Source organism: Rattus rattus, chromosome X, assembly GCF_011064425.1.
Source record: "Rattus rattus isolate New Zealand chromosome X, Rrattus_CSIRO_v1, whole genome shotgun sequence".
In the NCBI taxonomy this organism is placed as follows: domain Eukaryota; kingdom Metazoa; phylum Chordata; class Mammalia; order Rodentia; family Muridae; genus Rattus; species Rattus rattus.
In genome coordinates, this window is record NC_046172.1 from 71495464 (window position 1) to 71567552 (window position 72089).

At 37.8% G+C, this 72089-nt stretch overlaps 2 pseudogenes; both read left to right on the top strand.

Annotated features, from left to right (window-relative positions):
• The first annotated feature begins 19719 nt into the window (after positions 1-19719).
• Positions 19720-20431, top strand: LOC116888240 (annotated as a pseudogene).
• A 10399-nt stretch (positions 20432-30830) lies between these two features.
• LOC116887986 lies at positions 30831-40946 on the top strand (annotated as a pseudogene).
• Positions 40947-72089: the final 31143 nt, after the last annotated feature.

A 72089-nucleotide genomic window follows, 5' to 3' on the forward strand; every position in this document is an offset into this window, starting at 1 on the left:
AGGACTACTTGTTGAAAAGGCTGCCTTTTTTCTACTGGATGGTTTTAGCTCGATTGTCAAAGATAAGTGGGCATAGGTGTGTGGGTTCCTTTCTGGGTATTCAATTCTATTTCATTGGTCTACCTGCCTATCACTGAACCAATACTGTACAATTTTTATTATTCTTACTCTATATTAGAGTTTGAAATTAGGGATAGTAATTCCCCCAATTTCTTTTATTGTTGAGAATGGTTTTAGGTATCCTGGGCTTTTTGTTATTCCTAATGAATTTCCAAATTACTCTTTCTAACTGCATGAAGACGTGAGTTGAAATTTTGATGAGGATTACATTGAATCAGTAGATTGCTTTTGGCAAGATGGTCATTTTTACTATATTAATCCTGCTAATTCATGAGCATGGCAGATTTTTCCATCTTCTGAGATCTTCTTGAATTTCTTTCTTCAGAGACTTGAAGTTCTTGACATACAGGTCTTTCACTTGCTTTGTTAGAGTCAAATGAAGGTATTTTATAATTTTTGTCACAATTGTGGAGAGTGTCATTTCCCTACTTTCTTTCTCAGCCTTTTTATCCTTTGAGTAGAGGAAGACTACTGATTTGTTTGAGTTAATTTTCTATCCAGCCACTTTGCTGAAGTTGTTTATCAGGTTTAGTTCTTGGTTAGAATTTTTGGGGTCACTTATGTATACGATCATATCATTTGAAAATAGTGATATTTTGACTTCTTCATTTTCAATCTGTATCATCTTTTTTTGTGTAATTTTTCTGGCTGGGCTTTCAAGTACTATATTGAATAGGTAGGAAGAGAATGTGCAGTCTTAACTAGTCCCTGACTTTAGTAGGACTGCTTCAAGTTTTTCTCCACTTAGTTTGATGTTGGATACTGTTTTGCTGTACATTGATTTTACTGTGTTTAGGTATGTGTCTTGAATTCCTTATCTTTCCAAGACTTTTATCATGAAGGGGTGTTGAATTATGTCAAATGCTTTCTCAGCATCTAATAAGATGTTCATATTTTTATTTAGTTTATATAGTGGATTATGTTGATGGGTTTCTATACATTGAACCATCCTTGCATCCCTAAAATGAAGCCTACTACATCATGATAGATTATAGTTTTGATGTTTTCTTGGATTCGGATTGCAAGAATTTTATTGAGTATTTTTGCATCAGTATTCATAAAGGAAAGTGGTCTGAAGTTCTCTTTCTTTGCTGGGTCTTTGAGAGGTTTAGGTAGAAGTATAATTGCTTCATAAAAAGAATTAGGTAGTGTTCCTTCTGATTCTATTTTGTGGAATACTTTGGAGAGTATTGGGATTAGATCTTCTATGATGGTCTTATAGATCTGTACTAAATCCATCTGGTCCTGGGCTTCCTTTGGTTGGGAGAGTTTTAATGACGGCTTCTATTAGGAGTTATGGGATTGTTTAGATGGTATATTTTTTTTTGATTTAACATTGGTACCTGGTATCTGTCTAGAAAATTGTCCATTTCCTTCAAATTTTCCAGTTTTGTTGAAAATAGGCTTTTGAAGTTGGATCTGATAATTTTTTTTTTTAATTTCTCCAGATTCTGTTGTTATGTCTCCCTTTTCCTTTCTGATTTTGCTAATTTGGATACTCTTTCTGTGCCCTCTGGTTAGGCTGGCTAAGGGTTTATCTTTCTTGATTTTCTCAAAGAACCAGATCCTGATTTTGTTGATTCTTTGTTTAGTTCTTTTTGTTTCTACTTGGTTGATTTTAGCCCAGAGTTTAATTATATCCTGACATCTACTCCTCTTGGGTGCATTTGCTTCTTTTTGTTCTAACACTTTTAGGTATGCTGTCATGCTGCTGATGCATGCTCTCTCCAATTTCATTTTGGAGGCACTCAGAGTAATGAGTATTCCTCTTAGCAGTGCTTTCATTGTGTTCCATAAGGTTGGCTATATTGTGCCTTCATTTTCATTAAATTCTAAAAAGTGTTTAATTTCTTTATTTATTCCTTGACCAAGTTATCATTGAGTAGAGCATTGACCAGCTTCCATATGTTTTTGGACTGTTGTTTTTGTTGTTATTGAAGACCAGTCTTAGTCCATGGTGATCTGAGAAAATGCATGGGATTATTTTAACTTTCTTGCATCTCTTGAGGCCTGTTTTGTGACCGATTGTATGGTCAGTTCTGGAGTGGCTGCCATGAGGTGCTGAGGAGAAGGTTCTGGTATATTCTTTGGTTTTAGGATGAAATGTCATATAGGTAGCTTTTATCCACTTGGTTCATAATTTCTGTTAGTTTCTCTGTGTCTCTGTTTAGTCTCTGTTTCCATTATCTGTCTATTAATGAGCATTGGGTGTTGAAGTCACCCACTATTATTCTAAGAGGTGCAATGTTTATTTTTAGATTTAGTAAAGATATTTTTTTAATGAATGTGGTTGCTCTTGCATTTGGAATATAGATGTTCAGAACTGAGAGTTCATCTTGGTAGAGTTTTACTTTAATGAATATGAAGTGTCCTTCCTTATCTCTTTGGATAACTTTTGGTTGAAAAATCTATTTTATTTGGTTTTAGACTGGCTACTCCAGCTTGTTTTTTTTTAGTTATTTATTTTTAGTACATATATTTTTTACTTATATTTCATGTTATTTCCTTTCCCAGTTTCCTGTCCATAAGCCTCCCCTCCCCCTTCCCCATATCGGTATTCCCCCCCATCCATTCCCCTTACTCTCCCCCCATATTCCCCTGCAGTCAGGGGCAGGACCAAAGGCTTCCCTTCAACTGGTGTCCCAAGAAGGCTATTCTCTGGTACATATGGAGTTGGAGCCCTGGGTCAGTCCATGTATAAACTTTGGGTAGTGGTTTAGTCCCTGGAAGCTCTGGTTGGTTGGCACTGTTGTTCTTATGGGGTTGCAAGCTCCTTCAATTCTTTCAATCCTTCCTCTAATTCCCGCCAAGGGGATCCTTTTCTCAGTTCAGTGGTTTGCTACTAGCATTGACCTCTGTATTAGGCATGATCTAGCTGTGTCTCTCAGGACAGATCTTTATCCGGTCCCTTTCAGCATGCATTTTTTAGCTTCATCAATCTTATCTAATTTGGTGTGTGTGTGTATATATATGGGCCACATGTGGGTCAGACTGTGAAAGGTTGTTCCTTCTGTCGCTGCTCTAAACTTTGCTTCCATATCCCCTCCTATGGATAGTTTTTCCCCTTTGAAGAAGGAGTGGGAGCATCTGCATTTTGGTCAGGAATTGACAAATGGGACCTCATAAAAGTGCAAAGCTTCTGTAAGGCAAATGTCATTAGGAAAACTGGCAACCAACAGATTGTGAAAAGATCTTTACCAGTCTTATATCTGAGAGAGGGCTAATATCCAAAATATACAAAGAACGCAAGATGTTAGATTCCAGAGAGCTAAATAACCCTATTAAAAATGGGGAACAGAGCTAAACACAACATGCTCAGATGAGGATACTTGAATGTCCAAAAAGCACCTAAAGAAATGTTCAACATCCTTAGTCATCAGGGAAATGCAAATTAAAACAACACTGAGATTCCACCTCACACCAGTCAGATTGGTTATGATAAAAAACTCAGATGACAAGAGATGATGGAGAGGATGTGGAGAAAGAAGAACATTCCTCCATTGTTAGTGGGATTGCAAACTTGTACAACCACTCTGGAAATCAGTCTGGAGATTCCTCAGAAAATTGTACAGTCCACTACCTGAGGACCCAGCTATACCTCTCCTGAGCATATACCCAAAAGATGCTCCAACATACAACAAAAACAAATGCTCTACTACGTTCATAGCAGCCTCATTTATAAAAGTAAGAAGCTGGAAAGAACACAGATGCCCTTCAACAGAGGAATGGAATCAAAAATTGTGGTACATCTACACAATGGATTACTACTTAGCTATCAAAAACAATGACTTCAGGAGCAAATGGAATGAACTGGAAAATATTATCCTGCGTGAGGTAACCCAATCACAGAAAAACACACTTGGTATGCACTCATTGATAAGTAGATATTAGCCCAAAAGCTGGAACTACCCAAGATGCAATCCACAGACCACAAGAAGCCCAAGAAGAAGGATGACAAAAATGCGAATGCTCTCAGCTTGTTTCTTTTCTTTTCTTTTTTTCTTTTTTTTATCTTTATTAACTTGAGTATTTCATTTTTACATTTTGATTGTTACTCCCTTTCCCGGTTTCCAGGCCAACATCCCCCTAACCCCTCCCCCTCCCCTTCTATATTGGTGTTCCCCTCCCCATCCTCCCCACATTACCACCCTCCCCACAACAATCATGTTCACTTGGGGGTTCAGTCTGGGCAAGGTCTTCCCCTGCCACTGGTGCTCTTACTAGGCTATTCATTGCTACCTATGAAGTTGGAGCCCAGGGTCAGTCCATGGACAGTCTTAGAAGTTTAGTCCCTGGAAGCTCTGGCTGGTTGGCATTGTTGTTCATATGAGCCCCTTCAAGCTCTTTCAATCCTTTCTAAGATTCCTTCAACGGGGATCCCATTCTCAGTTCAGTGGTTGCTGCTGGCATTCATTTGCCTATATATTTGCTGTATTCTGGCTGTGTCTCTCAGGAGAGATCTACAACCGTTTCTGTCAGCCTGCACTTCTTTGCTTCATCCATCTTATGTAATTGGGTGGCTGTATAAGTATGGGCCACATGTGGGGCAGGCTCTGAATGGCCATTTCTTCAGCCTCTGTTCTAAACTTTGCCTCCCTATTCCCTCCCAAGGGTATTCTTGTTCCCCTTTTAAAGAAGAAGTGAAGCATTTGCATTTTGGTCATCCCTCTTGAGTTTCATGTGTTCTGTACATCTAGGCAATTCAAGCATTTGGGTTACCATTTATCAATGATGCATACCATGTGTTTTCTGTGATTGGGTTACCTCACTCAGGATGATATTTTCCAGTTCTCTCCATTTGCCTATGAATTTCATGAAGTCATTGTTTTTGATAGCTGAGTAATATTCCATTGTTTAGATGTACCACATTTTCTGTATCCATTCCTCTGTTGAAGGGCATCTGGGTTCTTTCCAGCTTCTGGCTATTATAAATAAGGCTGTTATGAACATAGTGGAGCACGTGTCTTTGTTATATGTTGGGACATCTTTTGGGTATATGCACAAGAGAGGTATAGCTGGATCCTCAGGCAGTTCAATGTTCAATTTTCTGAGGAACCTCCAGACTGATTTCCAGAATGGTTGTAGCAGTCTGCAATCCCACCAACAATGGAAGAGTGTTCCTTCTCCGCATCCTCGCCAGCATTTGCTGTTACCTGAGTTTTTGATCTTAGCCATTCTCACTGGTGTGAGGTGAAATCTCAGGGTTGTTTTGATTTGCATTTCCTTATGACTAAAGATGTTGAACATTTCTTTATGTTTCTCGGCCATTTGGCATTTCCTCAGCTGTGAATTCTTTGTTTAGCTCTGAACTCCATTTTTAATAGGGTTTTTGTCTCCTGTGGTCTAACTTCTTGAGTTCTTTGTATATTTTGGATATAAGCCCCCTTTATCTTTGTAGGATTGGTAAAAGATCTTTTCCCAATCTGTTGGTTGCCGTTTTTCCTAACACAATGTCCTTTGCCTTACAAGCTTTTGTAGTTTTATGAGATCCATTTTGTAGATTCTTGATCTTAGAGCATAAGTCATTGGTGTTTTGTTCAGGAAATTATCTCCAGTGCCCATGTGTTCGAGATGCTTCCCCACTTTTTCTTCTGTTAGTTTGAGTGTATCTGGTTTTCCCAGCCGGTTTCTTAAGACCGTTTGCTTAGAAAATATATTTTAGCCTTTTACTCTGAGGTATTGTCTGTCTTTGTCACTGAAGTGTATTTCCTGTATGCAGCAAACTGCTGGATCCTGTTTCCATATCCAGTCAGTTCATCTATGATGTTTTATTGGGGAATTGAGCCTATTGATGTTAAGAGATATCAAAGAATATTTTTTGTTTCTTCTTGGTTTTTGTTGTTGTTGTTGTGACTGGTTTTTTTTTTTTTGTTAGATGTGGAATTATGTTTGTGTGTCTATCTTCTTTTGGGTTGTTGAAAGAAGAGTTCTTTCTTGCTTTTTTGTGGTGTAGCTTCCTTCATTGTTTTGAAGTTTCCCATCTACTATCCTTTGTAGGGCTACATTTGTGTTAAGATATTGTGTAAATTTGTTTTTGTCATAGAATATGTTGGCTTCTCCACCTATGTTAATTGAGAATTTTGCTGGGTATAGTAGCCTGAGCTGGCACTTTTTTCTCTCAGTGTCTGTATGACATCTGCCCAAGATCTTCTTATGAAAATCTGGTATAATTCTGATCAGTCTTTCTCATATGTTACTTGAGCTTTTCCTTTGCTACTTTTAGTATTCTTTCTTTGTTTTGTGCATTTTGTGTTTTGATTATTATGTGACAGAAGGAGTTTCTTTTCTGGTCCAGTCTATTTGGAATTCTGTATGTTTCTTGTATATTCATGGGCATCACATTCTTTAGGTTAGGGAAGCTTTCTTCTATAATTTTGTTGAAGATTTATACTTGTTTTTTAAATCAGGAAACCTTGCTCTCTTCTATACCTATTACCCTTCAGTTTGGTCTTCTCATTGTGTCCTGGAATTCCTGGATGTTTTGGGTTACAAGCTTTTTGCACTTTGCATTTTCTTTGACTGCTGTTATCAATGTTATCTATGGTATCTTCTGCACCTGAGATTCTCTCTTCTATCTCTTTTATTCTGTTGGTGATGTGCATCTATGACTCCTGATCTCTTTCCTAGGTATTCTATCTCTAGGGTTGTATCCCTTTGTCATTTATTTACATTTCTATTTCCATTTTTAGATCCTTGACAGTGTTTTTAAATTCTTTCTCCTGCTTGGTTGTATTTTCCTGTAATTCTTAAAGTAATTTTGTGTTTTGTCTTTAAGGGTTTCTTGCTGTTTACTTGTGGTCTCTTGTAATTCTTTAAGTGAGTTATTTATGTCCATTCTAAAGTCTTCTATCATCATCATGAGATGTGAATTTAAATTCAAGTCTTGCTTTTTCAGTGTAATTGGGGCATCCAGGAATTGCTGTAGTGGAAAACCTGAGTTCTGCTGATGCCAGGTAGCATTGGTTTCTGTTGCTTATCTTTCTGTGCTTGCCTCTTGACATCTGGTTATCTCTAGTGCCACCTCTCCCTGCTGTCTCTGACTGGAGCCTGCTCCTCATTTGGTTCTGGTTGTGCCAGAACTCCTCAGAGTCCAGTTGCCTCTGTTATCCTATGATCTTTTGATTCTATGATCCTTGGTACATCAGAGTTTCTGGAAATCTAGCTGCCTCTGGGATCCTGAAATCATGGTGTGACCAAGCTCCTGAGTTCCTGTTGTGTTAGAGTTCCTAGGAAACTTTCTCAAGGTTTTGGGACTAGGTTGGGAGCCAGAGCCCTGGGTTTTGCTCTGGGCACAGGTGCAAGCTGGAAGAAAGCAGTGCATCTAGATGGTGGGGTTTGGGTTTCTCTGGTTGCTGTGGGGAATACTAGTTAGGCTGGGTGTTGGGAAAGGAATTTTGGCCTCAATTGTGATCTTCATTGTGTCAAGATCCAGTTATCCTGGTTGTGTCTGATCTCCTGAGTTTCCAGCTTCCTCTATGATCCTGTGATCCTGTGATTCTGGGCACTACAGAGCAACTCTGATCCTGGGCATATTAGAGCATCTGGGAGTTGGGTCCCTCTGGATGTTGTGGGAGTGGGTGCAGGGCCAGCCACCAAGGTCTTCTCAGGACACTAGTTCAGTCCAGAAGGGACCCAGGTTCCTGGCTTTGTCAGGGTTCCTGCATCCCTGGATCCTGGGGAACCCAATTACTCCGGGTTTGGGGGCAGATATTGTGGCTTTCTCACCTCTGATCCTGAGTCTATTACAGTACATGGGAGTTGGGCTTTTTCTGGGTGTTGTGGGACTGGTTGCAGCACCAGTGCTCAAGGTCTCTCATTTGTATTTGTAAAATTATAGCTGTACTTAGCCTGCAAATGGTTATACTTTGCTTGCAGGTTTTATTCTTGAAGAACTATAAATATTATGTATTAATTTAGGTTTCTGAATGTTCTCTAATAGTAAAAGAAATGTGATTAATTTTATTTCATATACCCTTATTGCCTTGTTAAACTTGCTTATTACCTCGAGAAGTATTCCTACTCCTTGATTACCATTTCATATGTAGTATACGATGTTTTCAGAAAGACTTTTATTTCTTCCTTTTCACTATTCTTGCAGCTTTTTTTCTTTTTTTTTTTCTTATTTTTCTGGGCATAATATTTTATAATATTAGGGTAAACAGAGTCACTGTGTTTTTCCCTACCTTCCGGGAATGTATGTAGTCTTTCACCTTTAACAATCATGTTAATTATTGAGGTTTTCTTTGTCAGATATTCATATGGAGTTGAAAAATCAGGTGCATTTCCTTTTCTAAAAAGATGTTATTGATTAAACTTTTTTCTTTGACAAATATTTACATGTATGTAGGGTATTGTACCCTTTTTTAACCTCTATTCCCTTTATGTCCTCTTTCTTTTTTATATCCCCTTCTTCCTATTTCAAGGACCATTTTCCCTTATTCAGACTTTTCTGTGTCATGCCACTTGTGGAGTAGTTATTTTTATTTGTTTTCCACAAATGTATAAGCGGGTCCATTACCAAAGCACCGGCAATTATCAGTCTTCTTGGTTCACCATCAGGCCTAAGTAATAAGATCTTATTGTTAAAGACACTATATCCTTGAGTGTAAAAGGCAGAGATATCAAACTGGAACTTGTGAGGCTAAAGTTATGTTAATGGCTAAGTTTTGTGTAAAAGGTTAAACATTTTGTGCTTAAGAGAACTATAATGCAAAATCAAATGTTGAAATGTGAAGGAATATTAAAAGATTTTTTTTGCCACTCTTTCTATTTCTGTAAACAAAAGCTTGCTTTGTGGATAAGTGAACCCTCTGACTATATAAGAACAAAATATAACTGTGTTCTTTTCTTTTATAAGCCCCTGATGAATGGTATTTGGTGCTGCACTGGGGAAATACTGAGTCCCTGGTATAGACCCAAGGGTGCCAGTGCCTTAATAAAATCTTCTTCCTTGTAAAAATACATTACTGGTTAGAGTGGTAAATCTATGATCCATATCAGACATACAACAGAACTGGAAACATTTTCTTTCCTGGCTAACTTTCATGGTACAGTAAGGCATTATATACAGTGCAGGGGATCTAAGGCACCAATGGTCTTACCCTGCTGTGATCCTTATAAACTATAATGTGGAAACTTTTTGTTATGAATAATTGTTTGATTATAGCAGAAGATCCTCGCATGAATGGATGGTTATCTAACTTTTGTACTTTAACAGACAGAGTGTTACATTAATTGGTACTCTTTAGAAATCATTTGAAGTTATTATATAAACAATGGGTTTCAATATGGTATATCCATCCACAAGAGTCATATATTTTTTCAGTTATTTTCATAAGTTAAGTCAGTCTTGCATACTTGGAATAAAACTTAATTGGTTATTTTTCTAATACAAATATTATTATCACTATATTCACTTACTTTAAAATTATATATGTTTTTTAATTAACATAGAATTTCCCCACTTCCATCCTTCCCTTCCCTTCCTCTAGGACCTTGGAAGTATCCTCTTTCCACCCCTTTTTATGTCACTATTCAAAGTGATAGCCTCTTTGTCTTTGATTATTGTTAAGTACATGTATATGTATGTATATCTATGACATACTCGGTCATTTTTGTTGCTTATGTGTAGCTTCAGATTTGATTGTGTCATATTCTATAAAAATAGGGGAATTCATCCCTGGGAAAGACGAATTCCTTCAATCCTGAAGGTCATTTATTGACTAGTGTTTTGTCTGAGGATGCACTCTAAGAAATTTTCCTCCTTCCATGTTAACATGTCTTTTGATACTATCCTTATTTCAGGTTTTGTTAATGAAGCCATATCTAGGAGAATAGAATTATTGTTATTCTGAATCTTATAATTCACTCCACATCCACTCTTCAGCCACATACACATTTCCATGATATTACCAAAGTCCTAGGTACAAGAACTGTGATGTAGATATATCTATTGTGTCCATGCTCCAAAGGAACCATAGATCTCTGCATTGTGTCACTTGTGATTTTTTGCGATGCTTTCGATTTGCTTTAAAGAGTATTTCCTTGGTAAGGGACAGTAACTCCACTATATTTGGTTATATGTTTAAGATTTAGAATAGGTAGGAATTATGTTGTTCTAGTAAAGTAGTGGTAATAAATCCTCTTCTAAGGTCCATGAGGTCACTAGCCTTAGAAAGTTGGCTAGGTTTTCAGTATCAGACATAACTTTCTTTAAGTAGGCTTTAAGTCCAATTAGACTGTTGTTGGTCACCACCAACATGTGAGTAACATTTATTGCACCTTTGTGTTTGTATCAATCATTATAATCAAGCTAATGAATTAGTTTCCTAAATTAGTAAGGAGTAGCACGGCATAAGATAGGCCTTTCTAAAACCTGATGAAATAATATCCTTTTTTTGTCGTTCTGATACATTTAATGAATTGTATTTATATTATTGTTTAATATTTACTTATACATAGCCTTTGATTTATATGAAAACAAGATATTAAAGTATATCTCTTATAAGAATGTGAAAACTAGAAGAAGGACGACCAAAGTACAGATACTTCAGTCCTTCTTAAAAGGGAGAACAAAAATATTCATAGGAGGAAATATGGAGACAAAGTTCTGAGCAGAGACTGACGTAATGACCATTTAGAGCTTGCCCCACCTGAGGATACATCCCATATACATACAGCCACCAAACCCAGGCAATATTGCTGATGCCAAGAAGTGCATGCTGACAGGAGCCTGATATATCTGTCTCCTGAGAGGCTATGCCAGAGCATGACAAATACAGAGTCGAATGCTGGAAGCCACCAATTGAACTGTGAATGAGGTCCCCAGTGGAGGAGCTAAAGGAATGATTGAAGGAACTGAAGGTGTTTGCAAACCCATAAGAACAAAAATGCCAACCAACCAGAGCTCCCAGGGACTAAACATCTACCCAAAGAGCACACATGGACAGACCTATGGCTCCAGCTGCATATGAGCCTTATTGGGCACCAAGGGGAGGAGAAGACCTTGGTCCTGCCAAGGCTGTATCCCCCAGTGTAGGGGAATATCAGCGCAGGGAGGCAGCAAGGGGTGGGTGGTTGGGGAGGGGGAACATCCTCAAAGAAAAAGGAGGAAGGGGGTTAGCATAGGGGGTTTATGGATGGGAAAAATGAAAGGGGATAACCTTTGAAATATAAATAAAAAATATCCAATAGGAATGTAAAAACTATGTAAACATATAAGCATTTTATATAGATGGAGATTTGAGACTGTGACAAAGGCATATTTTATCATTTTATTTCAATATAATACAGCATATTGAATAATAATGACAATGTAAAAATACAACTTTTATCTTACTCTCATCTCAAAGCAGTAGGAGATAGTTTATTCTGGAACTAAATATGAGTTGATCATGGACCAGAAATATCGATTTATGTCTTCACAACTATCATGTTCAAATGAAGTAAAAATTATGAATTTTTTATAGTAATAGCTGAAAGAAAACAATAAGTGAAGGCACTTTTCAAATACATTGGTGGGTATGTATTGTAAATGTATTACAGCAAAATGGACAGAACTGTGCTATAGACCTTAGATGCTTGCTGTCAGAATTCTTAGTTCTGTGATTGTGGAACCTAGCATTTTGTTAAGTTCATACATTCCAAAAGTTTTGTATTTGCTTTTGTTTTTTCCCCCATCAGTTAGTAATAAGATATTAAGTCCCACAGAGAACGTTATATAATGATTATTTAAAGTGCTATATATATTGCCCAAGCTAAACTATAATGAGAATCTGAATCTACAACATTCCAAAGTCCATACTATCTTTGAGGTTCTAATAAGCTAATCAGTCTTACAGAAGATTTCAGTTGAAAACTCAACTCCTATCCGGGAACATTCATTTACAATAGATTTACAAAGTGGATTGTCCTCATAGTTATCTAATACTCTAGCTTGTGGAAAAGATTTCATTAATTTTTTTTAAATTTTATTATTATGATTATGACTTTAAAATTCTTACTATAACTGGAAGAAAAATGTATGATTCTGTTTGAAAACAAGGAAATAGTGTACAGTTAATTAAATTAGGGAGAACAAAGTTGAAGATTAAAGAAAGCGATGCATTGAAATGCATAACTAGTCATTCACTAGAAACCATTTGTTTGGGTTTTTTGTTTGCTTTCAGAACTGAGGACCAATCCCATCACCTTACTTGTTCAGCAGGTATGCTACCACTAAACTACATCTACAACCCTATGGTAAAGCTTTATTAAAGGAGTTATTAACAGCATAGATAGCATGGTTGAATTCTGAAGAGAGAAAACTTTTTCTTCCCCAAGAAACAGCAAAGTTTACTCTTTCAAAGGTATGCTGAGGAAGAGGTTTGTTCCCATGGGAGCATATCACATAAGTAAAAGACCTGCTCAGTGTGGGTACATGATTTGGGCTATATGTTTAGCATCACAGAGATGCTGGATGAGGGCTGGGGTTGATTAATGTGTGTGCTAGAGTTAAAACTTTCTGAAACCAGACAGCAGAGATATGGCCTGGTCTTAAGGTCATGCCCTACTATAGTATGTAAGTATGGAGCTTGTATTACATTCTCCTAAGAGCTTAAGGGGCCTGTTTTTAACAGGAAGAATATTAAGAGATAATCACAGTCATTCAGGTAAAGAGGGTGAAAAACTGAGAACCACCCACATTCAAGAACCAGGTGCCCCCCTCACATGCCCACCTCAGTGGCCACATTTTCACCAGCTGCCAAATGTGACAGAATTTTACTGTTTCCATGGTTAAAAACTCTTGTTTTTCTTTTTTCTTTGTTTAGGGCTGGGGACCCGAACCCAGGGCCTTGTGCTTGCCAGTGGCAGCGCTCTACCATAAAGCTAAATCCCCAACCCCGAGTTAAAACTCTTTAAATAGTCCTAACCTCAAGGCCCACTAGCTAGCTCTGTCCCAGTCTCTGTGTCTCTGTCTCTCTCTGTCTCTCTATCTGTCCCCACTACAAAAAGTCTCATGCTGGAGATCTTTTTTTGTGGTGTGATTCCTGCAGCATTTTTGGCCATAATGTCCCAAGATATGCTTCCACTAAAGTACCCTAACACTGATGCCATGCTCCTTGTGAGGCTACCCTTTATCTACAGTTTACCAGTAACAAATCTACCTTCTGGCCCACTAATTTTTTGGCCTTCCATTCGTCACCATAATTGGTGAGTGATCTATCTCAGGCATAAATGCTTCCCTGAGTCTCCTGTACTCTTGGAGGTAGAGGCACCTACCTCTGTCCTTTGCCTTGGTTGAGCTTTACTTCTAGCTCAATTTTTGCCTTTCAGATTCCCTAGAAAACTTGAAAGTCCTGGTACCAAGAGTCAAGCCACCTTAAGTTTTTAGCTCTTTTTCTTCGACCTAGTGAAATAATGACCCACTTAAGACTTCCAGATTGGGTTTTCCTGGGTCCTGGGGAAGCATTGAACTTCAGGTTTTTGGCCTTTCCCTTTTCCTGTCTGTGGCAACAGCATTATGCAGACTGCTCAGTGTCTCAACATGGCACCTGACCTGAAGGGCTCCAAATTTATTCAATTTTGCAATCAAATGTGGCCTCAATATCTCACAGATAATCAATCCAAATGTGACCTATTAATGGTAACTTAGATCCCAATATTATTTGGGACATATACATACAAAAAGCAACTGAGGGGAATAGAAAAGCATTCCCCAATCCCTATTCCTCCATTGTCTATTTCTCCATGTCCTGTATAATTTTATCTAGTTCTTTTCTCCACCTCCCCCCCACCACATACATACCCACACTGTGTAAATGTCATGTCTTCAAATTACTGTTGATGAATCTTCAAGAGCCTGGCTTAGCAGGAGGAGAACAAAAGCAAAGGACTAGGTTAGCGTCAGCAAACACACACCCAACCCACACCTGTTCTTTCATGCATTGTTCACTGTGAGCCAAACTACTGACCTGATTTCCTAAGGCAGACAAATCACTTGTTCCTGCTGATTTAGGTCACCAAAAATGTTTGATTACAAATTTTAGAGTCTGATTCTTCAGCTACTATGTCCCTCTGGCCTGGTGTGCCATCCACATAGGCACCTTTGTGCTTCTTTGGCCTCCAACCAACTGCATCCACATGGGCATCTCCCTTCTCTCCTGCTTTCTCCCTTCTCTTGACTCCTCCCGGAGTTGCAGTTTTACCTGCAGCAGCTTTGGACTCTTTCTTTGCTCTTCCCACTTGGAGCTCCATAAGTATCTCTCTGGCTCTTGGAACTTGCGTTTATGCCCTTGTGTTGCCCTTCACATTGGCAATGTTCTCCATCCATCTAGGTCTCTCTACTAAAGACACTTACTGGCTCCCTTTCCCCCTACAGTCTCCTATTCAGCTCCAGATTTCAGCCCTGTAGCTTCAGCCTCCAAGTCCCTCTTGGAGTTTATATGAACATCCCTTGCCCCAGGTTGGTGTTCCATTTTTGTGAAAATCTCTCTCTTTCTCTACACACTCATATTTTATGACAACAGGTTGGACTCAGTACAGATCAATAGCCAAAAACTTGGCTAACTTGATTTCCAAATTCTCACATATTAGAACAACTGTTGCTGCACAGACAAATGATTCCCCAATGTTTTAGAGCTAAATTTCTTCCACTCTACACCTTTCTAATTTCCACTATTTTGTCTTTATGTCTTCTGATCTCAAAAAAGGACTCTTAAGATTATGCTATAAAATCTATCTCAGGATTTGTAACTCCATTAGTTATGGTTTAAAATCTATGAAATCATTAACAAAATTTGTCTTTAAACATAATAAAAGACTTACCATTAAAATCTACATATGAGTCTCAATGAGTGTGTGTGTGTGTGTGTTTGTGTTTTTGTTTGTGTGTGTGGTATGTATGTATATAACTTGGACTCAATTATTGTATATATGCATATGTAACTTGAGTTCAACTCTCATTCATTTAAAATATATATGTAGACAGGTAGGTAGAAAGATAGGTAGATACATGGATAGATAGATAGATAGATAGATAGATAGATAGAAAGATACATAGACAGATAGATAGATAGATAGATACATACATACATACATACATAGACAGATACATACATAGATAGATACTTACATGCATACATACATACATACATACATACATACATACATACATACATACATACATAGACAGAGAGACCTACTAAGAAAATTGATGTTATTAAATAGCAAACATGTGGATCCATCTTGGCTAATAACCTTATGGAGATATAAACAGCAACAGGATTGGCAGTCATCTTTACTAAGGTTAAAGAATAAAGACCATGTGACTTAACCACTATCTTCAAATAATGAAATGGCATAGAAAAACTGCTATAAAACTTACCAGTCCTACTGAATTCTCTGTCTACCTTTGTATCTTTCCTTAGATTAAGAAACTATGACGAGACTACAAAATATTTTGGATTGGTATGGATTTTTGTATGATGATACACATTGTAGGTTGCTTATATTTACTACAACATACGATGCATGTGATTCAACTCTATTTCAGAATATTCTACATATGATGATAAAATTTAGGTTACAGGTCTACTAAAATTAACAATGTCAACTTAGGGATTTTTTTACTTATTGTCTTTGCTAACTGTTCAACTGTTGTAGTTAAATTATAAAAAGGGCTGTCTTTTACCCCGCATTAGATCAGGCACAATAGTGCCCAAAGATATCTAGTAGATAACTTCCAGAAACACACATCCCAATTCTGTGGTGACTTAGAGTCCCAGCCAACATACTCTCTTAAAATTAATTATACAAGAAAGACACACAACACAAAACCTCTGATCAATTGATGGGATATAATTGCCACCCCTAAAATACAAAGCCCTATACACACCCATCCCTTAAGAATATTCATACAACAAAGACACATGCTCCACTATGTTCATAGCAGCCTATTTATAATAGCCAAAAGTTGGAAAGATCCCAGATGCCCTTCAACAGAGGAATGGATATAGAAAATATAGTACATCCACACAATGGAATACTACTCTGCTATCAAAAACAATGACTTTATGAAATTCATAGGCAAATGGATGGAACTGGAAAATATCCTGAGTGAGGTAACCCAATCACAGAAAAACACACATGGTATGCACTCATTGATAAGTGGATATTAGCTCAAATGCTTAAATTGCCCTAGATGCACAGAACACATGAAGCTCAAGAAGGATGACCAAAACGCGGATGTTTCACTCCTTCTTTAAAATGGGAACAAAAATACCCTTGGGAGGGGATAGGGAGGCAAAGTTTAGATCAGAGGCTGAAGGAACGCCCATTCAGAGCCTGTCCCACATGTGACCCATACATATACAGCCACCCAACTAGATAAGATGGATGAAGCAAAGAAGTGCAGGCTGACAGGAATCGGATGTAGATCTCTCCTGAGAGACACAGCCAGAATACAGCAAATATATAGGCGAATGCCAGCAGTAAGCCACTGAACTTATAACGAGACCTTGGTTGAAGGAATCAGAGAAAGGATTGGAAGAGCTTGAAGGGACTGGAGACCCCACATGAACAACAATGCCAACCAACCAGAGCTTCCAGAGACTAAGCCACTACCCAAAGACTATACATGGACTGACCCTGGGCTCAAAATTCATAGGTAGCAATGAATAATCTAGTAGGGGCACAGTGGAAGGGGAAGGCCTTGGTCCTCACAAGGCTGGACCCCCATTGGACGGGATTGTTGTGGGGAGAGTGGTAATAGGGAGTGAATGGGGAGGGAAACACCCATGTAGAATGGAAGGGGGAGGGGTTAGGGGGAATGTTTGCCTGGAAACCGGGAAAGGGATTAACTTTGAAATGTAAATAAGAAATACCTAGTTTAATAAAGTTGGAAGAAAAAAAAGAATGTTCATAACAACCTGTAAATACACAGAGTGGAATCTTAACGTCAGCCTCCATGTTTTCTCCCCGGCTTCTCTGCCTTCTTGTTCCAGTCTCCTACTCTTCCCTCAAACAATTTGCCCGCCAATCCTTCCTTTTTGTCCAATGACAGGCCTCATTCTATCCTGTACCTGCCTTCAACTGCATAGTGAAACCATCCCACATTCACCATCAGACCTTCCTTCATACCTGAACCTGTACCTCCATACCTAACTTGTTCCTTAGTTCCTTCTGCCTCTGTATAACAGAAAAAGTGGGATAATCCATTGGTGCTCCTATCCATCAACTAAGATCTTCCTTTCCACATTAGGCATACTTGCCAAAAATAATTAGAGCTTACCACCCAGGAAGGGTACCTCCAGAAGCACTTTCGCTGCTGAACTCTTCATTCACACACACACACACACACACACACACACACACACACACACACACACACAACACAACAAAAACAAAACAAAACAACACAACAACAACAACAACAACAACAACAAAATGAAGCCCAACAATAAAAACACAACCATCTTTTGGATCAATTACCACTATCTTCTCGTCCTATAACCTACCCTACCTATACATATATAAAGGTTTACAAACGCTACCTCCCTCCAAGGTTCTCTTTCTCCAGGAGGTACTAGTAAAGGATGCTACACTTACTTGACAATTATACCCATGCTCCCTCAACATTTAAAATATCCTTCCTCAAGCAAATACTGACCAGTCCCCATCTTCTTCTTGCCTTGAAACCTTAGAGAAACTACCACCTCATCCTTTGAATATGTAGGAAGGCACATTACTTCTGATCAACAATACCTAGTACACAGCAGCTCCGTTTTACATGAGGAGTCCCTAAAAGTGGGGTATGCCATAGGGTCAGATACTGAGGTGGCTAAGGCACAGGCCTGCTCTGGATTGCCCTGGTACTGTTTGTATTTTGATACAAATTCTGCTTTGTCAAGAAGGGACAAGGAGGAGTGGATCACAAGGAATGGATCAAGTAGTCAGGTGATTCCATGTGAATCTTCTCCAAATTTTAACTGGTTAATAAAGACAGCAGAAGCTAATTGCTGGGCAAAGGATAAAGGGTGTTTTTTTTTTCCCCAGGAAGAAGAGGAAGAGAGGGAAAGGGAGTAGGATTTGGACCAGGCTGTGGAGCGGATAGGATGTAGCAGAAATGCAATTTTCTGGGAACAATGGTTTGTAGTCTCTACAGGTGGCTGTGGAGACTAAGAAGGATGGAGCAAGAAATTCTTCACACAGCAGTTGTGTTAGCTGGCTGGTTTTAAAATATTAAGACTATCTGGTGTTTCCCATCTGCAGCAACTCAGGTGAGCAGGAGAAAGAGAACAGCTGCAGGACAGAGCTGCAGGACAAAGCTAGCTGTGGGATCTGTGTGAGATGCCCATTGCCAACACTAGGCAAGGAAAAAATAGAGACTAGAGAGTTTTAGAAAAGCTAGCCCTGGGGGCTGGGTGAAACCACCATTGCCGACACAGGGCAAGGAACAAGTGGGCATTTTAAAATTACACACAAAACAGGCCATCCCTGGCCACACCACTAATCAACTAACATCTCTTAGCAGGCCTTTCATTTGGCACAAGTATAGTCCCTAAATATCTACACAGACTCCAAAATTTCCTTTCAAATCTGCCTGCCTCTTGATTCCATCTAAAAAGAGCATGGACAACTTACAACAGAAGGAGTATCAATACCTAACTCAGACCAAATCATGTCCATGCTAAAGCCTCCCATCTCCCCATGGCTATAAAAAATTGTCCACTATTGGTCCCAGAAGATAGACATCATCATTATCTTAGGGAAATAAGAGAGCCTACAAGACAGCTAGCACTGTAGCCCTTATAAGCATGGACCCATCTTAACAACTGCAGGATATCCTTGTATTTCAACCCACATTTCGATTAGCTCCAACCACAACACTCAACCAATTTGTCCTATCTACACCAGGTCTTGTCTTACTTCATTAAGGCCCACCTGCATTCCACTCCTGAAAATTTTCATTTCTTAAGGGCTATCAGTGCCTCTTATTGTTGATGCCAAAAAAGTGCTTGCTGACAGGAGCTTGATTTGGATGTTTCCTGAGAGGCTCTGCCAGAGCCTTATTGAAACAGATGAGGATGCTTGCAACAGACCTTTGGACTGAGCATGGAGACCCCAATGGAGGAGTTAGAGAAAGGACTGAAGGAGCGAAGGGGTGTGTAACTCCATAGGAAGAACAACAATATCAACCAACCAGATCCCCCAGAGCTCCCAGAAACTAAAGCACCAACCAAAAAGTACACATGGAGGGACCCATGGGTCTGGTCCTGTATGTAGCAGAGGATGACATTGTTTGGTATCAATAGGAGGAAAAGCCCTTGGTCCTGTGAAGGCACATTTCCACAGTATAGGGGAATGCCAGGGTGTTGAGGTGGGAGTCAGTAGGTTGGAGGGGAAGCATCCTCATGGAAGCAGGAAGAGAGGGAATGGGAGAGGTGGGGCAGGAAAGGGGATAACATTTGAAATGTAAATATATAAAATATCCACCTGCCCACCCTGCCCCTTTTTCCTCCCCACTAGGAGAACTAGGGCAGTTGTTGCCCACTGACCGAGATCTGTGAGCTCCGTGCCCAGGAGTTCCCACTTGGACTTTTGCAATCAGAGATAAAAGCAATGGCATCAAAATGGAGGGCTACTACATCTTGGTAGTCTCATCCAGTATATGCAAGATTCTGGCAACATTATTATCATGCAATGCTCTGGATGCAAAGCACCAGAATGGCTACAGAAAGTTCAGGGATTCCTATTTCACTTCCCCATGGTTCTTCCTTCATGGAGTTCTTCCCTGGAGCTCCTTTGCTTATGAGGTTGAACATCCTTGGAATTCTCAAGGCCGGCACATGAAGTGGCATTAGTCTCCCTGCAGTGTTTCCCATCTTAAAGCTCCAAGCAGCCTCTGCATAACACCCATAGAACCCAGGCATCCACAAGAGATCCCCAAGCACTGTGTGAAGAGGAAGAGCTGGAGTTGGATTCAGATCGTGAAGTGGAGCGTGACCTGAGTAATATGGAAATCACTGAGGAGCTCTGCCAGTACTTCCTACAGACTGAGAGGCACAGAGAATGACAGCAACAGCAGCAGCTGGACAAGGAGCGTCTGAATGACCCTGTGAATGTGGATCATGGCCTGTAGTTTAACCACCACAGGTCAGTGGAGCCCCCATCTGAGAAGCCCTGGGAGCGGCGCCAAGCAGAGATGAAGCGCTTATATGGGAACAGTACTCCCAAGATCCTGGCCATGGAGGCTGCTGTGCAGATGAGCTTTGACAAGCATTGTGACAGAAAGCAGCCGAAGTACTGGCCTGTCATTCCCTTGAAGTTCTGAGTTCCCTTTCCCTTCCCACCGAGCCAGAGACTATCTCCCCAAAATCAGCTGGCAATGTGACTTCACCCATACACCCATAGTAAAATGTGTTTGGTACCTCTTGTTCTGGGTGGACACCTCAGGATTGGTTGGAGGCATTACCCCTCCACCTCCAAAAGCATTCAGAACCTCCAACCTCCTGTGGGAGATCATATTCCACTTTGGAATTTCCACCTCACCCTAATTGGACATTGACTGAATTTACCTCCCTGATTTCCCAAATCCTATCCAAAGTTTTCAACATCCTTGAGCATTTACATATCTCATGTTATTCCCAACCCTTAAGAAAGACAGAACAAACTAATGACTCAAAACAAACAAATAAACAAACAAAAACCCTTGTCAACCTCTAACTTCACCTTGATTGGGTAAATCTCCTACTTCTGGTCCTTTTTGGGATAAAGGCTCTCCCTGTGTGTCCTCTTTCCATCGTTTTGAGTTCATGTATGTTTGACTGTTTGTCAACCCTGACCATTCACCAAAACCCTTGCCTCTTCCTGATCACCTACTAACCACATTCTTCAGTCATCTCTGTTCCTCCCTACTGAAATTTACTGACCACTATCTACCCTGGCAATATACCTACAAGACTCAGTCTATTCCCAGTGATCATTGGAGATTCAAGAGTAAGTTCTTCTCTGCCCTTCAGACCAATTCCCCTAACCACATTACCTGAAATAGCAGGGCCTTCTCATGTTTTAAACCCCACAGCCAGCAGCTCAGCTTGAAAATCTCCTTCATTGAATTCAGCTATCCTACCTCAAGCCCCTTTAATCGTCTACCTCAAGATAACTCCCTTCATATATGTCACACCCAACAGGACCTTAGTCTCTTAAATTTCAGCAAACATAAAGATAACTCCCTTTTTCTCATGTTTCAGAAAAACAAGGCTTTACCCTGGCAGTTGTGTCTTCCTCTACTGGATTACACATAGACTATTTGTCCTTTTCCTCTTGTCTTCTGTTCATGGTACGAAGTACATATGGAGACTTGAATTTCAACAAACCTTGATTTAGAAAAATCACTCCAAATAGGGAATTGAAATTATTCCTTAGCAGACTGGCAGGAGATAAATTAAATTCTCATCAACTGCTCTTCACTTAATGACATATTCATCTGCATCCTGCATGACAAGACAGGATGATATTGTAAAAAGTAATCAGATAGATATGGAGGATACCCATATTGAACTTCCTAATACTATGTATCATACGCGCATCCACACTCCAAATCCCCCCTCTATTGGTAAAATACTTCCTACACCTCTATATCATGTGTGTAAAGTCAAGTTAACAAATTGGAAATGGGTGTTACCGGTGCACTCTAACTTTTCTCTAACATGTGATGAGCTCATTAAAATACAGAGAACATATATTCCTATTACTTAACCCTTGAAGATAGGAGAGGTCGAGTAGGTAATTCAAGATTCTTCCAAAGTAAAAATCTCTTTAGCATCTATTCCCTCTCCTAAATAATACAAACCAGACATTTTATTTCTTGCTCCAAACTCTGACCTTGGTGCACCAGCTTCTTTTTTTGTTTGTTTGGTTTTTATGTTTTGTTTTTATTGTATATTTTATATATTTACATTTCAAATGTTATCCCCTTTCCCAGTTTCCCCTCTAGAAACCCACTATCCCATCTCTTCTCCCACTGCGTCTATAAGGGTGCTCCCATACACTAGGGCATTAAGGCTTAACAGGACCAAGGGCCTCTCCTCCATTGATACCCTACAAGGCCATTCTCTGCTACATATGGGGCTTGAGAAATCGGTCAATCTTGGAGCGTGGAACAAACAGCAACCAAGAGATTGAGAAAATATCTTTACCAATCCTAAATTCAGTAGAGGAGTAATATCCAATATATACAAAGAACTCAAGAAGGTAGATGCCAGAGAACCAAAGAGTCCTATTAAAATGGGGTACAGAGCTAAACAAAGAATTCTCAACTAAGAAATATCAAATGGCCAAGAAGCACCTAAAGAAATGATTAACATCCTTAGTAATCAGGAAAATGCAAATCAAAAGGACCCAGAGATTCTCAAACGGTAAGAAGGGCCAAGATCAAAAACTGAGATGACAGGAGGTGCTGGCAAGGAGGTGAAGAATGCAAATTAAACCATTCTTGTTGCCCTGTACAAAGCTTATGTACATGTGGATCAAGGACCTCCATGTCAAACCAGATACACTCAAACTAATAGAAGAAAAAGTGGGGAAGAATCTCGAAGACATGGGCACTGGGGAAAATTTCCTGAACAGTATATCAATGGCTTATGAGCTAACATCAAGAATCTACAAATGGGACCACATAAAACAGTAAAGCTACCATAAGGCAAAGGATACTGTCATTAAGACAAAATGGCAAACAACAGATTGGGAAAAGATCCTTACCAATTCTATGTCTGATAGAGGGCTAATATCCAAAATATACAAAGAACTCAAGAAGTAAGACTCCAGAGAGCCAAATAACCCTATTAAAAATGGGGTAAGAGCTAAACCAAGAATTCTCAGCTGAGGAATATCAAATGGCTCAGAAGTACCTAAAAGAAATGCTCAGCATCCATAGTCATGAGGGAAATTCAAATCAAAACAACCCTGAGATTCCATCTCACACCAGTCAGAATGGCTAGATCAAAAAACTCAGGTTCAAAAAGATGCTGGCTAGGATGTGGGAGAGGAATACTCCTCCATTGTTGGTGGGATTGCAAACTAGTGCGACCAATCAGTCTGGGTTCCTCAGAAAATTGGACATTCCTTCTTGAGAACCCAGCATATACCCACAAGTTTCTCCAACATATAACAAAAAACATGTTCCCTCAGTTCTGCTTAGCCTTATTTTAATAGCTAGAAAGCTGGAAAAGAATTGAATGCCCTTCAACAGAGGAATGAATTTTTTAAAAAAAGTGTTAAGCTTACAGTTTGGAGTATTACTCAGCTATAAAAAACAATGATTTTATGAAATTCATAGGCAAATTGATTGAACTAGAATATATCATCATGAGTGAGGTAACCCAATCACAGAATAACATACATCATATGAGCTCACTGATAAGTGGATATTAGCCCAAAAATTTGAATTACCCAAGATACAATCCACAGACCCCATGAAGCTCAAGAAGAAGGATGACCAAAGTTCAGATGCTTCACTCCTTAACAGAGGGAACAAAAATATTCATATAAGCAGTTATGGAAACAAAGTTTGGAGCACAGAATGAAGGAATCGCATTCATAGCCTGCCCCATATATGATATCCCACAAAACTAGACAAAATTAATGAAGCTAAGAAGTGCATGCTGACAGGATCTGGATATAGCTGTCTCCTGAGAGACACAGCCAGAGCATGCCAAATAAAATGGTGAATGCTAGCAACAAACCATAGAACTGAGAATGAGACTCCCATGGGAGGAATTAGCATTGAAAGTGAAGAAGGTGCTTGCAACCCCATTAAAACAACAATGAGCTCCCAGGGAGGAAATCACTACCCAAAGACAATACATGGACTGACCCATGGCTCTAGCTGTATATGTAGCAGAGGATGGCCTTGTTTGGCACCAATGGAAGGAGAAGCCCTTGGTCCTGCCAAGGACTGGACACCCCAGTGTAGCAGAATGTCAGGGCAGGGAGGTGGGGTATGGACTGGTTGTGGAGGGGGAACACCCTTATAAAAGGAGTGGGAGGAGAATGGGATAGAGAACTTATTGACGGGAAACCAGGAATGGGAATAACTTTTGAAATGCAAGTAAAAAGCTATTCAATTAAAAGAAGAACAAAAACAAAAACAATGACTTCATTAAATTTGTAGGCAAATGCATGGAACTATAAAATATTATTCTTATTGAGGTAACCCAGTCACAAATGAACACACATGGTATGCACTCACTGATAAACGGATACTAGCCCAAAAGCTTGGAATACCCATGATACAATTCACAGACCACATGAAGCTCAAGAAGAAGAAATACCAAAGTGTGTATGCTTCAGTCCTTCTTAGATGGGGGTACAAACTATTCTAGAGAGGTAGATGGTGGGCAGAACTTGGGATGAGAGGAGAGTGATGGGAAAATGTTGGCAGGATCAGATATGTTTGGAAATCAGAATGATATACAGAATGTCAAGAATTTGAACGGAGGCCTACCAGCTTCTTAATGTCACCCAACCTGTCAGCTTTTTGGATAGCTGATTGTATTTCACTGCTGGGACTACCTCAATTGCTGCTTATAGCCTCCCCCATAACCTTTTCAAAAAGTCTTTTCTCACCTTTCACCAAGTGCCTTGAGTCTGATGTTGTTCTTATCAGTCTTTATCTGTTCATGTCACCCTCTCTCGCATGGGATACTGCTTTAAGGCACTCAAGAAACATTTTGTAGGGCCATTAAATTTCTTAGGCTGCAACAAAACTCTCAACTCTTGACAGTCCAACTCAGCTGTATTGCCCTACCATCCACAGTGCCTTCTTTGTTGTACTCAAGTCTACCATCATCTATTGGCTAGTTGGCCAGGTGTCTGTGATAGTATGTTTTTCCCCAAGTTAGGGGTGATCCATGAGGAACAGCCTCTATCAGTTCTGATTGTGGACTAAATAGCTGCCTAACATAATAAAAATGGTAGTTAAAATCAGCCCCTTCAGATAGCAGTTTTGACCATCTTCCTGACTTTGTATCATCAGTTTTCTTTCAGTTCATCCAGAACCTCCAATGGGCGGGCCAAACATACATTTCAAGGACAAATTGACAATTAGGAAGCAGCAGTTCTTTAAAATGGAAGGAAACTACATCTTCTTACATCTGAAAAAAGGTGTTCTTTGCCTCTTCTTTCAAAAAAAATGCTGCTTCCATATCAATCAATCAATCAATCAATCAAGTCTAGTAAAAAACAAAATCTAACAACTTCAAAAAGATCTCCAAAAATATAAGGAATGTCTCTAGCTCCTGGGCACTTGAGAATCTCAAATGACTAGTGCCCTTCCAACTCCCATCCTTCACATTTTTCTACTTCTATTAATTGCACCCTATTTTTTCAATTTCTTATCTACTTTTCTCAATGACAAATTCAAAAATACATTTGTGATCAATTAATCAATTATTGTTACAGAACTTCTAAGCCCTAGTCACAGAACCTGAGACTTATCACTACCAAATATGTCCTGAAGGCAAAGATCAATAGTTCCTCAAAGATGTCAGCATCCCCAGACAGCACGAATGCAGTGTCCCCATTCCATCATCATTAGTCATGCCATCCTATTTCAACAACTTTTATAATAAATAGGAAGAGAAATGCTGGAAAATCAAGAGCCATCCATATTTCAGAACTAGGTGCCCCACTCCCAAGCCTACATTCAGTAATTCAATGCTGGCAGCCACATTATTACCAGCTACCAAAGGAAAGACATTTCTACTGTCACCAGTAGTCATTTTTTTCTCCCTGTGCAAATGTGCTATATCTCTTTATATAGCCATGACATTCCACCTGTTCTCTTTCTCTTCCATTCCCCCTCAAAGGTGGCCTTTGTATATCCCTTCACAATAAATCTCTGAGGTTTGTTGCATGATGTGACTTTGTGATATTTCCTTGCCCTGATCTACCAAGGTACTCTTCTGTTACCCAATCCTATCATAAGTCATTTCAGAATGGGCCAAATTCACAGAAAACACACACAAATAACTTCTATCTTATTTATGTTAATTCAATTTCCTATTGTTTTCAGGAATGAACTCTTTTTGCAGATGTGTTTAGAAATATGATTCTCTGGCACTGAAGACCAAATCTGTCTCTATGGATAGAAAATTGATTTACATAAACAAATATACATAAACTCACATAATTTCAAATACAGATTCATGAATGCTCACTTATATGTTTCTAATTAAACCAGTTAGGTTGAGCTCACACACATTCCCAGAATTACATACCTACCTACACACACACACACACACACACATACACACACACACACATCCATACTTACCTCTGCATTTAGATCAAAAGACCAAGCAACTGTGCAGAAAGAATTCACACATCACATATTCTGGATGAAAAATGAGGTCCAAATTTTATTGCATAGAGAATAAAAAAGCTTCTGCCCTTTTAATGCTAAGTGAGTTAAACCCAAGTTTGTGAGAAACAAGTTGTTTTTTCCCTTTTAATAAGTCTAAGCCTGCCTTGTTATAAAAGACCTGTTCTGTCCCATGGCAATGTGAGGCTGTCTGTGCCTTCTGCTCTCTCTTTACCACTTCTTGTTTTCCTCTTTCCCTCTGCATTCTGCATATTGTTTTTTATATTTTTGTTGCTTATAGTTTCTTTTTCTTAGTGGACATTTTTTATTTACATTTCAAATGTCATTCCCTTTCCTGGTTTTGCAGCCATAAGCCCCCTATCCCATCCCCTCCTCTTCTTCTATGAGGGTGTTCCCCCTCCCCAAACATCCCCCTTCCCACTCCCTGACATTCTCCTGCACTAGGGAGTGCAACTTTGGCAGACCAAGGGTTTCTCATCCCATTGATGCCCAACAAGGCCATCCTCTGCTACATATGTAGCTGGAGCCATGGGTCTGTCCATGTGTAGTCTTTATGTAGTGGTTTAGTCCCTGGGAGCTCTGGTTGGTCGGTATTATGTGGTTGTAAACCCCTTCAGTTTTTCAATCCTTTTTCTCTAATTCCTCCAACAGGGACCCCATTCAAGTTATTCCACTCTGCATTCTTCTTCTAATTTTGCTCTTTCCTCCTGCTCTGATGTCACAATAATGCTTTTGCTTTCAATGCCTTAAGTTCTTCGTGAGTTCAGTTCTGTCTAAAAAGTTCTCTTGTGTCATGACTAAAAGAAAAAAAATCATCCTCAGTTCTGTTCTAAAAATTTCTGTTTAGATCTGTCTTGGAAAAAGGATTGAAGGAGATGACAGAGCTTGCAAACCCTTAAGAACAGCAATAAACAACCAACCAGAGCTCTCAGGGATTAAACCATTACCCAAAGAGTACACATGGACAGACCCAAGGCTCCAGCTATATATGTAGCAGAGGATGGCCTTGTTGGACACCAATGGAAGAAGAAGCCCTTGTTCAGGCCAAGGCTGGAGGAGAATGTCAGGGTGGGGAGGCAGGAAGGGGCATGGTTGGGGAGGGGTAACATCCTTATAGAAGAAGAGCAGGGGGATAGGATAGGGAGCTTATGGACAGGAAACTGGGAAAGGGAATAACATTTGAAATGTAAGTGTAAAATATCCAATTAAGAAAATGGAGAAAGTATTCTCTCTAAAAAGTTGTCTTCAGCTCAGTTCTGACTCTTTTCTTTGTCCTTAGCACTTTTACATCTTTAAGAATACATGATCACATGGTAAAAATTTTATCACCAATTTACACAAAATTCAAATCATAAATTGAAATAGAAGTTTACAACAGAAAATCTTTACATGCATATCCATTACAAGTAGTTAGTTTTCTAGCTGAACACTTATCACCTGTCATAGCTCCAGAGGTTCATTGAGAGTTAAAACCCATAACTAAGTTATTAGTGAAATTTTAGATACATAAACCTAGTCAATATTTTATCCTCTGTCCTAGCACCTGTAATAAATTTTTAGTTCACTTTCATGACTTTCATTTAGTGGTTTTACAGCATCTTGAAATATACTCTGAGTTATAGAAAGTCTGCTTACTATCAGAAGCAATTAAATGGTGACACATATGAGACTGGCAGAGGTCTCATGGCAGTTATGACTATCAGAAAAGGATCTAAAAGCCACCCCACTATAAAAGGGCTTATAAATACTGATATGGTTTTAGGATCACCATTAAAAATTAAGAAGTTACCTATTTGTCTATACAGCATCATTACAAGACAGTATATCTTTGTGAATCTGCAGAGATCAGCTTAAAACAGTAGGCAACCAACATATAAAAAAGACACGTGCTCCACTATGTTCATCGCAGCCTTATTTATAATAGCCAGAAGCTGGAAAGAACCCAGGTGCCCTTCAACAGAGGAATGGATACAGAAAATGTGGTACATCTACACAATGGAATATTACTCAGCTATCAAAAACAATGACTTTATGAAATTTGTAGGCAAATGGTTGGAACTGGAAAATATCATCCTGAGTGAGGTAACCCAATCATAGAAAAACACACATGGTATGCACTCATTGATAAGTGGCTATTAGCCTAAATGCTTGAATCACCCTAAATGCCTAGAACAAATGAAACTCAAGACGGATGATCAAAATGTGAATGCTTCACTCCTTCTTTAAAAGGGGAACAAGAATACCCTTGGCAGGGAATAGAGAGGCAAAGATTAAAACAGACACAGAAGGAACACCCATTCAGAGCCTGCCCCACATGTGGCCCACACATATACAGCCATCCAATTAGACAAGATGGATGAAGCAAGAAGTGCAGGCCAACAGGGCTGGACGTGGATCGCTCCTGAGAGACACAGCCAGAATACAGCAAATACAGGCGAATGCCAGCAGCAAACCACTGAACTGAGAATAGGACCCCGTTGAAGGAATCAGAGAAAGAACTGGAAGATTTTGAAGGGGCTCGAGACCCCATATGTACAACAATGCCAAGCAACCAGAGCTTCCAGGGACTAAGCCACTACCTAAAGACTATACATGGACTGACCCTGGACTCTGACTTCATAGGTAGCAATGAATATTCTAGTAAGATCCTGCCAGTGGAAGGGAAGCCCTGGGTCCTGCTAAGACTGAACCCCCAGTGAACTAGATTGTTGGGGGGAGGCGGCAAGGGGGGGGATGGAGGGAATACACAAAAGAAGGGGAGGGGGGGATGTTTGCCTGGAAACCGGGAAAGGGAATAACACTCGAAATGTATATAAGAAATACTCAAGTTAATAATAATAATAATAATAATAATAATAATAATAAGGAATGCAGGAACCAACCTAGGTTATCGGGACTGATTCATGGGCCATCCGACAAGAAGACATCCCCCCCCAGTTTACTCAGGGTCATACTTTAACCAGATGTCCTCCAGACCCTGATAAGCCCCTGACTTCTAGCACATACTCTTCTGCTTTGTTCTCACTGCTATCTTTAAATGAGCCAATTGTGTGTAACCGCGCCAAAACCCCCTAGCTTTCCCTATATAAACCCCTGACTTTTGAGTTTCAGGGTCGACTCCTCTGTCTCCTGTGTGAGATACGTGTCGTCCCCAGAGCTCTGGTTCCTCCAATACACCTCTTGTTTATTACATCAAAAAAAAAAAAACAAAAAAAAACAAAAAACAAAAAACAAACAAACAAAAAAAACCAGTAGCTAAATACATAGTGATTGTTATATATGTTTAATAATAACAGGAAAGCATATTAATGGCAGGAATCTTTCCTAAAATGATTTTCTCCTGGGCCTTGCCTATCAAAGTTCCCTTGTAGATTTTAACTTAAGGCCGTCATCACAGGAAGATCATCCACTAGTTATTAGCTTGTCCTATGATGGCTCCTGACATGCACTTTTCTTGTTTTGTTTTCAGTATATCCAGACCAAAGTTTATCCTCCCTCCATTCCTCCTGGTTCCCATCCTTCCCATCTCTCCTCTTTCCTACATTCACTCCTCTACCATTTCCTGTCAAAAAAAGAGTAGGGTTCTCAGCACAACATAGAATAGCAAGATGTATGTATAGGAACATACTCTTATATAAAGGCTGAGTGAGACAAATGAATAGGAGGAAAAGGGTCCCATGAGCAGGCAATAGTGTTAGAGATACCCCCACTCACACTGTTAGGAGTCCCATAAAATACCAAGCTAACAGTCATAGAACGTATGCCAAGGACCTGGTTCAGACTCATGCAAGTTCTGTGGTTGCCACTTCAGTCTTTGTAAGGTCCTATGATCCCTACTTAGTTGATTCTGTGAGCTGTGTTCTTCTAGTGTCCTCAACTCTTCTGGGTTCTCTAATTCTTTCTACCCTTTTTCTGACAGGTTCCTGGAGCTCAAAGGTGAAGTACCAGATGGGGATATTCAATTTGGACCCTTTTTCTACCTAATGTGCATCATCTTCTTAATTTTTAATCACCCCCTCTCTCTCTCTCTCTCTTTCTCTCTCTCTTATTCTTTATTCTTTATTTTCTTCTTTTTCTTTCATGTGTGGGTATGTGAGCTTCAAAGAATGTAATATGAACTCCACATTTTAACACATGGATAGATATCTGATATTACTTGCTCTGTCTTAAATGACAACATCTAATTTTGATTTAAAGTCATATATTTGGTAAGAAACTTATAGTGTATCGATGATCTTTTATGCAACCCTCATCAACCATGGATGACTCAAATATGTCTATAGTATCAATAACTTTATATATATACAAAAAGAGAACATATTATTAGTGTTCCTTGAAGTAAGTGGAAATGACTAGACCTGTAGAAATCAGCGACAAAGGACCAGGTATGTCAACCATACCCTATAACAGGTAGGGCTGAGGATGATGAGGTGGCCACAACTGCTGTGAAATGTTAAGTAGGCACCGCAGCCGTTTTTTCCAGGATTGAGAAGTAAAATTTCTCAATTTGTTATATATAATCTCAGAGTTTTCTGTTATTTTCTTAACTGTGTGTCTTTGAGTGTAGATAATCTGAATGCAAGTTTCTAGAAGGAAGCTAAATCTTCACACAGGATGTTCTGTAAGCCTGATTTACTGAGTGGAAATTTAGTGTTTTTGGAGAGTTTGGGATGTTGCAAGCCTAGAACCCAAATTGATTTTGAGCTCTCTTTAACCCCATTAATAGCTATTTATTGACTCCTCTGGAATAGCAGTTTTGTGCTAATTAGGGAAAGCATTTGGAATATACTAGTTTCCTATAGGAATGTACTAACTTAGCATGTCAATAGCTTCCACAACTTCATAAATTGAGGCATCATAAGATTGGACAGTATCTAAGGCCTATAATAGATTTTCCTATTTTGCTGTAACCCACCTCTATGATTGATCTACCAATATATTTGGAAAGTGTCTTGATTTATGACATTTTGCTCTGTTTCTATTAAAACTTTAAGGAACTGTTTCTACATAGGAATATGAAATATGCATGTCCTAAATCTTTGTTACCAGACCATGGTAATTAATATTTGTCTCTAGAATAAACTGTCTCTTATTCTCTTTGAGTCAAGAGTTATGTTTTCTCTTGACAGTATTTGCATATTAATACACCATGTATACATATTTATATACTACATATCTAAAGTATAATATATATGCTCTATTAATAGTAAGTATATATACATATGTAGTTTAGACTTTATATCTATGAGAAAATAATACAAGGATCTTGTAAATTCCTAATAATCACACTTTCAGTTACTTATAATGCTAAATACAATGCAAAGGCCATTGAACCCGTTGTCACACTGTGTAACTAAATACATAGTATCAAGAAAAATGTAAGAAATTTACTGGAAAATTTCTTCATTTATACTTACCATTCAAAGCTACAAAAGATTAAACTAGACTTTTGTTAGTGGATATTATGTCTAAGAAATTTATTGAACACTTTACTTTTACCAGCATATTGTCTGTTCTGTGTGCTATCATTTAATGTTAAACATTATATAGTCTACAATTAACATTTTTTATATTTTAATCTGAACAACTAGTAAAGATCTAATACGTTCTAAACTGATAGTAAATGTGTTTCATGCTATATAAAATGTTCAAGATAAAAGTAAACATTATTTTTTGTTCTGATATTAGTAGTATTTATTGAATATAATAGTCTTTCAAAATGAATATATATTAGTATTTCTTGGGAAGCATATATGTTTACAAAAGATCATTTCCACATCAGCAAAGTGGTAGGTAGGATAACTTTAGGTATGTTTTCTTACTGTGAAAATATTTTTAAAGTATTGCAGCCTTACTAATCCAGCTTTTTGGTTCTCCAGAAAGCATTTAATATGATACATTAATGACACAAATGCCTAATCAAGAAAAAGCCATTTTAAAATGGTACGAAATGTCATGACATTTTAAATTTACCTTGACCCATCATTTTCATGTCATAATACAGTGTAGTTTAGGCAACAGAGCAGGAAAAGATCATTTAGTTCCCTTCTGTGAACCTAAAGGTAGAAGTTTGAACTTGTCACCCTCTAAACTACTTAATATTAAATAGTCATTAATGGCTATGGATACTTTATTGGGTAAGATAGCACTACAAAAAATGGCATTGTATGCTATGAAAATGTGTTCTGACAGTCAATATTGTGTATTATCATTATCACATTTGATGAAGTGAACCCTAATTTACTATATAATTTGTATTAAGAACATTCAACAAATAATAAAGAGAAATAAAAAGAGTAATATAAGACTACATATAGCATGCACTAAGCTTCAAAAATGCATTTCTACCATTATTTTGTGTAATGGTTAACAAAAGTCTGAAACATGACAACCCTCTATATGTTTGATTATCTATTGCTGTATAATGAAAGCAAAAACAATTAGTAAGCTCTGTTATGATTTTGTGGTTCAAAGATGACTTCGGTTGAGTGATCTATTTCTTATCTGTAAGATGTCAAGTAGGATCACTAACCTTAAGGAAGCTAATTAAAAAGAACACTTTATTCTTAGGCCTTAAAGTTCCTTACCATGGATCTTTATGTACTGCCTCATCATCTGTAGTGTCATTTAAAGAGAATGAATTGCTAAAAATGGGGCAGTCTCTGCAAAATCATATGTATTATGTGACAGTTGGTTTCTAGTGGTATGTAATATGCTGTTAGGTCTTAAAGGAGAGATTCATGGTACTGAACAATACCTCAACTTGATGGTACTAGTAAAAATGTATTCTGAGGAGATTCAAAATTCACTTAACTATGTATTATATAACAAAGAAAGCTTAATACAAATTCATGTGCATACATATAACAATAACTTTGCTGAACATTTAAATTTTTTTTACTATTTTATTATTATTGTTGTTGATGTTGTTGTTTTTGTTGTTGTTGCTTTGGTTGTTTTTGTGTTTTTTAAAATTAGGGTTTTTTGGTAGAGCCCTGCATGTCCTAGAACTCTATCTCTAGACCAGGCTGGGTGCAAACACAGAAATTCAACTACCTCTGTTTCTCAAATGCTGAGAAAAGCCCTCCAAACTGTAAAAAAAAAGTTTTATATTTTATGCAGCAGATGTCACCAAACTTTCTTAATGTGTGCTCTCAAAACTTTTAAAATAGCTTTTCCACATTTCTAGAATTATTTTGAAATTATAATAAATGCTTGTCAAATCTATCAAGTACACTGAATGTAACATTAAAAAAAACACAATATAAAATTAAAAACATTCAAAGTGTCCAAAGATGGTAGATGAACTAAATAAGTCTTGAAATAAACATAAGTACAGGTGCCTGCAATAACATTTATATTTAAAATAACTGTTTTTCCCCAGCACTGCAAAACTAATACTTCAAGGTATATTTGCAGTAAATGAGAACAATATTAAAATATTTTTAGAGCATAACCAGGAAGTTTTTGTAAAACTATGAATAAGACCTAGGATCAAAGGGAGTGTAAAACCTTTTAAAATGTTTATTTTAAAAATGGCTTTGTTTTCTATTGACCATGTACTGCTGAGCATGAAGCCTACTCTTTAAGCAATCTTTTGTTTTCCCAGGAAAATTCCCATTGAGAAATTCTCAGGGCTTTTCTTCTTTTCATTTCTTTAAATTAGATATTTGTTTAATTTTAATTTTTACCCTTCAGGTTCTTTTTCAAAGTTTCAAAGACTAGCTTTGACACCACAGGTTAAACTGAGGTTTGTAGAGAGGTGTAGCATCAGCGATTGGTGATATCAGCTGAATACAATCAGTGGTAGAAGGCCTGACAGGGGTCTTTGATGACACCCACCAATGGGGCTACTGCTAATGGTAGCCAGCAATTAGAGTATTCATTCAGCAGACATTTCTCTGATGGAAAAAAGTGTGATTCATTGGGGCTGGCACTCTCTGTAGCCAGAAACTCAGAATTCTTCTAACTATTTAGGAGCTGACAAGAAAGACAAGAAAAGAAAAAAAACTCACACACACACACACACACACACACACACACACACAAAAAGAAAAACATACATACATTCATACATTCATAAATTCATGCATTCAAACACACATAAAATATATACAAAGCACAAAATCACATATACAAATACATGCAGGTAGACAGATGTATAGACATATGGACATACATACCTATACACAGTCTCACACTGAATGAGTGGAGAAAAGCTCTAGCAAGTAGACTTCAACTATTACACACACACACACACACACACACACACACACACACACACATATATTATATATATATATATATATATATATTATACACTTATGTATATACACCTGGTGGATGGATGGAACAAAGTTCCAACAAGCTTGCTCCAAGCTTTCACACATAAACATATATAGAAATATACATATATACATGTATACCTGTGAACATGTATACATGTATACATGCATAAACACATAGACACATATACGTGGTGTATGCAGCAGACTAACACACTTCATTTTTTCTTCCTTAACTTATATATCCCAGCAAAGTCTTTCAAGCAGTATAAAATTACAATGTGATTACATTCTATTTTTCTTGTATTTAATGACTATGAAAAAAACCAGTATGTTCCCTCAATGCTTTTACATGAAAAATACATTACATAATACAGGGAAAGAAAACAAATTCTTCCCAGGAAGTCACATACATTCGTAACTAAGCAACATGTTATAGATTAACAAAGTGAGAACAAGCAAGGTAGTTTTCTCAATCTGTTTTTCTTACTGGAAGGCAGTGAATTGCATTTATAAAGAAAGGATTAATTATTTTACTATCTATCTTTAAAAGTAGTCCTATATGTATCTTAAAAGAATCACAAATCTAAACCGTTTTATGAAAAACAAGCAGTCATATCTACTGTAAATCTTCGGAATGTGTATCTACTTACCAGCAACTTTTATTAAACGTTATTAAATTAAATTTTTATTAAATTTAATAAAAACTTTTTCAGCAAATCAGGATGCTGAAATCAAAAGTAGGAAAAAAAATGAATCATTACCATTCCAGCCTCAGTGAGAGTCACATCAGTAGGGCTGCCATTGTTCTTGTTCTCTGACTTTTAAAAAACACACTACCTTAGCAATTAAGAATGTTATTTTCTGAATTTCAAATTATTCCCTAAGATTTTTATCATAAAAGCCAGTAGCAAAAACATCTCAACCTAGCTTTACTAAAAATTTTATTTTTCCAAACACTTTCTGAGGGTCATGGTCACCACTGACAATCTGTCTCTAAGTTCTTATGTAGGGTGGTGATTGAATCATTAATTTGCTCCAGCAGCAATACCTGAAAGAGAACAAGCATTATTAATGTGAGTGCCAGAAATATTGCCCAATGAGGGACTGGAAGGCCCCTTAGAGTTTCCATACAATTCTTAGATTAAGTGGAATGGGAAAGCAACATGCAGAACAAAACTCCATGTTAAGTATTTACAACATAATTATTTGTGTTTTTAAACATATAAAGTCATCATGCTTCTGTGATCTGTTCAGATTTCATTCCCCTGTGAAGGCTTATATGCCTTACTCTTGGGTTATCAGCTAGATTTAAGAATAATTAGCTGCTTCATAGATTTAATCAAAATATACAGAAAGACTAACAGATGAAATACATCTACATCTGACAAAGTTTGATGGCTTTTTTGTTTTGGGGGTTTTTTTGGGGGGAAAAAGGCAAGTGAATTTTAGTGATTTGAAATCACAAATGGAAAAGCCACATAACTGAAGTATATAAAGTTTTAACTTTGACATTTTGAATTTTAATGATACATGTTAATATACCAAAGTGTACATGTCAAATACGTAATCATATTTATGAAATTTGTGATGGAGAGCTTCAAACATTATATATATACACTTTTGAGTCATCAGTACATGTACCCAAAGCCATGAAACTAGGTAAAGTGAGCCAAGAGTTTTTGTTTGTTTGTTGTTTTCTTTTTCTTTTTTTTTTTTTTACTTTTATCTTTTTACAGTTCTGTCTTTGCATCCCTCCCGATCTGCCCTTCCATAGTACCTCACCTCATTCCTCAGCTCCCATTTCCAGGAGGATGTCCCACAATAGACCTCCTCATTCACTGGAACCTCACATCTCTCTAGGGTTGGACTCCACTTTTAACACTGAGTACAGACCAGGCAGTACTCTGCTGTATATGTGTGGGTAGCCTCAGAACAACTCCTGTATACTGCCTGGTTGTTGGCTCAGTGTCCGAGAGATCTCAGGGGTCCAGGTTAGTTGATACTACTTGTCTTCCTATGGGTTAGCCCTCCTCCTTCGTCCTGACTTCAGTACAATGTTTGAGCATAAATGTATCTGCCTCTGTCTCAGTTAGCTGCTTGTTGGGCCTCTCAGAGGACTGTGATGGTCAGTGCTTGTGTGCAAGCACACGATAGCATCAGTAATAATGTCACTTCTCGGAGACTGCGCTTGAGATGGATCTCAAATTGGGCCTGTCATTCAACACATTTTCTTCAGTCTCATGTCCATTTTTCTTTCTGCAGTTCTTTTCGACAGAAACAATTCTTGGTCAGAGTTTTTGATTGTGGAATGGCAAGCTCATCACTCCAATTTATGCCCTGTCTTTCTACTGGAGGTGGACTCTACGAGTTCCCTTTCTTCACTGTTGGGCATTTCATCTAAGGTCCCTCACATTGATTCTGGAGATCTTCTCACCTCCTGAATCTCTGATACTTTCATTTTTTTCTATCTGATACATAGTTTTTATTTTTTATTAAATATTTTATTTACATTTCAAATGTTATCCCCTTTCCCGGTTTCCCATCCATAAACCCCCTATCCCATTCCCCCTCCTTCTTCTTCTATGAGGGTGTTCCCTCACCCATCCAAAAACCCCTTCCTGCCTTCCTGCTTTGACATTCCCCTACACTGCGGGGTCCAGCCTTGGCAGGATCAAGGGCTTCTCCTCCCTTTGGTCAGCTGGAGCCATGCATCTGCCCATGTGTACTCCTTGGGGGATCTCGACCTCTTACCTCCCAAGTTTGCCAGTTTCTATTCTTTCTGCTGGTCCTTAGAGCTTCACTTCTGGTCTGCCCCAATAACTGACCATGTTTCCCTCTTCCTTTACCTGTACTCTTAACCACCCAGATTCCCCCTTCCCTCTGCTTCCCATGACTGTTTTCCTTTCTGTCCCAAGTGGGATTAAAGCATCCTCACTGGGGCCCTTCTGCTTGTCAACCTTCTTGATTTCTGTTAATTGTTTCCTATGTACTTTTCGTTAATATCCAGGTATTTGTGATTACATACCATACATGCCTAACACAGGTCTCGGTTACCCTCATCAAGATGATATTTTTCTAGTTCCATCCATTTGTCTAAAACTCATGATGCCCTCATTTTTTAATAAAAGGAATAGAATTCTATTATTGTAAATGAGCGAGATTTTCTATATCCCTCTTTATTTGTGAGACATCTGAGTTGTTTTCAGCTTCTGGCTAATACAAATAAGTCCACTAAGAATGTAGTGAGAATGTGTCCCTGTGGTATCATGGAGCAATGCCTAAGAATAGTATATATGGGTCTTCACGTAGATCTATTTCCAATTTTCTGAAACAGGCAGAATTATTTCTGGAAGTGTTAGTACAATCCTCATGAACATGTGCAGTTGCTAACTTTTGATCTTAGCCATCCTGATTGGTGTAAGGTTGAATCACAGAGTCATTTTGATTTGCCTTTCCCTGATCTCTAGGTATATTGAATATTTCCTTTAAGTGCTTCTTGATCATTTGAGATTCCTCTGTTGTGAATTCTCTTTTTAGCAGTTTACCTCATTTTTATTGGCTTGCTTGACTTTTCAGAGGTTAGTTTCTTGAGTTCTTTATAGATTTTGGATATTAGCTCTCTATCAGATGTAGTGTTAGTGAAGATTTTTTTCTCCCAATCTATAGGTTGAAAATTTGTACTATTGACTATGTCCTTTTCCTTACAGAAGCTTTGAGATCTCACTTATCAGTTCTTGATCTTAGAGCCAGAGACACTGAAGTTCAACTTAGGAAATTTCTCCTTGTGCCAATGAGTTTGAGGTTCTTTCCTACTTGCTCTTCTATTAAATTCAGTGTATCTGCTTTTATGTGGAGGTCCTTGATCCACTTGGACACGAGCTTAGTGCAAGAGGACAAATATGGATCTATTTTAATTTTTTTCTATAGGCAGAATGCCAGTTATACCAGCTCCATTTATTGAAGATGCATTATTTTTTCCATTATATATTTTGGCTTCTTTGTTAGAAATCAAGTATCCATAAATATGTGTGTGTTCCTGGTTCCTGGGTCTTCAATACTTTTCTATGGGTTTCATGTCTGTCTCTATACCAATACCATGCAGTTTTTATCATTATTGATTTGTAGTAGAGCTCGAGGTCAGGGACAGTGATTCCCCCAAAAGTTTGTTCATATGATAGTCAGTACTGCTTCTTTTTCATTTCTAATGTACACATAAGAAAAGAATGATGGAGTTGAGATAGGAAATACTGCTATTCACCATTGAGTTGGAGAATACAAAATTGAATATTGGGTCTCATCACTGTCACAGGGGAGTGATCACAAAATTCTATCTTTAAGAAACTATTTGCTCTGGATTAAACAAATGAAATTTCATAAAATTGCAAAGCTTCTGTATGGCAAAGGACACTCTCATTAGTACAAAATGGCAACCAACAGAGTGGCTAATATCCAAAATATACAAAGAACTCAAGAAGTTAGACTCCAGAGGCCCAAATAACCCTATTATAAATTGGCACAGAGAGCTAAGCAAAGAATTCTCATCTGAGAAATATTGAATGGCTGGGAAATACCTAAAGAAATGTTCAACATCCTTAACCATCAGGGAAAGGCAAATCAAAACAACCCTGAGATTCTACCTCATGCCAGTCAGAATAGCTAAGATAAAAAACTCAGGTAACAACAATCCTGGAAAGGATGTGTAGAAAGAGGAATACTCCTCCATTTTTGGTGGGATTGCAAATAAGTACAACCACTCGGGAAATCATTCTGTATGTTCTTCTGAAAATTGGACATAGTGCTATCTGATTACCCTGCTATACCACTCCTGGGCATATATACAAATGATGCTCCAACATATACCAAGAACACAGCCTCCACTTTGTTCATAGCAGCCTTATTTATAACAGCCAGAAGCTGGAAATCACCCAGATATCCCTGAACAGAAGAATGGATACTGAAAATATGGTACATTTACACAATGGAATACTACACAGTTATTAAAAATAATGACTTCGGGGTTGGGGATTTAGCTCAGTGGTAGAGCGCTTGCCTAGGAAGCGCAAGGCCCTGGGTTCGATCCCCAGCTCCGGAAAAAAAGAACCAAAAAAATAATAATAATGACTTCATGACATTCATCGGAAAATAGATGGAACAAGAAAATATTCTGAGTGAGGTAACCCAATCACGAAAAAAAAAAAAAATCAAACAAACAAACAAGAAAAAAACACATAGTATATACTCACTGTTAAGTGGAAGTGGATATTAGCCCAAAAGCAGGGATTACCCGAGGTAAAATCCACAGACCACATGAAGCTCAGGAAGTAGGAAGATCAAAGTGGGTATGCTTCAGTCCTTCTTAGGAGAGGGAACAAAGTCCCTGAGGACAGGGCCCAGCCACTCCTCAGCACCTCAGCAGGCTCTGTGACCAGCAGGATGCAGCCTCCTGGCCTGAACCTCACCCTAACCCCACCCCCAACCCCCCATCCCCCCAACTCTGCCTATGAGTCTGCTAAGAGGACTTCACCTTTGTCTCTTCACAGACAGGGAAGATCTCAGTGGTTCTATAGCAGCTCCAGAGGTCAAGTTAAAGCTTGGTGCCAAGTGGAGATTTTATCAAAGAATCTATAGCTACTACATTTTTGAGACAAAAGAGGCTATGGCTGGGTTTGGAAGTTGATGATGAGGATCACAAGCTACTTTTAGAAGAATTGGACATTGACCTAAAGGATATTTACTAGAAAATCCGTTTTGTTTTGATGTCAATGCCATCGTTCAGTTTAGTAGACAAGTGGTGAGAGACAATCCTGACTTTTGGGGTCCACTGGCTGTTGTTCTTTTCTTCTCTGTGATATCGTTATATGGGAAGTTTAGGGTGGTCTCATGGATTATAAAATTTGGATATTTGGTTCACTGACAAATATCTTACTGGCTAGAGTTCTTGCTGGAGAAGTTGCATATGGTTAGGTTCTTGGAGTTATAGGATATTCATTATTTCCTCTCATTGTAATAGCCCCTATACTTTTGGTGGTCTTTATAAAACTATTTGATGTGTTTTGGGCTGCCTACAATGCTGCTTCTTTACTCGTAGGTGAAGAATTCAAGACCAAAAAGCCTCTCCTCATTTATCCGATCTTTTATTATACAACTATTTTTTGTCCTTATATACTGGGGTGTGATCCAAGTTGTACATGAATCAAAAAGATGGTGTTACATTTGTATTAAGGTGGGAAATCTTCCTGCAGAGATTGGAAAAAAATTACTAGTAAAACTTTATTCATTCCAGATAGAAAGCCAGGCTTTTTAGTATTTAATTAATTGCAGTTATCTGGAATTTTTTTGGTCAGAATTCTGAATTCTGTTTGGTTCTTCATATTCTGCAAATAAATAAAAAGCGTTGTGTTTTCAGATTGTGTTTTCAAGTGTCACCTGAACACTTGTGCAAAAAGCACTTGGATAGGTAGCTGTATTTCACTTGAAGTGTAAATTTGATAGCATCCTGAAAATCTAAAAGTGCAATTTTTTTCTTTAAAGATTTTTCTCTGGCACCACAGATCCTGTAGATACCTATTCATATTTATACATATATGTTTATGAAATAATTCTTATTCACAAACTATATTTCTGAATGGCCTAAAATTTAAGATCCTAAATCTGATGCTTAAATTTTCTTTAATTTGGCCATTGTTTTTTTTTTATTAAAACTTAAAATTTGCTTTGTGAATTGTGTGTAATTTTTGAACTAACAGTTGCTGGTATAGATTTGCTTTGTGTGTATGTTCTCTTAAAAAATAGTTTTGAGTATATAGTGTAGGCATTTGATTTTATAGCTTTCTGTTTATCCTTTAGACCAAAGGAGCAAGAGATATAATGGATATGACATTCATTAAAATCATTAATATATAGGAAAAATAATATTTATAGTATCAGTAAATATTTTAAGTGGCACCTTTAACTCATAAAAGTTACAGGAAAGACATTTGAAGTCATATGGTCTTAAATAATGTTATATGAAGTAGAAAATAAAATGTTTTCCAGCTGTGTGTTTTGTTTTATAATACCTTGTCCTATAGTACTTGATAATTTAACAAGTATTAATTTTCTTCTAACAAATTTACAGTTTTTGCTGGGGGAAATTTTAAGAAAATTTTATCACAGATTTTTTTAAATCATGGATTCTGTAAATATCTCTAATATTACTTGTAAAGTAAATAAACTATTTTATCTGTATCTATAAAATAACAAATACTTATTAGCAAATTATCATATTATTCTTTCGATATTGCTCAAAAAAGTTAACTTCTGTTCCTGATATGGTATGATATCATCTCTCTTAGTGTTCCTAAGGCAAGACCGATCTATAAAACAAAAAACATAAACAAACAAACAAACAAAAACAGGTAAAAGTCCTAAATAAATAAAACTTAGAGAACACAGGGGAATAAAAATATTTAAGAGAGGTTCTAAGGAGACAAATTTTTGAGCAGACTGAAGGACTGGCTATCCATAGCCTGCCCCATCTGGAGATCCAGTTCATATATATACAGCCACCAAACCTACACAGTTTTGCTGATGCCAAGAAGTGGATGCTGACAGAAGCCTGATATAGCTGTCTCCTGAGAGGCTCTGCCAGAGCATGATAAATACAGTCGAATGCTCACAGGCAACCATTAAACTGAGAACGAGGTCCCCATTGGAGGAGTTAGAGAAAGGATTGAAGGAGTTGAAGGGGTTTGCAACCCCATAAGAACAACAATACCAACCAAACAGAGCTCCCAGGCACCAAACCATTATCTAAAGAGTACACATGGACAGACCCATGGCTCCAGCTGCATATGTAGCAGAGGATGGGGTTGTTGGGCACCAATGGGAGGAGAAGCCCTTGGTCCTTCCAAGCCTCAATGCCCCACTGTAGGGGAATGTCAGGGTGGGGAGGCAGGAAGGGGTGGAGCAATGCCTTCATAGAAGAAGGGGGAGGGGGAATGAGGAGGGATTTTGGGATGGAAAACAGGAAAGGGGATAATATTTGAAATGTAAATAAAATATCCAATTTAAAAAATTATTTCCAATTGTTATCTGGTAACATTGGAAACCTCCCTCCTCCTGTCTCTGTCTCTGTCTCTCTATCTCTCCTGTCCAATAGTCATTGGACCACACTACAGGCCAGACTAAATGCCCAAGAATCCTTATCTAAAATGAAGTGAACACAAAAACTATACATGGACTGACCCAGGGCTCCAACTGCATATGTAGCAGAGAATAGCCTTGTTGGGACACCTGTAGAAGGATTCTGCCAAGGTTGGACACCCAGTGCAGGGGAATGTGCGGGGGGTCAGTAAGGGGGAATGGATAGGGGGGAATACCCTTATGGGGAACGGGAGGAGATAGAGGGCTTATGGACAGGAAGCCAGGAAAGGGGGATAACATTTGAAATGTAAATAAAGAAATATATCCAATTAAAAAAGGAAAAAAAATCAAACAAAGTGAATTCCATGTTTTGTTTTGGTATTTATGGTTTTACTATGATCTTCTTTATTTTTCTTTTATTTGGAGTAGGAGAGAGAAAAGGAAATTTGTTTATTAGGGAGGTAGAGAGAAGTTTGTAAATGTTGGGGAGGGAAAGTATATATATATATATATATATATATATATCCTATAAAACGTTAAAATTACAAATAAAATATCATGTGAATTTTTCCTACTAGATCACAGTTTTTCTTTATATCTGTAATATGTCCATCATGTGCTGGGAGGAAGAAAAATGATAAGTAAAAATATGAAGAGTAAATGTTTATGCAAGGGAAAATAATGTCAGTTTCCAATACCGGAAAATTAAACATTCTGTTTGTTAATGTGTATACCTGTTATCAAAATAACTTCCTTTTTTAATTCCATTACTAAACTGAACAATACAGTTTAGAGTTCTCTTGTCATCTACAAATCGGAGAAATACCAATGTACATAAATGTAATTATGCATGACACAGAAAAATAATTAATACATTTTTGTTGTTGAAACTCATAATGATACTATAAGTCAATATTACATAAACTTTCTCATTAACATAGAAGGGTAGGTGGGTGAGGGAACACAGCATAGAAACAGGGGCAGGGGATGGGATATTTTAATTTCTTCTAATAGATAGGTTGCAGAGAAAAACTATATAAGATTTTATTGCTCTTTTGTTGGAAAGTGTTTTTTCATTTGATTTGTCATATTCTGAAAAATATCAAATCACTTCCAGATTTGCAACAGTTAATTACAAATTGTACTTATTTAAAGATTTTTAATTATTTCCTTGTCTTTACCTATGGTCTATTTAAATGCTTTTGAGTGGCAATATATGTCAAATAAATCAAATAATTATACAAAGAAATACAAATTTTCTATGTGAGCACATTTGGTACAATAGGAGTCTAATAATGTTAATGTACCGTTCTTTAATGACATAATTTCCAATGTAGAGCTCTTCTTAAAAATGTCTGCAGAATAGATTATTAGGAACGCTTCCTTCCATAAAACTAAAAATGTATATCTATTCTCATAGAAAGCTGGCTTCTTCCAATATTTTGAAAGCATGAAAATCTCTGAGTTCTAAGTTTGAGTAATATATAATGGAAAGAAATACAAAATTGTTAAGAGAAACCAAGGAATGATTAAACATCCATATTTTGGAAATGATTGATATACTCTGAAAGGAAATGCAGAAACAGACAATAAAACTGTTGAGTGCCTAGGCATTGGTATTTTGATAAATGAAGACACCATCCGAAAGGGTGGGCTTAAAAGGCACAAACAGATTTGTTAGATTATGCCTTCAAAAATTGTATTCCTGGTTTTTCCTTTATATCTTCAATAGTGTTTTAGGACTCTAAGTTGTTTATTGATGCTTCTGAAGAAAACAAAAAAAGGCATGCTAAAGCTGCATTAACTGTCAAAAGATGCAGCCCATAAAAACTTAACTAATTTTTATTGACCAGGTATCATATGAGAACCTCTTACTGACATAGGCCAAAATACTTATAAAACCTTAGGAAGATAAGTTTGTAAAACCAAGGTTTTTAGCCTGAGCCCCCCACCCCCCAAAAAAAAAATGAAGACCATCTAGGATGGGAAAATGAAGATTGAAAATCACTTGAGCCTTCCAGTTTCTGCCTGTGTCCGGAGCTGACCCAGTCCCACAGCAATCTATACCCAGATCCTGTGAGGTAGAGGGCTGGACTCTCAGAAGTGCAGACTATCCTGAGACCTCAGGGGAGATCACCACTTCTGCTTACATTCCTGACCAAAAAGGAACTCACCTGGAACTCTCTGGAAACAGGAACTGAGGAGTAGCCTGCGACAGGATCCTTCTGGTTTCTGCCTGTGCCTGGAGCTGACTCTATGACACCGCTCTCTGTACAGAGATGCCACTGGGAGAAAGCAGGTCTCTAGGAGTGCTGACACAACAGCTTACAGGAGGGTCAAGCCACTGTCCAAGATAGCAAGACCAGCTAGCACCAGAAATAACCAGATGGCATCGGCAAGTGCAGGAACCTAAGCAATAGGAACCAAGACTACTTGACATTATCAAAGCCTAGTTCTCCAAACAAAGCAAATACTGGATATCCCAAAACACTGGAAAAGCAAGATTTAGATTTAAAATCATGTCTCATGATGATGATAGAGCCTTTTAGGGGCATAGATAACTCCCTTAAAGAAATACAGGATGACACAGGTAAACAAGTAGAATACCATAAAGAAGAAACACAAAAAAATCCCTTAAACAAATACAGAAAAACACAATCAAACAGGTGAAGATATTGAAGAAAACCATCCAGGATCTAAAATTGGAAATAGAAACAATAAAGAAATCACAAAGTAAGATAACCCTGGGGATAGAAAACCTAGGAAAGAGATCAGGAGGCATAGATGCAAGCATCACCAACAGAATACAAAAGATAGAAGAGAGAATGTCAGGGGCAGAAGATACCATAGAAAACATTGACACAACCATAAAAGAAAATGTAAAAAACAAAAGTTCCAAACATCCAGGAAATCCAGGACTCAATGAGAAGAGCAAACCTAAGGAAAATAGGTATAGAAGAGAGTGAAGACTCCCAACTTAAAGTGCCAGTAAATATCTTCCAAAAAATTAAAGAAGAAAACTTCCCTAACCTAAGAAAGAGATGGCCATAAGCATACAAGGTCTATATAACTCTAAATAGATTTGACCACAAATGAAATTCCTCCCACCACATATTAGTCAAAATACCAAATGTACAAAACAACAACAACAACAAGAATCCAATAATGGAAAAAGAAATGGGGTTGGGGATGTAGCTCAGTGGTAGATTTCTTGCTTAGCAAGCAGAAGGCCCTGGGTTTCATCCTCAGCTCCGTTAAAAAAAAAAGAGAAAAAGGAAGGAAGGAAGGAAGGGAGGAAGGAAGGGAGGGAGGGAGGGAGGGAGGGAGGGAGGAAGGGAAGGAAGGAAGGAAGAAAGAAAGAAAGAAAGAAAGAAAAGAAAAGAAAGAAAGAAAGAAAGAAAGAAAGAAAGAAAGAAAGAAAGAAAGAAAGAAAGAAAGAAAGAAAGAAAGGAAGAAAGAAAGAAAGAATGGAAATCAGTTGATTCATACCGAGTCACCTCAGGAAAGAGTAAGTTATAATCATTGCACACTTGTCTTTTCATCTGTGATCATAGTAAGGTTTTGCCAGCATCTTCAAATTCTAGCTACTTTATAAAAGATAAGTCTTTTCTAATATGTTTAAAAGACTTACTTTATGCATATGAGTGTTTGCCTACATTTATGTCTGAGCAACATGTGCATACCTGAACTGAAGTTGGTATTGGATCACCCTACACTGAGTGGCAAACAGACTTGTGGATGCTTGGAAATGAACCTGGGTTCTCTGAAAGAGCAGCAAGTGTTCTTTATCACCTTTCCAGCTCCATTTTGATAATATCTTAACATTAGGCCAAAAAGTTTTATTTGTCAGAACAATTAATAAACTTTGCACACAGTTCTCTATTGTTCCCTTACAAAGAGGAATGTGTTTCTCGATGTTTTTTAATTAAAATAAGATGAGTCAATATACGAGAGTCAAATATGAAATAACTCAAAACTGCTTTAAATTACACATAATATTTATTTATCATTTATTAATTCAAAACCTGAAAAGTACTTGTGTCAATTAGAACACACAATGATAAAATTTAATGTGACCCTTACTGGTTTACTTTTTCTTTTTTAAATTGAAAATATTTATTTTTAAACTTTGTATGGACTCATTCCAAGTTTGAATCTTGTGAATCCCAGTCCTGCTCATTTCTCTTTAATGCACCTCAACCTTTTGTAGATGATATAGATATTGGGGGGGAGGGGGCAACTCACAGCACTGAATCTGGGTCTGAGTGTCAGCCAAGCCAGTCAGCTCATGGGCTCTCCCTTCTCTGTAAAATCAGGGTGAGCTCTCCAGTACTGCTTTGGCTAGGCCACCCAATACTCCCATTGGCAAGAGACAGGGTTAGTGCTCCTGCACTTGTGTCCTGAGGGCCAGCTCCCAAGCCTTCAGAAATAGCTGTACTGTGCTGCCCAGTCAAGATGAAAGGCCAGTGTCCCAAGTGCTATAGGCTGAAAGGGACTGGGCCAGCTTTACTGACTCACACCCTCAAGACTGGCTTGCCAGTGCCTTTGACATCATGGCAAACCCCACTGCATTGCCCAGACAAAGCACACGACATGCTCTCCCAAGTTGTACAACCAGTGAAGGGACAGGGTAGCTCTATCAGACTCATGATCCCAAAGCCAGCTCTCCTAGCCATCACAGGTGCTGAGGGGGATGGGGATACCACCCTAACACCCAGGAAACCTTATAGTTAGGTCACCTGTGTCCTACATCCAGGGTGGGCTCTGTTGTACTGTCCAGACAAAGAGCAGGGCCTGCCTTCCTGAATGCTGCGGCTGGGAAAAGGCAGGACTAGTTCTCCTGAGCTCATAACCCCGGGGGCAGCTTTCCAGACTGCTGAAGATAACAAGAGATAGGGTGTGTGTATTGCCTCTGCAACTGTGCCACCTCACTGCAGTTGAGTGTCAGGGCCAGCTCTCAGATTGTCCTTATATCAGGGCTGTTCACCCACATACCTGCCACCACAATTGCCTACACTTTTCTGCCTGTGTGAGGTACAGGACCTGCCCTCCTGAGGGCTACTGCAGATAGCACACGGGGCCAGCTCTCCAGAGCACTGCATCCAATGAGGGACAGAGCCATTTCTGCAGAACCCCTAGACATCCATGTGGTCCCCAACAGCTACCCCTCTCAGGGACATCTCCAGGTTCCTTAATGGTAATATGGGCCAAGGAAATGTCCATGCTCTTTATTGGTAATATAAGCCATAGACATTAAAACTGATACCTGCTGCTGTGATGAACATGACCCCAGGTAGTAGGGCTGGGCTTTCACAACAGGCTAATCCTTGAGTCTTCACTTTCATCTTTCTCCTAATGCTCAAGTAGCCCCACTTTTCTTTCTCTCCCATAAGACTATCACATACTCACACATTATGGTAGCTACTGCTACAGTTTGGCATCATAGCTCTCAGACCCCTGACTGACATCCTCTAGCAGATTTGTGGTTGGCATGGCAGTCCACAGGTCTCTGTCTTCCTCCTCCTGTGTTGTACTGCATGGATTTTATTTTATTTTTGAGTCATGGGCATAACAGCTTCATCAAGCTAGGTATTAAACTATGATGAACAAAAAACTGCCATCAATTCTGCCCCTGACTGATATAAGAACAACACCATCAACAAGATGACTCTTTGCTCATTGACAAGAGTGATTAATATAATTTTCTGTCATTCGATGTATCAGATCACTTTTTACTTTTCGCCAACTTCTCTCATATCCTTACTATTGGAATAAGCAGTACAATCCCAGATAGAGCACACCATGCTGCATTTTTCATGTAAGAGGTTTATTGGTTGAGGTGGCCTCTGAGTGGGGTGAAAGGGAAGAAGAGAAGAAGGGGCTGTGGGTCTGAGTATATCTCTTTTATCCAGGCCATAAGGATATGATGCATGTGTAAAGAGATGTGTGGTGGTTACCATGACTGTCTCATTGCTGGGTCTAGTAGCTGAGCATAAATAGCTTCTGGCTGTCCATGGATATACCTGATGCTAATATTCTTCTCCTTTTCTTATCATAAAGAGAGGGATAAAGGGGGGTGCTGATGGTGAGGCAGGAATAAAGGCATCGGACCTGTTAAACTGATTTCTGCTGTTCAGGTTTATTAATAATTTGGAGGCATAGCTGACCCTCACCATCGGGGTCCATTCTGTAGTTGTTTATATCAGGCTCCTCTGTGGACAGTGATTAGAAATCCTGTAAAAGGAGGTGGTTAATTGAAAGTTTTGAATTAGTCTTTGAAGGACTGTGGAGACAATAAGGGAGGGAGCAAACAGTAAAGCCAGAAGATTGAGGAGAAGAGGCATTAGAAAGGGCAGTATACATCTCTCTATAGGGTTTTCAAAATCCCAGTAATTAGAGGACTCACACTGGTTACTGCATTTTTAGATGTCTGATTGTAGCTGCTAGATTTTGTTTCTCATTTTCCTAGACTTGTTCACATAAAAGCAGAAGTCATGGAGAAAAAGGCAAAGACTAACTTCTTTAACGGTAAAAACATCTAGTCCCTACTGGTTATGAAGCACCACTGCTGCTAGGGAATTGATCTATCTTTGGATGTAGAGAATAGCTTGGGTCACAAAAGTCTTGAAGACTTTTGTCCAGCTAGACAGAGAATTTATTGTATAAGGTTAGGGAGGTAGTGAGCCTTGTTATTTGCAGTACCAGCACCTATAGTTATTATAGCATCTCAGTGACCAGGAATGACACGATTTAAACTGCCCTCTTGTTATGTTGGTCAGGTATTATGTCTACAGGATTGGTAGAAACTCACTTCCATGGATTACTCCTAATTCAGGATAAAGGAACACAAACTGTCAAACTCCTGACCAGCTGGCAGGTAGACGATGATATACCTGAGTGCCACAGAGAGTTAACCTGTTCTGGACTGTAGGACCCTGTGGCAGAGATGAGGCATCAAGATTCATGGTTCTGTTGCAGTCTAGGGAGTTTAGAGTTACTAAAACATGCCATGGATAATAGCCAACAATCTTTAAAGCAAACAGATCAGGTGATGTTAAGGAGTAGATAAGCTAATGTTAGGGTCTGAAGCAGAAGGAAAATGAGACGAGAGTACTATATATGAAAGGGGATGTCAAGGAAATAAGAGCCCTGGGGCAGTGTTTGATTACTTCTCCTATTTTTCCAATATCTAGAGATTGGGCAATTGGGACATATTTTCTCTGGATGTGAATAGTACTTGGTGGAGACCCAGATTGTTTTTTATAGTAGAGGTTACCAATAATGCCTGTTTCCCAACTGGGATTCCATGGATCTTGAATATAGAAGAGGATTTTGCATCGTTTATAGAAAATTGATTGGTCCATGATCCTAACATATATATCGGCAAGACTAATATGTAAAACCCCTATATTTGCCTGCCATTTTTTACAATCATCTTTTGTCTAATCATACAGGAAGCAAACAAAAAGGTATTATAACATTTAGATGGAATGGTGGACAAAGGGATGACAGCAATTTGGATGAGCTCTTGGCATCTGGCTACGGAGCAGTTTCCTAACCCTATTTGGAAAGTTGGTTTATTATCAATGGGGGGGGTTCTCAAACCTTGAATCTCTAAATGTAGGGCTACCTACCCTGGATGTAAATGAACATCAGAGGGAGGATGAGAAGCCCATATCTAATCCAGTGGGGTAGAGTGTAGTTGCTGAAGTGGAATCTCATTTTTCTGGGATTGGGAACAAAGTGGGTAGTCTCAACATATTCTGGAGTTAAGAGAGCAGGGTTCTGTTGTGGTCAATGTATTGGAAGAACAGTCATTTTGATGTAGAGAGGGATGAAAGGTTTGAGTTGAAACAGGTGAACCCTATGACAGTGTCCCTCGAATTTAGCAGCTGTGAAAGTTATGAGAATTACCTTGAAGTGACCCTGCCATTTAGAACAGAGAGGTGAGGGCAATGATCTTGAGAGTAGAGAGTAACTTGGTCTTCAGTTTTGACACGAAGTAGGCAGGAGACAGTGTGTGACAACGGTAGATTGTTGTCAGCAATGTTCCATAGGAGAGAGCACAGATGGTAAATAATGAGGTAAGTAGGTGATCAAAGAGGGGAGAGCATTTAGGTTAAATACCAGAAATTAGGACCAGATATCCATACATGAGTTCCAAAGGTGAGATGAAAGGGGTTGCTTGGGGAGAGCACATAATATAAAAAGAGCCAGAGATAGGAGTTTTACCCAATCAAGGCAACGTTCCTGTGACAATTTGACAAGAGTGGCTTTTAGGGAGTCACTAGTTCTTTGTATCTTTCCTAAAGACTAGGGGCAATAGGGAATATGAAAATGCCAGAGGATATTGAGGTCTTTAGATACAGTTTGAGAAAATTAGGAAGTAAATTCAGGAACATTGTCTGATTTGAGAGAGGTGTTATTGGTAGAGGTGGCCTCTGAGGAGGTGAGAGGGAAGAAGAAGAGAAGAGACTATAGGTCAGAGTACTATTGCCTAGAGATGACATGTGCATCCAGGAGCTGAGTATAAAGAGCTCCTGGCTGTCTATGGATGTATCCAATGTTAACACTTACTCTCTTTCTTACTTAACCAAATCCATAGCCTTTCTTTCTCTCTCATTAGAATATAAAAAGGCATCTAAATTGATAAATTAAAAGGAAATTTAAAAAATAGACAAGTCAGTGAACCAAACAAACAGAAGAAAAAGCCAAAGATAAAGCTCAAGATAGACATACAGATGCCAAGAACAAATGCTCACATGGCAATAATGTCTTACTATCATGACTGTAGAGAGAAATCAGTAACTTTGCACATAGCACAATTTATTTGTGGGCTCCCTTGCAGGCTCTCTGAACAATAAATCAATTAGATATAATCCACTCCAGGAATTGGAGACCTCATTAAGTGATAAGACATTGCCAGTCGGACCTGAATCTCCCTGATATTTGATCTACATTTATTTTTTTTTCATCTTTATTAATTGGGTATTTCTTATTTACATTTCAAATGTTATTCCCTTTCCCGGTTTCAGGGCCAACATCCCCTTAGCCCCTCTACCTCCCCTTCTATATGGGTGTTCCCCTTCCCATCCTCCCCCCCCATTACCGGCCTCCCCCTAATAAGCACATTCACTGGGGGTACAGTCTTGGCAGGACCAAGGGTTTACCCTTCCACTGGTGCTCTTACTAGGCTATTCATTGCTACCTATGAGGTTGGAGCCCAGGGTCAGTCCATGTATAGTCTTTGGGTAGTGGCATAGTCCCTGGAAGCTCTGGTTGGTTGGCATTGTTGTTCATATGGGGTCTTGAGCCCCTTCAAGCTCTTCTAGTCCTTTCTCTGATTCCTTCAACGGGGGTCCCGTTCTCAGTTCAGTGGTTTGCTGCTGGCATTCACCTATGTATTTGCTGTATTCTGGCTCTGTCACTCAGGAGAGATCTACATCCGGTTCCTGTCAGCCTGGACTTCTTGGCTTATCATACAGATCTTTCACTTGTTTGGTTAAAGTCACACCAAGGTATTTTATACTATTTGGGAATATTATGAAGGGTGTCGTTTCCCTAATTTCTTTCTTGGGTTGTTTCTCTTTTGTGTTGAGCAAGGTTACTGATTTATTTGAGTTAATTTTATTCCCAGCCACTTTGCTGAAGGTGTTTATCAGGTTTAGTAGTTCTCTGGTGGAACATTTGGGATCACTTAAATATACTATCATATCATCTGCAAGTAGTGATATTTTGACTTCTTCTTTTCCAATCTGTATCCCCTTGATCTCCTTTTGTTGTCTGATTGTTCTGGCTAGAACTTCAAGAACTATATTGAATAAGTAGGGAGAGAGTGGGCAGCCTTGTCTAGTCCCTGATTTTAGTGGGATTGTTTCAAGTTTCTCTCCATTTAGTTTAATGTTAGCAACTGGTTTGCTGTATATGGCTTTTACTTTGTTTAGGTATGGGATTGAATTCTATTCTATTTCTTTAGGAGTTATGGGGTTGTTTAAATGGTTTATCTGTTCCTTATTTAACTTCGGTACCTGGTATCTGTCTAGGAAATTGTCCATTTCCTGCAGATTTTCAAGTTTTGTTGAATATAGGCTTTTATAGTAAGATCTGATGATTTTTTGAATTTCCTCTGATTTTGTAGTTATGTCTCCTTTTCATTTCTGATTTTGTTAATTTGTACACACTCTCTGTGTCCTCTCATTAGTCTGGCTAAGGGTTTATCTATCTTGTTGATTTTCTCAAAGAACCAGCTTTTGATTCTGTTGTTTCTTTGTATATTCCTTTTTGTTTCTACTTGGTTGATTTCAGCTCTGAGTTTGATTGTTTCCTGCCTTCTACTCCTCCTGGGTGTATTTGCTTCTTTTTGTTCTAGAGCTTTTATGTGTGCTGTCAAGCTGCTGATTCATGCTCTCTCCTGTTTCTTTCTGCAGCCACTCAGCGCTATGAGTTTTCCTCTTAGCACAGCTTTCATCGTGTCCCATAAGTTTGGGAATGTTGTACCTTCATTTTCATTAAATTCTAAGAAGTCTTTAATTTCTTTCTTTATTTCTTCCTTGACCAGGTTATCATTGAGTAGAGCATTGTTCAACTTCCATGTATATGTGGGCATTCTTCCCTTATTGTTGTTGAAGACCAGCTTTAGCCTGTGGTGGTCTGATAGGACACATGGGATTATTTCTATCTTTCTGTATCTATTGAGGCCTGTTTTATGACCAATTATATGGTCAATTTTGGAGAAAGTACCATGAGGTGGTGAGAAGAAGGTATACCATTTTATTTTAGCATAGAATGTTCTATAAATATCTGTTAAGTCCATTTGGCTCATGACTTCTCTTAGTCTGTCTATGTCTCTGTTTAAATTCTGTTTCCATGATCTGTCCATTGATGAGAGTGGGGTGTTGACATCTCCTACTATTATTGCATGAGGTACAATGTGTGCTTTGAGCTTTAGTATGTAGGTGACCTTGTATTTGGAGCATAGATATTTAGGATTGAGAGTTCATCTTGGTGGATTTTTCCTTTGATGGATATGAAGTGTCCTTCCTAATTTTTACTGATCACTTTTGGTCATAAGGGAAATAAATGCAAATCAAAACAACCCTGAGATTTCACCTCACACCAGTGAGAATGGCTAAGTTCAAAAACTCAGGTGACAACAAATGCTGGCAAGGATTTGGAGAAAGAGGACCACTCCTCCATTGTTGGTGGGATTGCAAGCCAGTACAACCACTCTAGAAATCAGCCTGGTGGTTCCTCAGAAAATTGGACGTAGTACTAACTGCAGACCCAGCTATACCTCTCTTAGGCATATACCTAAACGATACTCCAACATATAACAAGGACACATGTTCCACTATGTTCATAGCAAAACATATATAATAGCTAAAAGCTGAAAAGAACACCGATGTCATTCAGCAGTGGAATGTATATAGAAAATGTGGTACATTTACACAATTTGTGTAATACTTTGCTATGAAAAACAATTAAAAACTACATGAAATTCTTAGTGAAATGAATAGAACTACAAAATAGCTACCTGAGTGAGGTAACCCAATCACAAAATGCACACATGACACCTACTGATAAGTGGATATTAGCCCAAAAACTTGGAATACCTAGGAACAAATCACAGACCATATGAAGTGCAACAAAAAGGAAGACCCAAATGTTGCTTCTTCAGTCCTTCTTAGAGGGAGGACAAAATACTCATGGTAGTAAATACAGGGACAAAGAGTGGAGCAGGAACTGAAGAAAAGGTCATCCAGAGATAGCTGCACCTGGGGATCCATCCGATATGTACCTACCAAACCCAGTCACTATTGCTGAATTCTAGAACTGCTTGCTGGCAGTAACTTGATATGGGTGTCTCCTGAGAAGCTCTGCCAGCTTATTGATATAGATGAGGATGCTTGTAGCTAACAATTGAACTGAGCAGGGGGACTCTAGTGGGTGAGTCAGAGAAAGTACTTAAAGGGCTGAAGGGGTTTGCAACCCCATAATAAGAACCACAATATTAAACAACCAAATCCCCCAGAGCTCCCAGGGAATAAAACACTAACCAATGAGTACATATGAACAGACCTATGGCTCCAGCCACATATGTAGCAAAGCATGACATTATCTGGCATCAATAGGTGGAGAAGCCTTTGGTTCTGTGAAGGCCAGGGCATTGAGGTATGAGTGGGTGGGCAATAATGGGAGTATCTTCACAGAAGCAGAGGGAAGTTGAATGGGAGAGGAAGGAAAGGGGAATAACATTTGAAATGTAAATACATAAAATATCCAATAAAATATTTTCAAAAATATGTTTGATATCTATATATATATATCTATATATCTATATCTATATCTATATATATATATATATATATATATATATATATATATAAAAGCTGGCAAGGATGTGGAGAAAGCGGAACACTCCTCCATTGTTGGTGGGATTGCAGACTGGTACAACCATTCTGGAAATCAGTCTGGAGGCTCCTCAGAAAATTGGACATTGAACTACCTGAGGACTCAGCTATACCACTCTTGAGCATATACCCAAAAGATGTCCCAACATAAAACAAAGACACGTGCTCCACTATGTTCATCGCAGCCTTATTTATAATAGCCAGAAGCTAGAAAGAATCCAGATGCCCTTCAACAGAGGAATGGATACAGAAAATGTGGTACATCTACACAATGGAATATTACTTAGCTATCAAAAACAATGACCTTATGAAATTCATAGGCAAATGGTTGGAACTGGAAAATATCATCCTGAGTGAGGTAACCCAATCACAGAAAAACACACATGGTATACACTCATTGATAAGTGGCTATTAGCCCAAATGCTCGAATTACCTTAGATGCACAGAACACGTGAAACTCAAGAAGGATGACCAAAATGCGAATGCTGCACTCCTTCTTTAAAAGGGGAACAAGAATACCCTTGGCAGGGAATAGGGAGGCAAAGTTTAGAACAGAGGCTGAAGGAATGCCCATTCAGAGCCTGCCACACATGTGACCCATACATATACAGGCACCAAACTAGATAAGATGGATGAAGGAAAGTAGTACAGGCTGACAGAAACCGGATATAGATCTCTCCTGAGAGACACATTCAGAATCCAGGAAATACATAGGCGAATGCCAGCAGCAAACCACTGAACTCAGAACGGGACCTCAGTTGAAGGAATCAGAGAAAGGACTGAAAGAGCTTGAAGGGGCTTGAGACCCCATATGAACAACTATGCCAACCAACTAGAGCTTCCAGGACTAAGCCACTGCCCGAAGACTATACATGGACTGACCTTGGACTCTGACCTCATAGGTAGCAATGAATATCCTAGTAAGAGCACCAGTGGAAGGGTAAGCCCTTGGTCCTGCCAAGACTGAACCCCCAGTGAATGTGATTGTTGTGGGGAGGGTGGTATTGGGGGGAGAATAGGGAGGGAAACACCCATATAGAAGGGGAGGGGGAGGGGTTAGGAGGATGTTGGCCAGGAAGCCGGGAAGAGGAACAACAATCGAAATGTAAAGAAGTACTCAAGTTAATTAAGATGGAAAAAAAATAAATAAATAAAAAAGAAAGCCTAACCAATTATCTATTTATAAAGAACGACTTGACTCTTTCTTTGACAGTCACTATACTCTTAAATCACATATTACTCATTCTCAAATTGAAGTCCCAAATCAACAATTAACAGAGATGTAAACACATTTTCTATGACTGCCTACTATTTACCACATAGTGTCTGATATAGCTGTATCCTAAGATGCTCTGCCAGAAGTGAATGCTGGCAGCCAACCATTGGAGGAGTTGGAGAAAAGATTGAAGGAGCTGGAGGAGTTTGCAACCTCATAAGAGAAAAAATACCAACCAACCAGAGCACCCATGGACTAAACCAACATCTGAAGAATATACATGGACAGACCCATGGCTCCAACTGCATATGTAGCAGAGGATAACCTTGTTGGGCACCAATGGGTGAAAAAGCACTTGGTCCTACCAAGGCTGGATCCAACAGTGTAGGAGAATGTCAGGGCTGGGAGTTGGAAGGTGTGGGTGGGTAAGGGAATACCCTCATAGAAGAAGGAGTAGGGGGATGTGATATGGGATTTATGGATCAGAAACTGGGAAAGGGTGATAACGTTTGAAATATTCAGTAAAACAAAATAAGTTATGCAAAAACAAAATAAAGCAAAACAAAACAACAGTCTGCCTGACTCTATTGTTTAGGAGTTCTTAACTGTGTATGTCCTCTGCTCAGGTACTACCAGGCTATATTTCATGTTTTCAGGGCAAAAAATATCAAGCTCTTTTTCCTAGGATATTGGTGGTTGTCTCCATTTAGTTGATTGTGGCTCTTTCTTCCTATTGCCTTCTCAGTTCTCAGAGACTAATATACTCTCAATACTGTCCCGATTAGCTGCTATTTGGAACATTGTTATTGACTTTCTTCAAAGACAGAGGATAGGAGCATGGATTTGTCTTTGCTTTCCCCCTTGTAATCCATTGTGGAGGAAAACTTCATATAACTTAAACATAAGTAGAAGAATAAAGATGTGTTCTTATTGATAATAGTCATAGAAAAAAAAAACACATCACATTCACAGGCACCACCCATAGGCATACAGAGGGAATTCCACTTGTTTTATCCACCAGTGAGTCAAAGTTTGGAGGTAATCATAAAATACTACTTGTTAGACAAGGACATTAGTATAGTTTCAATCAATTCAAAGTTGATTCACTTCTTTCTACACAAATACCTTTAACACATTACTATTAGTAGTATTTCTCAATTATCTAGGATATATAATTTTATATAAATAAATCTTTGTTTCACATACAATTAAATTGTTTTAAACAGTAACTCTTCTAAGATTTCTGAAAAATAACATACCATCTAAAAATGTCCAATGTTTTAATTAATTTCAATTGATGAAATTAGACTTTGTGACTCAATCTCAGAATATTTGAAAATAAGACTATGTGTTGTAGAGTCGTGAACAAGTAAAGTATAGCTATGACTATAAAACTTAATAACCTTCTATACAACTCTATTTCATTCTCACTAAGAGACTTTCCTTATCAAAAACAGAAAAATATGAAATATTGAAATGTTTGGTGTATTGTTACAAATGAATGAAAGAAGGAAAGAAAGGAGGAGAAAGGAAGAATGAAAGAAAGAAAATGAAAGAAAGAAGAGAAGAGAAGAGAAGAGAAGAAAAGAGAAGAGAAGAGAAGAGAAGAGAAGAGAAGAGAAGAGAAGAGAAGAGAAGAGAAGAGAAGAGAAGAGAAGAGAAGAGAAGAGATGTGTTCTCAAACAGATGTGAAAGCTTTTGGTACTTGTTATAATGTAGGCACTCAGCAATGTAGCTCTTAATATTTTAATACCTCCCCAGCTAGTGGTAATTATTGTTGAATGTGTTGAAATTCTATAAAAATAATTACTTCTCACTTACTAAACTTCACATAATGAAGACATAGATCCTGACGGTATTTTAGTCAATGATATTAACAATGTAAATTCTCTATATGTTTTAATTTGATTCGATGACAATGTCAATTATAAAATACCTTAATGACATCAAAGAAAGTAGCTGCCAAATGTATTAAAAAAAGAAGGGAGTAAGACTGTCTTCCATGTCCAAGTCAAATAATTATGAATTTTCCTATACATTTTTGCTATTAGCAAGGAATATTCAAAATAATGGAACTGTATCAGAGTAGATCACTAAGAAATAGAATATACCAATAAAATGAGTGTTTTTTGTTCTGAATTATGTAATACTTTTAATAATGTTAAAGAATAAAGATGTTATCAATTTAATTTAACTTTTTGTTATTTTGAAATTAAAAACTCATTCTGTTTTATCATATTATTTAGTATTCTGATAATCCTGTAGGTTAAATTATTATCACTTATTAAATATCAATTTTAATTTAATTCCTTTATGCTACAAAACTTAATTAGATTCAATTTGAGTATTCTTGTATTCTAATTTTAGTATTTTATGTCACAGTAAAAATCTTGTCTTTTCAAAAACTAATTAATTTTTCTCTTCCACAGCCATGTTTACATAGTATATTCAATAAAGTAAGATGATTAATTAGGCTTGACTCCTAATGGTTTCTTTCTTGATTAGATAAATGTCAACCATTTCTCTGGGTTTTCTGTAATAACAATGGATATATGCTTCAATTTTTGCTTTTCTGAAGCATTTTATTACATATATTATCTGTACATTTTACTTACATCTTAAGAGACTTACTTGTGTCTTCTGTTCATTCTATGTATAAATAACACACTTGGAATTAAAGCATATAAGAGAAATGGTAAGATAAAAAATGTAAAAGTCAACTTTTATATCTTTTTAGTATCCTGTCCAAAACATATGTCATGGAATATTGGTTTAGAAATGTTTAGCTATGTGTTGGTTGGACACCATGTGGTATCTTCACACACTCTTCACACTAATAAAAAGAGACAACCACAGTGAGTTTACTGTTATTGTATATTTCTAAAATATCTTAAGAGACTGTCAAAGATATCTTTCAAACCTCTTTTTTCTTAAAAGTCCTTGATGAACTAGGGATGTCTGGATGAAAGTAGTTTACAATGCCATAGGAGCTTAGTGGAGTTATCAATTTTTTTAATCACTGATGGTGAAAACTCAGCCTGTCCAAAAATATACTAGTTGCCTACTTCAGTAAGGACTAAGAGCAGGGATATGTGACTCACTCCCATTCAATGTTGGCTATTAAAAGGCCTATTCTTCTATATGCTCTGTTTGGGCAAGTATAATTGCACTGAGTTGATGATTGGAATAGTACATCCAGCCTAGAAAATGGCATTTCATGGATCATTCTGTATTCCTGCACTTATGAGTCTAACCATCATTTTAATTTTTACTTATGATTTCATTTTAATTACATGTTATTCTCCCCTTTCCATAAGATAATCTTTCATCTACATTGTTTCTAGAAACTTTTTCTTATTGAATATTTCATTTATTTACATTTCAAATGACATCCCCTTTCTTGGTTTCTCTTCCACAAACCCACTATCAAATAGCTGCCCATGCTTCTATAAGAGTGATCCTCCACCCGCCCAACCACTCTAACCTCACCGCCCTTGCATTTCCCTAAACTGGGGAATTGAATCTCCACAGGACTAAGGGCCTCCACTCTCATTGATGCCAGATAAGGCTATCCTCTGCTAAATATAGAGCTGAAGCCATAGGTCCTTTCATGTTTACTCTTTGGTTGGTGGTTTCTTTTTTGTCTGGATGGTTGCTATTGTTGTTCTTCCTATAGGGTTGTGAACCCATTCAGCACCTTCAGTCCTTTCCTTAGCTCATCCATTGGGGTTCCCGTGCTCAATCCAATGATTGACTGTGAGCATCCACATCTGTATTTGTCATGCTCTGTCAGAGCCTCCTAAGAGAGGCTATCTCAGGCTCCTATCAGCAAGCATTTCTTGACATCTTCAATAGTGTCTGGGTTTGGTAGTGTATATGGGATAGATAGATACCCAGGTGGGGGCAGCCTCTGGATGGCCTTTCCTTCAGTATCTGCTCTACACATTATCCTTTATTTACTTTATTTTTTTCTTTTTTTTTTTTTTTCGGACTGGGGGACTGAACCCAGGGCCTTGCGCTTGCTAGGCAAGTACTCTACCACTGAGCTAAATCCCCAACCCTTGTATTTACTTTTAAACAGAGAAATACTGGGTTAAAACTTGGAGATGAATGGCTGGCACTATCCTTCAACCCTAGAGCCTTGACTAACCTCTGGATATGGAATCTACAGGCTCCCCTCCCTATGTTGTGTATTTCAGCTAATCTCATCCCCTTTGGCTCCTGGAAGTCTCTTGCTTTCCTGATATCTGGGATTTTCTGGTGGCTACCCCCAGTTGCCCTTTTTACCAATTGCTACACACAATCGCTCAAATTCCTGACCCTCTGTGTATCATCCCTGTCTCTTTCAATACCTGATTCTTCCTACCTTTACCCCATGCACCTCCCCTCTTCCTCCCAACTCTCTCCTACCCTCTACCTCCTGTGAATATTTTGTTCCCCCTTCTAAGAAGGACTGAAGCATGCACTCTTTGGTCTGCCTTCTTCTCGAGCTTCATATAGTCTGTGAGTTTTATCATGGGTATGATGAGCATTTAGACTAATATCCACTTATCAGTGAGTGCATATCATGTGTGTTTTTCCATGACTGGGTTACCTCATTCAGGATATTTTCTAGTTCCATCCTTTTGCATAAGAATTTCATGAAGTCATTGATTTTAATAGCAGCGTAGTACTCCATTGTGTAAACATACCACATTTTCTATATCTATTCATTGGTTGAGGGACATCTGGTTTCTTTCCAGCTTCTATTATAAATAAGGCTTCTATGAACATAGTGGAGTATGGGAGCTTGTTTTATGTAGAAGAATCTTTTGGGTATATGCCCAGGAGTGGTATAACTGGGCCCTCAGGTAGTACTATGTCCAATTGTCTGAAGAATTGTCAGACTGATTTCCAAAGTGGTTATACCAGTTTGCACTCCCACCAATAATGGAGGAGTACTCCTCTTTCTCTACATCTTTACCAGCATCTGTTGTCACCCAAGTGTTTGATCTTAGCCATGCTGACTGGTGTGAGGTGGAATCTCAGGGATGATTTGAGTTGCTTTTCCCTGATGATTAAGAATGTTGAACATTTCTTTAAATGGTATTCAGCCATTTGATATTCCTTAGTTGGGAATTCTTTTTTTTTTTTTTTTTTTTTTTTTAGCTCTGTACCATTTTTAATAGGATTATTTGGTTCTAGAACATTTAACTTCTTGACTCAATTGTATATATGGGTATTAGAGTTTTATTGTATGTAGCATGGGTAAAGATCTTTTCAAAATCTGTTGGTTGCCATTTTGTCAAATTGACAGAGTCCTTTGCCTTACAAAAACATTGCAATTTTATGGGTTCCCATTTATCTATTGTTGATCTTAGAGCATAAGTCATTGGTGTTCTGTTCAGGTAATTTTCCCCCATGCCCATATATTTGAGGCTATTCTCCACTTCTCTTCTATTAGTTTCAGTGTATCTGGTTTTATGTGGAGGTCCTTGAACCACATAGAATTGAGCTTTGTATAAAGAAATAAGAATGGATCAATTTTCATTCTTCTATATGCTGGCCTCCAGTTGAACCAGCACCATTTGTTCAAAATGCTATCTTTTCCACCTGATGTTTTTGGCTCCTTTGTCAAAAATCAAGTGACCATTGGCTTGTGGATTCATTTCTGGGTCTTCAATTCTTTTCTCTTACTCTACCTGCCTGTCTCTGTACCAGTGCCAAGTAGTTTATATCATTATTGCCATGTAATACATCTGGAAGTTATGGATCATGATTTTCCCAGAAGTTCTCTTGTTGTTGAGAATAGCTTTTGCTATCCTGGATTGTTTGTTGTTTCAAATCAATTTGAGAATTGCTCTTTCACTGTGTAGAATTGAGTTGGAATTTTGATAGAGATTGCATTGAATCTGTAGATTGCTTTTCCAAGATGACCATTTTTACTATATTAATCCTACCAATCCATGAGCAGGGGAGATCGTTCCATCTACTGAGATTTTCTTCATTTCTTTCATAAGTGACTTGACTTTCTTGTCATATAGATCTTTCACTTGCTTGGTTAGAGTCACACCAAGCTATTTCATATTGTTTGTGTCTATTGCAAAGGGTGTTGTTTCCTAGGTTACTGATTTGTTTGAGTTAGTTTAATACCCATCTACTTTGCTGAAGTTGTTTATCAAGTTTAGGAGTTCTGTGGTGGAACTTTTGGGGTCACTTAAGTATACTATCATATCATCAGCACATAGAGACATTTTGACTTCTTACTTTCCAATTTGTACCCTTTGAACTGTTTTTGTTGTCTAATTGTTCTGGCTAGGACTTGAGGAATTATGTTGAATTGGTAGGGAGAGAGTGTTCAGCCTTGTCTAGTCCCTGATTTTAGCGGGATTGTTTTAAGTTTCTCTCCATTTAGTTTGATGTTGGCTACTGGTTTGCTGTATATTGCTTTTACTATGGTTATGTATGGGCCTTGAACTCCTGACCTTTCCAAGGCTTTTAACATGTAGAGTGTTGTGTTTTTTCAAATGCTATCCCAGCATCTAATAAGATGATCATGCCAGGGTTTTTCGAGATCATTTTTATAATGGATTAGATTCATGCATTTCCATATAATGAAGCAACACTGCATTCCTGAAAGGAAGCCCAATTTATCTTGGTTAATGATCATTATGATGTGTTCTTGTATTCAATTTGCAAGAATCTTTTGGAGCATTTTTGCCACTATATTTAAAAGGGAAATTGGTCTAAAGTACTCTTTCTTGGTTGGTCCTTTGTGTTGTTATGTATAAGCATAATTGTGGCTTAGAAATTAGGTTTTGTTTCTTCTGTTTATATTTTGTGGAATAGTATTAAGAGTATTGGTATTCAGTCTTCTTTGAAGGTCTGATAGATTTCTTCACTAAACCCATGTTGTTTTTTTTTTTTTTTTTTTTTTTTTTTTTTTTTTTTTTTTTGGTTCTGAACACTTTCAATGACTGCTTCTATTACTTCAGTGTTTATGGGACTGTTTAGATGGTTTGGTGGTTTGTCTGATCCTGATTTCATTTTCCTACCTGACATCTGTATAGAAAACCGTTCATTTTCTCCAGATGTTCCAGTTTTGTTGAGTATAGGTTGTTGTAGTAAGTATGAAGATTATTTAAATTTCCTGAATTTCTGTTGTTATGTCTCCCTTTTCCTTTCTGATTTTGTTAATCTTGGTACTGTCTCTGTCCCCTCTGGTTAGTCTGGCTAAGGGTATACCTTTTTGTTGACTTTCTCAAAGAACCACCTCATGGTTTTGATTCTTTGAATAGTTCTCTTTGTACCTTCTTGGTTGATTTCAGCCCTTTGTTTGACTATTTCATCCTGTCTACTCCTTCCATGTGTATTTCTCTTTTTTTCTATAGTTTTCATCTGTGCTGTTAAGTTCTTAGTTTGTACTCTCTCCAGTTTCTTTTTGGAGGCACTCAGAGCTATGAGTTTTCCTCTTAGCACTGCTTTCATTGTGTCCCAGTAAGTTTGGGTATGTTGTGCCTTCATTTTCATTAAATTCTAAAAAGTGTTTAATTTCTTTCTTTATTTCTTCCCCCACCAAGTTATCATCAAGTAGAGAGCTGTTAAGCTTCCATGTCTATCTGGGCTTTCTCTCATTTTTGTTATTATTGAAGACTAGCCTTAATCAGTGGTGGTCTGAGAGGATGCATGGAGTTAGTTCAATCTTAGTGTGTCTGTTTTGTGACTGATTATATGATCAATTTTGAGAAGGTACCATGATGTGCCTAGAAGAATGTATATTGTTTGTTTTAATGTGAAATATTCTATAGATTTCTGTTATCCATTTTTCACACCTTCTGTTAGATTTAATGTAGATCTGTTTAGTTTCTGTTTTCATGATTTGTCCTTTGATGAAAGTGGATTGTTAAAGTTTCCCAATAATCTTGTGTGAGGATCAATGTGTGCTTTAAGCTTTTGGGAAGTTTCTTTTATGAATGGAGGTGGCCTTGCATTTGGAGCATAGATGTTCAATATTGAGAGTTCATCTTGGTACATTTTTTTGATCTCTATGAAGTGTTCTTGCTTATCTTTTTTGATAACTTTTAAATGAAAGTCAATTTTATTTACTATTAGAATGTATAGTCCAACTTGTTTCTTGGGATTGATTTTTGGAAATTCTTTATCCAGACTTTTACACTGAGGTTTGTTTCCTGTATAAAGCAAAATGCTGGATCCTATTTTTGTATCCACTCTGTTAGTCTATGTCTTTTATTTCGGGAATTGAGTTCATTGATGATAGAGTTATTAAGGAATAGTAATGGTTGCTTCCTGTTATTTTTGTTGTTAATGGTGGAATTATGTTTGCTTGGCTATCTTCTTTTGGGTTTGTTGCAAGATGATTACTTTCTTGTTTTTTCTAGGATGTAGTTTACCTCCTTGTGTTGGAGTTGTCCATCTATTATCCTTTGTATGGCTGGATTTCTGGGAAGATACAGTGTAAATCTGGTTTTGTCATAGAATGTTTTTATTTTTCTATCTATGGTAATTAAGTTTTTCTGGATTAGTAGCCTTGGCTGGCATTTGTGTTCTCTTCATGTCTGTATGAAATTTCTCCAGGATCTTCTGGCTTTTAGAGTCTCTTTTGATAAGTCTAGTATAATTCTAAAAGGTCTGGCATTTTATGTTACTTTACCTTTTTCCTTTACAGCTTTTAATATCTTTGTTTTGTGTATATGGTCTTTTAATTATTATGTGATGAGAAGTATTTCTTTTCTGGTTCAATCTATTTTTGGTTCTGTAGTGTTCTTATATATTTATGGGCATCTGTTTCTTTAGGTTAGAGAAGTTTTCTCCTATAATTTTGTCGATTTTTTTTTACTGGATCTTTGATTTGGGAATCTTTGCTCTCTTCTATACCTGTTATTCTTAATATTCATTTTCTCGTTGTATCCTGGAATCCGTAGATGTTTGAGGTTAGGAGCTTTTTGCATTTTGCATTTTCTTTGACTGTTATGTCAATGTTTTCTATGGTTTCTTCTGTACCTGAGATTCTCTCTTCTATCTCTTGTGTTCTGTTAATGATGTTTGCATCTATGACTCCTGATCTATTTCCTAGATTTTCTATCTCCAGTGTGGTCTCACTTTGTGATTTCTTTATTGTTTCTGTTTCCATTTTTAGATCCTGGATGTTTTTGTTTAATTCCTTCACCTCTTTGGTTGTGTTTTCCTGTATTTTTTAATGGATTTATGTGTTTCCTCCTTAAGTGTTTCTTTCTCTTTACCTCTGTTCTCCTGTATTTCTTTATGGGAATTATTGATGTCCTTCTTAAAGTCATCTATCATCCTCCTAAGATGCGACTTTAAAGGAGTCTCTTGCTTTTCTGGTGTGTTGGTATATCCAGGACTAGCTGTGGTGGGAGAGATGGGTTTTGATGTTGCCAAGTAGCCTTGGTTTCTTTTGCTTAGGTTCTTTGCTTGCCTATCACCAACTGGTTATCTCTGGTGTTAGTTGGTCTTGCTGCCTCTGACTGGACCTTGTCTGCCATCCTGTGAGCCAGTGGTATATCAGCTCTCCTGGGAGATCAGCTCTCTCCATTTGGAATTGGGTACAAAGAGCTGTTGCTCAGGGATACAGTTGGGAAATGGAAGGATCCAGTCCCAGGCTGCTCTGTGGTTCCTGTGTCCTGTGGGCTCCTGGCAGATCTTGGGCCTACTATTGGTGCAATAGTAGTGGTCTCATCTCTGGCCTTTAGTATGCCAACACTCCTGGGAGACCAGTTTTCTCTGGGTGGGATTTGGGAATGGAGAGCTGTGGCACAGACTTATCTCTGGGGAGCAAATTGGAACTGGAAACTCCAGAATTTTAATGTGAGTGACATAAGTGTCTTGTTTATGGCTAAAAGTTCAACTTACCCCTCTTTTCAGGAATTTGAGCAGTTACATGTTCTATATTCACAACCTTATGTTATTAATCTTCTCTGGTTAAAATTTGAGAATCTTTTGTGTATAAACATATATTTAAACAACTTTTAGATGTGATGTCATTTTACCACCCTAACTACTTATTGCAGTATAAGGGATCACATTATGAACCCTGAGATTGTATTATTTACCAAGAAGAACACTTATGTGGTTCAGACCTTAACATACATCTTTAATCCCAAACAATGATTGGAGAAGAAAGCACCTATGTTTGAAAATGATGTCTAATGGAGTGGCAGACAATGTAAGGATCAGAGAAATGTTTGACAGAATAGAAGTAGGATATGCCCAGATCTCAGGTATAAAAGAAGAATGAAAGTTATATAAGGGACCATGCAGAGGGAGGAAGAAACAGTTTGACATGGGAGAGTTTTAAAGAAACAGATTGAAGAGAGAACAAGCTAGAAACAAAGATAAAATATAACAAGTCTGAGAAATGAGAGCCAGAAGATCAGGCCAGATTGGTAAAGGTAGTATAAAGCCAAGCAGAGAAATTGAGGAGACCCGAAAGGATTGAATCAGTGTGATGAGAAGTTTGGAGCCAGAACATCTGATTTGAACCAGTCAATGAGAGTTCTGACATGGCTAGGAAGTATGAGTTAATTCAGCAGTAAGGCTCAGAAGCTGAACATTATAGGCCTTGAGTGAATTCCATGGAGGCAAGAAACTTTCAGTCTAGGCCTAGGTTAGCAGACAAAGACAGTAAGACTCGGAGATGACAATTAGCAATAAAAGTATAAATGATGACTTTACAAATAGAAGTGACTTTTCTCATTTACATAGCACCTTAGATATTTTCAGTCTAAGGATTTCTACCAAGTTTACCATGAATTCAATTTTGGAGAGAGGTTGTAAATCCCAATCTGATGTTGTTTAGAAACCCCATGACAGCGATGCCACTATTTATCCAATAGGCATTCCTTCTCTTGTGATTGATATTATAGCTAAAAGACTTTGGGGCCAGATATGACTACTGGTGTTTTCTTCTTGCAGCCACCTACATGGCAACATAGGTTACTATGGAATTAATGAGTAAAAAGTAAGCTTTCAACTTATTTCTACCTTGATTTCCTTATTTTTTTTGTATTTAAAGTTTATCGTGTCTTCAGCAATATGATATTATGAATTAGTCTACTCTTGTAACCAAGTGGAATGACAAAATCCTGTTGCCATTCCTCTGTAATCAATAACTCCTAAGGACATATACAAAAACATCTTGCTTTTGTAATTTTGTTTATTGGCACATTATTTATAGGACTGGCATTGTGTGTCCTTGTGGGTTGTCTGGTTTCAAAATCCCCTACATGTTTTTTTTTTTAATTGTGATACCAGCTGATAGGTTTCCATGTGGCTCTTTCATATTCTCTCCATTTTGATTATCCCTCATTGATCTTGTCTTGTCCCTAATTCTCACCCTCTTCGAACCCTTTGAATGTGTCCACTATAAGTATTCCACTACACCACTCTTTGTTTTTTTTTTCTTTTATTTTGCCTACAATGTTACTCATCCGTTTGAGCAACTTCCTTTCCAACTATCTACATTCTAGCTTCCAGCCTCTCAGAGGCACCACAAGTTAAATATACAAAATTGAAAAGTCAAGACTATGATAATGCAAATGAGAGAGGGGGGAGAATTCAGTGTCTGTCTTTCTGGGTGTTAGTTATATCACATTGTATCCATCCACTTACCTATGAATTTTATTTTGTATTTATTTTTTGTTTTCATATTTTAAATTTTAGACATTTTTGATAATGTTCTTTCCTGTCTCTCACTCAGCATAGATACTATACCTCTATAGCTATTCAACTTCATGTTTCTCTCTCTCTCTCTCTCTCTCTCTCTCTCTCTCTCTCTCTCTCTCTCAAGAGGGGTGGATGTCAGGAAAAAAATAAATTCATGGCTGAAATAATCCAATTAGAAACAAAGAGAACAATACAAACTATCCACAAAACCAAAAGCTTCTTTGAGAAAATCAATAAGATAAACCCTTAGCCACCCTAATTATAGGACCCAGAGACAGTATCCAAGTAGAAAAATTAAAAAATGAAAAGCAGACATAACAACAGAAACTGAGGCAATTTAAAAAATAATCAGAAGTCACTATAAAAGCCTACACTCAACAAAACTGGAAAATATAGATGGAAGGGATAGCTTTTTAGACAGATACTATGTTGTAAGGTTAAATCAAGAGTAAGTAATCTATCTAAAGAGCCTCACCATAAAAGAAGGGAGGGGAGGGGATGTTTGCCCGAAACCGGAAAGGAATAACACTTGAAAATGTATATAAGAAATACTCAAAGTTAATTAAAAAAAAAAAAACTTCCCAAACAAAAAGCCCAGAGCCAGATAGCTTTACTGCAGAATTCTACCAGACCTTCAAAGAAAAGCTAATACGAATGTTATTCGAACTAGTTCATATAATAGAAACAGAAGGAATACCACCAAATTCATTCTATGAAGCCTCAGTTACTCTGATACCTAAAACACAAAAAGACATAAAGAAACAGAACTTCAGACCAATTTTGCTTATGAGTATTGATACAGAAATACTCAATAAAATACTTGCAAACTGAATGCAAGAACACATCAAAACCGTCATTAAACACAATCAAGTAGGCATCATGCCAGGGATGCAGAGAAGGTTCAATATATGAAAATCTATTAATGTAATACACTATATAAGAAACCGAAAGAAAAAAAATTACACGATAATCTCATTAGAGGCTGAGGAAGCATGTTTCAAAATACAACACCCCTCCATTTTAAACATCTTGGAGAGATCAGATTCACGGCACGTACCTAAACCTAATAAAAGGAATATACATCAAACCAATAGCTAGTATCAAATTAAATAGAAACACAATAGAAGCAATCCCCCTAAAATCAATGACAAGAACAGGTTGCTGACTCTTGCCATATCTATTCAATATAGTACTCAAAGTTCTAGTTAGAGCAATAGGAAATAAAAGATCAAGTAAATAAAAGTTGGAAAAGAAGTCAGCGCATCACTACTTGCTGACAATATGATAGTATATATAAGCAATACCAAAAATTCTACCAGTGAACTTCTGCAGCTGATAAACAGCTTTAGCAAAGTGGCTAGATACAAAATTAACTAAAAAAAAAAAACCAATAGTCTTCTATTATAAAATAATAGGTTAAGAAAGAAATTATGGAAACAACACCTTTTACAATAGTCACAAATTATATAAAATATCTTGGTCTAACCTTACCAAGCAAGTATAAAATCTGCATGAAAAGAATTTCCAATCTCTGAAAAAGAAATCCAAGAAGACTTCAGAAGATGGAAAGATCTCCTGTGCTCATGGATCATTAGGATTAACATAGTAAAAATGGTATCCTACTACAAGCAATGTACTGATTCAACCCAATCTCCACAAAGATTCCAACATAGTTCTTCATAGACATGGAAAGAGCAATTCTTAATTTCATATGGACATATATATATATATATATATATATATATATATATATATATATATATATATAACCAGGATAGTAGAAAGCAATTCTTTTAAAAAAAAGTACTTCTGGAAGAATTACCCTCCTTGACCTCAAGCTGTACTATAGAGCAATAATGATTTTAGAAATAACCTCATTGTATTGGTATAGATACAGACAGATTAATCAATGGAATATAATTGAAGACCCAGAAATAAGTCCACACACATGGACAATTGATCATTGAGAAAGAACCCAAAACATACAATGGAATTAAAGCATCTTCAATAAATGGTGCTGGTCTAACTTGCAGTATGCATATAGAAAAAAATGAAAATATATCCATATTTACCTCCTGCACAAAGCTAAAATTCAAGTGGTTCAAAGACCTTAACATAAAATCAGATACACTGAATCAAATAGAAGACAAAGTGAGAAAGAGCTTTAAACTCATTGGCATAGGGAATATTTTCTATACAGAACTCTGAAAGCTCAGGCTCTAAGATCTACAGTTGACAAATGGGGGACTTCATGAAACTGAGAAGCTTTTGTAAGACAGAACATACCATCAATAAAACAAATCATCAACCAACAGAATGAGAAAAATTCCTCACTAATTCTACATTCAATAGAAGGCTTATATCCAAAATATGTAAAGCTCTCAATAAGCTAACTTCGAGAAGTCCAAATAACCCAATGAAAAAATGGGATACAGAGATAAACAAAGAATTCACAACAGAGGAATCTTGAATGGCTTAGAAGCACTTAAAGAAATGTTTAGTAATCAGGGAAATGCATCTCAAAACATCTGGAAGAGTCCACCTTACACAAATAATATTGACTAAGACAAAAACTCAGGTGACAGCACATCCTGGTGAGGATGTGGAGAAAGAGGAACACTTCTCCATTGCTGGTAGGATTGCAAACTGGTACAGCTACTCTAGAAATCAGTCTAGAATTTCCTCAGAAAATTAGACGTAGATCTATGAAGACTCAGCTATACCACTCTTGAGCATATATCCAAAAGATGCCTCATCATGCCACAGGGGCACGTGTTCTACTATGTTTATAGCAGCTTTGTTTGCAGTAGCCAAAAGCTATAAACCTAGAAATCCCAGAAGAATGGATACATAAAATGAGGTTCACTTACACAATGGAATAATATTTAGCTGTTAAGAATGAGGTCATCATGGTATTTGCAAGAAAATGAATGGAACTAGAAAATATTATCCTGACTGAGGTAGCCCAGACCTAAAAGGACATACATATTATGCAGTCACTAATAAGTGTATTATAGCAAAAATTACAAAATAACTAGCATACAACACACAGAATTCAAAAAGATTATTAAGCATAAATGCCAAGTGAGGATGCTTCAATCCAATTTAGTAGGGGGAAGAAGATAAAGAATGGAGGCAGAGTAAGGTTTGGAATTAGACAGCAGAGGGTAGAACACAGGAAAAAGGTGAAAGGACCAGGTATGGCATGGGGAAGAAGAGAAGCCTAGAGGGCCAACAAAATAAATGAAAATATGCAGCCTCAGAAGATAGGAGGTGAGAACCGTCTAGAAAGTACCAGAGACCTGGGAGGTGAGAGACTCTCTGGATTATATGGGAGTGACCTTAGATAAAGTGCCTAACCATGGGAAGAGGCAACCTGAAGAATCCACATCCAGTAAATGTCAGAATAGCTAATCCTCTGTTACATATGTGCCAGGGGCCTCAGACTAGCCTGAGTATACTTCTTGTTGCTGTTGGTGGTGGTGGTGGTGGTGGTTTTTTTGGGAGGGGGCTTAGTCTCTTGGAGTTCCCAGGTGTACAGGATAATTAACATTGTTGGTCTTCCTAGGGAGTTGCCATCCCCTTCCGTTTTTTTTTTTTTTTTTAGTCCTTATCCTAACTCTTCCAAAGTGGTCAAGGCCTCAGCCCTCCAATGTTTTTTTATTTATTTTATTTATTTATTTATTTATTTATTTATTTATTTATTTATTTATTTGGTGTGTGTGTTTTCATTTTGTTCGTTTTGTAATTTTTTGTTTGTTTGTTTTTTTGAAATATTAGCACCTGTCTCAGTCAGCCATGGGTAGAAGCCTCCTCAGAGTACAGCAATTATAAATATATATATATATATATATATATATATATATATATATATATATATATATATA